The sequence below is a fragment of the Triticum urartu genome, chromosome 5A (genome assembly GCF_056163025.1).
Source record: "Triticum urartu cultivar PI428250 chromosome 5A, HENAU_Tu73, whole genome shotgun sequence".
NCBI lineage: Eukaryota > Viridiplantae > Streptophyta > Magnoliopsida > Poales > Poaceae > Triticum > Triticum urartu.
The window spans coordinates 669,895,971-669,957,889 of NC_141877.1; the positions used below are offsets into that span (position 1 = coordinate 669,895,971).

The window sequence follows — 61,919 nt, forward strand, 5'->3', positions numbered from 1 at the left end:
GTGCATGGACAACACATAAAACCATTCTGCTTGTTTGCCTCGGCCGCATCGAGAAACTCATGCACGCCCTTAATGTACTCGCGGGTGTGTGTCACCGTACATCCATTGCCGGTTCATCTGTGTGCATTATATATAATTAAGTGTCCAAATTAATAGAATTTCATCATCACATTAAAACCAAAGTGCATACATAGTTCTCATCTAACAACATATAGCTCTCCAGAGCATCTAATTAATTAAACCATACATTGAAACTATGTAAAACATTTCAATGCGAAAATAAATGTGATCATAATCGTAACCAAGGTAACAATTGATCCAACGGCATAATGATACCAAGCCTCGGTATGAATGGCATATTTTCTAATCTTTCTAATCTTCAAGCGCATTGCATCCATCTTGATCTTGTGATCATCGACGACATCCGCAACATGCAACTCCAATATCATCTTCTCCTCCTCAATTTTTTTCCTTCAACAAATTGTTTTCTTCTTCAACTAAATTTAACCTCTCGACAATAGGGTCGGTTGGCATTTCCGATTCACATACATCCTAGATAAATAAAATCTATGTCACGTTGGTCGGCATGATTTTCATAAACAATAAATGAACCAATAGTTATAAAGATGATATACATACCACATCCGAATCATAGACAGGACGAGGGCCGACGGGGGCGGATACCAAAACCATCGCACTATATAAGATGCAATAATAAATGTAAGAAAATGATACAAGTATCTATCTAAACATACAAGTAAGAATATTTTTCCTTTCAGAAAGAAGATAAGAACAAGAGGCTCACCACGGTGGTGTCGGTGATGAGATCGGCGCGGGTGATCGACGGCGGTGAAGACGGGGACGGGGCGTGACGGACCGCTAAATCTAGACAAATCTCGAGGAAAATGGAGCTTGGAGGTCGAGCTTCGAGAGGAGAAAGCTTAAGTAGTGTCGCTCGGGCATTCCATCGTACACCTCATGTGCATAGGAGGTGAGCTAGAGCACCACAAAGCCCTCTCCCCCTTGGCCAGAGAAAACAGAGCACTGGGGTGCTCTGCTCGCGAGCGAGGGGTATATATAGGCACCTCATTGGTCCCGGTTGGTGGCATGAGCCGGGACTAACGGGGAGCCTTTGGTCCCGGTTCAAGCCACCAACCGGGACCAATGGTGGTGGGCCAGGAGCGAGGCCCATTGGTCCCGGTTCATCCCACCAACCGGGACCAAAAGGTCCAGATGAACCGGGACCAATGGCCCACGTGGCCCGGCCGGCCCCCTGGGCTCACGAACTGGGACCAATGCCCACATTGGTCCCGGTTCTGGACTGAACCGGGACTAATGGGCTGAGCCGGCCTGGACCAAAGTCCTGTTTTCTACTAGTGAAAGGTTGTTCGCTTAGTTAAAGAAGGTACTTTCCATAATTAAACACAATGAAGAAAATTCAGATATATAGCAATGTACAGTAAGTCACTTATTTTGGGACGGAGAGAGTACATGAGAAAAAAGAATTGTAAAATATGCTCTGAGATCTCAGTATCAAATGGGTCAAGCAGTGGGTCTTACAAAGGTGATTGATTGAAAGAACTGGAAATATAAAACCAAGCATAATTAAAGTTTTCAGATATAAATCAATGTACAGTAAAAAAATTGTAGTGCTACATCAGACAAAAGGTAATGTAGAATATGCTTTCAGATGATAAATAAGATGGTACATATAAAAGACCAGTATATCAAGCAATGATACTTAAAATGGTGATTAATAGAAAGCACTGGCAATACAGAATGATGCCCAGTATATAGAAATATGATTACAAAAAAAATGACTGAAGCAAGAGCACAGGTAACAAGTGAGGTGCAGATGTGAATGAAGATTCCAAACCTGTGTGAAGCCCTTGAATATAGCTTCATATATCACATTAGTATATCAACTTCAAGTCTTCACCATATTTGCCCATCAAGGTTACACGTGCCTACATCACAAGCCAAACAAACCACAAACATGAACATCTAGCTAACAATCGCATACACCTGAACAAATAATGCCTTGCTAACCTTCCAATGAAGTGGTCAACGGCTAGGAGGTGGATCCATGCGGAAGCGACAGTCATCTCGGTCACAAACACTCACCAGCTAAGGCTTAGTTTGGCAACAAAGTTTTTAGAGAACCATGGTAATTGAAAACCACAGTATTCAGATGTGCACACAACGAATACTACAGTTTCTTGAAACCATGGTTTTTCTCAGTTTTAGCAAAACTACCTAGGTGTTTGGCTGGTGTTGTTATACTACAGACCGATTGTAACGCTGGGTGACATCTGAAACTCACTGAGCTACATGACCTAACGGACGCCAGGTGCATGCAGCTTCTACGCACAAGATCAGCTCGTCCGCACCTATGTAGCACATTTGCGTACTGCTATGCTAACTAGGCAGGTGCAAGAAACAGATCGATCAGCCGGCCTTCAATGGCTGGATTAATTTAACCATGGGGTGCATGATTAATCAAGAGCATGTGGCAACTTAAGTTCATTAATCAACTAGATTGAAGTAATACAATCCTAGGAGCGTGTTGCTATCATATGTCTATACGTGCATGTACTCTTGGAGGCGGACCAAAATTCTTTGTGCGTGTACGATGAGCCATTTATACTGAATCGGCTACCTAGCATATATATCCGGTTGCATACAAGTGTTCTCCTAAAGGACCAATCGATCTAATCAGTGAGGAGAATATAGCCAACATATTCTGGGTTAATGCTAAAATGCTACTTGACTATGCGCACTTCGGAGATGTTGTCACATTGACACTACATTTGGCACAAATAAAGAGTATAGGCCATTTGATATTGTTCTTGGGCTCAACCAGTTTAGAGAAACAACCATTTTTGGTGCTGCATTGATGTTTGATGAAACCCGTGACTCATTTATATGGCTATTTGAGACATTTCTAGCTGCACATAATGGAAGGCAGCCTAGGATTATCTATACAGATCAAGATATATCAATGGGAAAAGCCATAGATATAGTCTTCACGGAATCATATCATGGATTGTGCACATTTCACATAATGCAGAATGCTTGCAAGCATTTATCTCCAGTGAAGGGTGATGAGGAAGATGAAGTGGAGAAAGAAGAAGAAGAGTCCCATATTCTCACTGATTTTAGTGCTTGTATGTATGGCTATGAGGACAAGATAGCATTTGAAGAAGCGTTTGGCAATATGAGGCTAAAAGTGCATAAGCAAACCTGGCTGGATAGTATCTATACAAGGTCAAAGAAAAGTGGGTTGAATGTTATATTAGAGATGTCTTTAGTTTGGGAGTGAGAAGCACACAATTAAGTGAGAGCTTCAACAATACGTTGAAGAATCATTTGAAATCAAATTTTCATATTGTGCGATTCTTGATGCATGTCGGTGTCAAAACCGGCGGATCTCGGGTAGGGGGTCCTGAACTGTGTGTCTAAGGCGGATGGTAACAGGAGGCAGGGGACACGATGTTTACCCAGGTTCGGGCCCTCTTGATGGAGGTAATACCCTACGTTCTGCTTGATTGTTCTTGATGATATGAGTATTACAAGAGTTGATCTACCACGAGATCAGAGAGGCTAAACCCTAGAAGCTAGCCTATGGTATGATTGTATGTTGTCCTACGGACTAAAACCCTCCGGTTTATATAGACACTGGAGGGGGCTAGGGTTACACAAGGTCGGTTACAAGGGAGGAGATATACATATCCGTATTGCCTAGCTTGCCTTCCAAGCCAAGTAGAGTCCCATCCGGACACGAGACGAAGTCTTCAATCTTGTATCTTCATAGTCCAACAGTCCGGCCAAAGGATATAGTACGGCTGTCCGGAGACCCCCTAATCCAGGACTCCCTCAGTAGCCCCTGAACCAGGCTTTAATGACGATGAGTCCGACGCGTAGTATTGTCTTCGGCATTGCAAGGCGGGTTCTTCTCTAAATCTTGAATATCTGTTAAGTAGTGTCCGGCTCCCATAAATGTTGGACCTCTTGGCTTCTGTGCCCAATAAAGGCCATCTTCCACGCATCGAGCGAATGCGAGGAGCCAAGGCATTTTTACATTCGCCCCCCTAGCCAGGTAAATAAGTTGTATATTAAAGGGATGGGGATTCTTAGATCCAATCCACACCATCCTCCCACGGCGAGAATCCATCGGAGCGCTCTTGGAAAAAATCCATTCCATCATGGCCGACCACCGCAACTCCTCCTCCCGCCCCCGTAGCCCTAAGCCCGGTGATTGGGAGAGGTGTTCCGTCCTGCACAGTCGATTAGTGGAGCTGCAAACCCAGGGATTTCTCCCTCCAGCGTATATGGTCCCCGTCCGAGCCGGGCTCGCCACCTACAATGGCGGGGAGCAAGCGGAGAGCTTCCCCAACCCCTCTAAGGGGGAGCGGGTATGCCTTGTCCCTTACTTACTAAGGGGACTCGGATTTCCAATTCATCTGTTCCTCTGCGGGCTCCTGGAGTTTTACGGCCTCCAACTCCATAATTTCACCCCTGCTTCCATATTACACATCGTCGGTTATGTTGCCCTTTGTGAGCTGTTTCTGGGCTGCGAGGCTCATTTCGAGCTATGGAAAAGGTTATTTTGCCTTGTGCCCCGCACATAGAAGGGGTCACTTTATCAGGTGGGTGGAGCTGAAATATGGTGCATTGCCGAGACCGGATACCCGTCCGGTACTCCGAAGAAGACGTCTGAAGACTGGCCTTCGGAGTGGTTTTATATGGAGGACGTTCCCCTTCCAGATCCTGTTCGGCAGGGTCTTCCTGAGTTCAACAATGCTCCTCTGAAGAAACGTCGAAGCTGGCGCCCACGGAGCCCCCAGGAGGAAGGCAACGGAGAAGTCCTTTACATGATGAACCGAATTGAAGCACTGGCTCAGTCAGGATTGACAATAATCGAGGTTATGTCAATATGCATAATGCGGGAAGTGCAGCCACTTCAATATCGAGGGCACCCCCTGTGGTGTTTTAACGGGGAAGATGATGCCACCCGTTGCGGGCGTAAGGGATCGGACTCCGCTGCTGCTTTAGCAAAAAATTATGTCTGAGTTATTCAAGGGAGAAGAAGAGGGGTTAATCCGTATCAAGCCACGGGATGGATTCTCCATGTACAACCCTCCAAGCTGGGTGAGTTGTACCTCTTTACTCCCATCCTTCCCGCATTCTTCGTCGTAGGTACTCACCTTGCCATTTCACGGCAGGAACTGCGAAAATCTGTAAGGGAGGTCAACAGCCCACCTCCACAACCGGAGGACCCTAACCGGGCCCTCGATCCCGGACTCGAAGAGGATCCGGACATATTTGTGGAGCTGATAGACAGGCAATGCTATCAATTGAGCTGCGATGGCGCCATGGTAGCCATAACGGCCGACTATCCCGGACTACTCCCTGCGTCGCACGTAAGAAAAACCAAAATCCCAACTCCAAAAAATAGGATCCCCTTTTATGCACTTCACCTACCGTACACATATGGTGTTTTACAGGGAAGGCATTCGGGACGCCATGCCGAACCCACAGCAACTCGCCAACAAGAGGCACCGAGGCCGGGTAGGCCGAAAAGGAAGGCGGTCAGGACGGAGATGTCGGCGTAGAGGTATGACACAAAACCTCGCTCCGTGGTTGTCGTCTTTCTCAAAATATACTGACGTCCATGTTTCTTAGTAGAAAAAACGCTCGCCAGACTATATCCGGAGAGGCTGCCGATCACGCCTCCACCAATCGGGCTCTAGGGCCGGACATAGAGGCGGAAGCCAACATGGGCGGACTTCGGATGCTCCTCCTACAGAGGATGCGGATGGACTATCCGCTACAAATTCAGAAGTGGAGAGCGCCATGAATCACAAGCATCGCCGGGCCATACTCTGTGACGCTTGTTTCTCACCAGAGGCATTTGATGCCTTCAATTCCGGAGATGCGTACATCCGTGCTGCTCAAAATGGTCTAGCCAGAGCCACGGACCAGTATGTAAGGGATATACGGGTAAGCAAATCTGACGATTATATGTATCAGTAGCCCCCGAGACTTGAAACAGTTGACGCAACTAATTTAAGGATCATTATTTGTGCAGGTTCTTACAGAGAAGAATTCCCAATTGTCTCAAGAGCTGGACGAGTGTAAGGCCCAGCTAGGGGCCGCTGTTGTCGCATTGAAGGAGTCCGAGAAGGGTCCCCCTGGTAACATTTGTATATAATGCAAAGAATACGGGTACCAGGTAGTATGCGGCATGTGTGCAAACCTAACAATAGATGTTGCAGGTGGCCCCGGAGTGAATCCGGAGGCCGTGATGGCGATTGCGGCACGTGGTGATCGACAGCAAAATGCTGGCGAACGCGTGCTGACGCGAGTCAGGCAGGAGAAAAATGATCTCCAAGACACCAATATCCGGCTGGGCGTGGAACTGAAAGATGTCCAAGCCCAGCTTGCAGACTCCGTGAAGGAGAATAAACGACTTCGGTGCGACAGTTTTAGTAAGTGCTTGAACGAACTTTTTTAAAGGAGTTCGGCGAAGAAGTCGGCTAACAACGTTATGTCTGCAGGTATGCTGACGGGTCGTCCCGCAGAGGAGATGCTCGGGTCTTCGGGTGATCTTCTACCAGAGCTCTCACAACTGCACGAGCAAGTTCGGCAGGTGATGCAGGGTATTGCCCAAGCCTTGTGGCCATCCGCGTCCCCGCCCGTAGGCATGGGGGAGCTTATAGAGAAGCTTAAGGGAGCGCGGCGGCGCTTCCGATTATGGAAGATATCAGCCTGCCGACAAGGTGCAAGGGAAGCCTGGGCTATGGTGAAGACACGATATACCAAAGCGGACCCAAACCACATGGCCGAGGTCGGACCTGTGGGACCTGATGGGAAAGAGATCCCTGTCAGCTTAGTGTATGATCAAGTAGAATTAGCCGCATAGTATTCTCAACAGGATTGTAGGCTAGACAACCTGTTGGATGGTATAGAAGAAGAATTCAACCAGTCTTATTGACTGTGTACTTCAAGTGACATATGTAATGTCCCTAGCCGGATTGTAAATCATTTGTCATGGCGGACCTTTTCGCTTCGACCTCTGGACCCGATAGTCCGGAGTGTATCCGAATACCCGCTCGGTTATGTAAAAACCGGGGTATGCATGGAAACCAGGCGTAGGGGTCATAAGTGCTTGAACAGACAAGTACCCAACTAGCTATGTTATATTACATGGATAGTAAGAAACATCTTCCAGGGAGAATAGTTCCGTTAAGGGTTCCTTTCCCTAGGTACGCATGTCCTAATTTGCATGTCCGAACTGCAAGACGCAGGCTAAAAACATTTGGGGGCATGTAGTAAATTAAATGAAAGTCATCTTTTATTCACCGACCGAATATTCCCTTAAGAACGCTAGCTTTTGGCTTCACCCAGTCTGAGGTACACATCCAGCTGACCCGATAGTAACAATCGCAGAGGTGCTCCCCTTATGCCCTAGCCGAATTAACGGGAACGTAAGGCATAAATACAAGAGCCAGGCAACCCAGCTTGGCCAAATCTTAAGTCATATCGATGCATATAATGGCGAAAAAAGGTACATGCGGAAGAATAACACATGTGCGGGGCATAAAGCCGGAAAAATAATTAGTTTAAGCTTCTATATAAGAAGCCCCCAGGTATAATGAGCGCGGTTAGCGCGTCAAGATTGTGTAACCAAGACACAAGTTTAGCCCTTTAGGGCCTTGAAGAGAAGAACAAAAGAAAGAAAGAGAGAAAAACAGATGTGCAAAAAAATGATGGAGGTAAGGAGACGAACATAGAGTCCGGCGCTAGGCGTAGAATCTTCGGAGTCTGGCTGCGTTCCATGGGTTTGGCTCGAGTCGATTGTCCGATGCATCCCGCAGACGGTACGCTCCACCAGTCAGAACCTGGTCGATAATGAATGGACCTTCCCATTTGGGCTTGAGCTTGTTCTTTTTCTTCTCCGGCAGGCGTAGAACTAGTTCGCCAACGTTATAGGTTTTGGCCCGCACTTCTCTGCTTTGATACCTTCGAGCCTGTTGCTGATAGAATGCGGAACGGGATTTTGCCACGTCGCGCTCCTCCTCCAGGGCATCCAAACTATCCTGCCGACCGAGCTCGGCCTCTCTTTCTTCGTACATGCGCACTCGAGGTGAGTCATGAATTATGTCGCAAGGCAGCACCGCCTCGGCGCCGTACAACATAAAAAACAGTGTGTATCTGGTAGTGCGGTTCGGCGTGGTCCGCAGCTCCCATAGTACGGAGTCGAGCTCCTCTACCCAGTGCGTGTTTGATTCCTTTAAGGACTGCACTAATCTGGGTTTAATGCCGCTCATGATAAGAACATTCGCTCGTTCGACTTGACCGTTAGTTTGCGGGTGATAGACAGAAGCATAATCGAGCCTGATGCCCATGTTGCTGCACCAAAGTTTCACCTCGTCGGTTGTAAAATTCATGCCGTTGTCAGTGATGATGCTGTGAGGGATGCCGTAACGGTGTACAACCCCGGATATGAAGTCTATCACTGGTCCGGATTCAGCCGTTTTGATAGGTTTGGCTTCTATCCATTTGGTGAATTTGTCCACCATGACCAATAAGTATTTTTTCTTATGGGTTCCCCCATTAAGGGGTCCGACCATATCAAGCCCCCAGACCGCAAAGGGCCAAGTAATGGGGATTGTTTGGAGAGCGGTAGGCGGCATATGGCTTTGGTTTGCAAATAGCTGGCAACCAACGCAATGCTGGACCAGATGCTGCGCATCTGCCCGGGTCGTCAGCCAATAAAAACATGTACGGAAGGCCTTGCTTACAAGGGCCCGGGCTGTGGCGTGATGGCCGCCGAGTTCGGCATGGATTTCTGCCAAAAGCTTCCGCCCTTCCTCTTTGGAGATGCACCTTTGAAGGACTCCGGTGGTGCTTTTCTTATAAAGCTCTCCCTCGTGGACCTTGTAGGCTTTAGATCGCCGCACCATGCAGCGTGCCTCATTTTGGTCCTCGGGTAATTCATGCCTGGTTAGGTAGGCCAGGAATGGTTCTGTCCACGGGGCGATAACGTCCATTATTACGTGGGCTGAAGGTGTTATTTCGATGGCCGAGCCTTCGACTGTGTCAGAGTGTTCGATATCTGGGGTTGTGGCCGGATCCAGACTATTGTTGCTGGTGTCCCCTTCCCATACCACGGATGGTTTAAATAGTTTTTCCAGGAAGATGTTCGGTGGGACAGGGTCGCATTTAGCGCCGATACGGGCAAGGATGTCCGCTGCCTGGTTCTTTTCCCGAGCCACATGGTGGAATTCAAGCCCCTCAAACCGAGCTGACATTTTGAGGACGACATTGCGATATGACGCCATTTTTGGATCCTTGGCATCGAAGTCTCCATTTATTTGGGATATTGCGAGGTTCGAGTCCCCACGCACCTCCAGGCATTGAATGCCCATGGAGACTGCCATCCGGAGACCGTGTAATAGGGCCTCGTATTCGGCTGCGTTATTCGGCTGCGTTATTGGAGTCTGTATATAGTATTTGGAGTACGTATTGCACTGTATCTCCGGTGGGGGACATCAGGACGATGCCAGACCCCAGACCAGCCAGCATTTTAGAGCCGTCGAAGTGCATGATCCAATTAGAGTATGCGACGTACTCTTTAGGGAGTTCGGCTTCTGTCCATTCGGCTACGAAATCGGCCAGTACTTGCGACCTAATGGCTCGTCGTGGTTTATATGTTATGTCGAATGGGAGGAGCTCGATAGCCCATTTGGCAATCTGGCCCGTGGCATCGCGTTTGTTTATTATGTCGTTGAGTGGTACTTCGGAGGTCACCGTAATTGAACACTCTTGAAAGTAATGTCGTAATTTCCGGGATGCCATGAATACCGTGTATGCTATCTTTTGATAATGTGGGTACCGTGATTTGCATGGAGTGAGGACGGTGGATACATAATATACCGACTTTTGAAGTGGGAATTTATGTTCGTCCATCTCTCGTTCGACGACGAGCACTACGCTTACAACTTGGTGAGTTGCCGCTATATATAATAGCATTGGTTCGCCAATAGTTGGCGCGGCCAAGATTGGGTTGGTGGCCAGGATGGCTTTTATTTCTTCCAGTCTGGCCGTGGCTGCGTCCGTCCACTCGAAGTGTTCGGTGCACTGAAGAAGGCGATAAAGGGTGAGTGCCTTTTCTCCTAATCGGGAGATAAAGCGGCTTAAAGCCGCCACACATCCAGTTAATTTCTAGATTTGCTTGAGGCCAGTTGGGATAGCCAACTGCGACAGAGCTCGTATTTTAGCCAGATTTGCTTCAATTCCTCTACTGGAGACGATGAAGCCCAGGAGCTTTCCGGCGGGGACACCGAAAACACAATTTTCCGGATTGAGCTTAATGTCGTATGTTTGGAGATTGGTGAACGTGAGCCTCAAGTCGTCTATTAAGGAGTCGACATGTCTGGTTTTAATGACCACATCGTCTACATATGCCTCCACAGTCTTGCCGATCTGCTTTTCCAGACATGTCTGGATCATCCGTTGATATGTCGCGCCGGCGTTTTTGAGCCCAAAGGGCATTGTGTTAAAACAGAAAGGGCCGTATGGCGTGATAAATGCCGTTGCGGCTTGATTAGACTCCGCCATCTTAATCTGGTGGTAACCGGAGTATGCGTCAAGGAAGAACAATGATTCGTGTCCTGCGGTAGCATCGATGATTTGATCGATGCGAGGGAGTGAGAAGGGATCCTTTGGGTAAGCCTTATTAAGGTCTTTGAAGTCGACGCATAGGCGCCAGGATTTGTCCTTCTTTGGTACCATCACCAGGTTTGCTAGCCCGTCCGAATGTTTTATTTCTCTAATGAATACGGCTTCCAGTAGCTGGCTAGCTCCTCTCCCATGGCTTGTCTCTTAGGTTCAGAGAAACGCCGAAGAGTTTGCTTGACCGTCTTGAATCCTTTTAAAATATTAAGGCTATGCTCGGCCAATCTGCGTGGGATTCCTGGCATGTCTGAAGAATGTCAGGCGAATATGTCCCAATTCTCGCGCAGAAACTCCCGTAGTGCGGCGTCAACAGCGGGGTTTAACTGTGCCCCGAGGATGCTGTTTTTGCGGGGTCCGTTGGATGGACTTGGAATTTGACTATTTCATCCGCTGGTTTAAAGGAGGTGGACTTGGATCTTTTTGTCTAGTATCATGTCGTCCCTGTCCACCGTGGAGCGCAGCACGGTTAACTCCTCCGCCACAAGGGCTTCGGATAGTGCCTCGAGGGCCAGTGCGGCTGTTTTGTTCTCGGGGTGGGGTGCTATGTCCGGGTCACTAACTAGAGTGATGATTCCATTGGGTCCGGGCATTTTGAGCTTCATGTACCCGTAATGGGGTATGGCTTGAAAAATCGTGAATGCCTCCCTCCCTAGAAGGGCGTGGTATCCGCTACTGAACGAGGCCACTTGGAATGTAATTTCTTCGGACCTGTAATTCTCCGGAGTGCCGAATACCACATCAAGTGTGATTTTTCCAGCGCAACGTGCCTCCCGACTGGGGATGATACCTCGGAAGGTCATACTGCTTTGCTCAATACGGTTGTTGTCTATTTTCATTTTTTGAAGAGTGCCCTCACAAATGAGGTTTAATCCGCTGCCGCCGTCCATGAGCACTTTAGTGAGCCGAAAGCCGTCTACAATTGGGCTGAGGACCAAAGCGGCTGGTGCTCGGGCTGTTCGGAATTTAGGTTCGTCACTGGCATTGAAGGTAATAGTCGTGTCGCTCCATGGATTTATTGTTGCCACGTGGCAGACTTCGGCAAGGCTGCGGAGTGCTCGCTTACGCCTATTATTTGAGGCGAAGGTCTCGAAGACCGTCAATACTGTATTATTATCCATGGGAAGGTGCTCTGAGGTATTTTGGATGAGGAGATCCTCACCGCTCTTGGGCACCTGCCGGAGTACCCAACATGCTCTAAGGTTGTGTGTTGATATGGTATCCGCTGTACTATGGATTTTGCAGGGCCCGTTAAGCCATCCCTCCAATACAGTTCCATGCCCTGTAGTGGGCTTTTACTTCTTTGTAATTGAGTCAGGCGACTTATGAGAGTACACCCTTTTAGTTCGGACTGGGGGTTTTGTCAGAGCCGGATTATCCCAAAATTGCGTTTGGGTTTTCCAGGCACTTTCCATCACACAGTATTTTCGTACTATGGCCGCCAAGTCAGTGAAGTGTGTTATGTCACGGCGACTTATGGCGTTGAGGATTCCCTTGTCCATGCAATTGTTGCAAACAAACGAAATTGCATCTTCCTCGCGACAGTCCTTGATCTTGTTCATTACAAGGAGGAATCTGGCACAATAGTGATGTACTGTCTCTTGGGGCGCTTGCCTAATGTGGGAAAGATCGTTTGTATCTGGGTGGGTGGGTGGATTCAAGTCCAGACCTTGACCCAATCTGTGATCCCGGGGCAGGGGAGTTTCTGATCTTGGGAGTTCGGGCTCCGAGATGTTGCCCGTGGGTTCGGTATGTGGCCTGATTCTGGGTTCAGGGTTAAGGCGGTGTCCTCCCGTGAGCGGGTATTTGACTCGAAGAGCTCGGGAATCCGGACATAGCTCGTCCTCAGGATAGAGGGAGAATCATCGCATTGCTCCTCCACCACCGCTATCTGATGGGTGGCCGGCGGAGAGTTAATCTCCCTTTGGTCGGGTTTAAGCCCAATCCGATCGTAGTCCGTAGTGACTCCCAGAGCGGCGATGCGATCCAAGAGCTCGTTCAAAGAGGAGAGCTCTATTGGATCCATCTGCTCGGCAAATTTCGAGACGATGTGGAGGCTATTTTCGATGACCCGAGAAGTCATCGTCGGCGCAGCGGCCGAGCGGGCGGTCATGACGAAGCCGCCTAATCGGAGAGTTTGGCCTACAGCCAGGGCTCCCCTAGAGGTGATGTTGTCCTTGACAACAAGACGAGTCATCCTCCTTATGATGACGACCCAGTGGAACTCTCAATGAAAGCACCAATGTCGGTGTCAAAACCGGCGGATCTCGGGTAGGGGTCCCGAACTGTGCGTCTAAGGCGGATGGTAACAGGAGGCAGGGGACACGATGTTTACCCAGGTTCGGGCCCTCTTGATGGAGGTAATACCCTACATCCTGCTTGATTGTTCTTGATAATATGAGTATTACAAGAGTTGATCTACCACGAGATCAGAGAGGCTAAACCCTAGAAGCTAGCCTATGGTATGATTGTATGTTGTCCTACGGACTAAAACCCTCCGGTTTATATAGACACTGGAGGGGGCTAGGGTTACACAAGGTCGGTTACAAGGGAGGAGATATACATATCCGTATTGCCTAGCTTGCCTTCCAAGCCAAGTAGAGTCCCGTCCGGACACGAGACGAAGTCTTCAATCTTGTATCTTCATAGTCCAACAGTCCGGCCAAAGGATATAGTCCGGCTGTCCAGAGATCCCCTAATCCAGGACTCCATCAATGCATTTTGAGAGGACGGTGGAAGTAAAAAAGAACAAAGGAATTGGAATCTGAATTCGAGGTGAGTAAAAAGTTGCCAAGAATTAAGATGTGCACACTTACACTACTAGGGAAAACCTTATAAATAGAATCTTAGCAGTAGCGCTGGACAAAACAGTTCGCTACTGCTACTTAGTAGTAGAGTTTTTAAATAAACCGCGCTGCTGCTACTACTTTAGCAGTAGTGCGTTCCACGAAACCGTGTTGCTGCTATATTTGTACTGGGCGCAGATGGCTAGCCCCACTTAGCAGTAGCGCGTACCGCTGACCAGCGCTACTGCTACGGCCCGTAGCAGTAGCGCGTTTCTCTGAAACGCGCTACTACTTACTTACCTTATCCTGGAGCGGTTCACCCTGGACACTCACTCCCTCTCAGTCGCTCTCGCCCGCGCCGAACCTATACGTGGTCCGCCGCCGCCGCGCTGCTCCTCGCCGAGGTACTCCCTCCTCCTCCGATCGCCCTCCTCCCACCGCCCCTCTCCCTCCTCCTCCGGCCGCCCCCTCCCCCTCCTCCCCCGCCCCCTCCCTCCTCCTCCTCCTCTGGCCGCTCCCTCCCTCCTCCGATCCCACCGGCCTCCTCCCCCTCCTCCTCTCTCTTCCGCCTCCCTTCCCCTCCTCCCTACTTTGTATAATGTAGTTTTTTTACTATTTTAGTACGTGTTTAAAATAATTAGTAAGTAAATTAATAAACTAATTGAACTAGTTTAGTTTTAGTAAGAACTAGTTGAATTAATAGAACTAATGTATTTTTAGTAAGAAAATTAATATAACTAGTTGAACTACTTTATTTTTAGTTTATTTATATTTATAGTAAGTTTATATTTAGTAAGAACTATTTGAATTAATAAAACTAGTTGAACATGTCATATTTGTTGTTATTTTTTTAGTTCAAGCAATTATTCCCGCATCGATGTTCGCTAGGGTTTTATTTATAGGGCTTTTGTTTTTGCAGAAATCAAGGAGCCCCTCCATCATCCTCGCCGTCGTCCCCGTCACCGACCCCCTCCGGCCTCGAGGTGAGACCAGCCAAATCTCCATGTCAATATGAGTCCTATAAGATATGATGTAGGTAAAAACATGTATATCTTGTGTTGCTCAAATAGGATATGTGGTTGCCCAAGTGGTCGGTCATGTTCATGTTCATGTTCATGTTACTCTGAGTGGCCTATGTTTTGCCGGAGTGTTGATTAATTTCCGTTACGGCAAATTTTAGGCGCTCGATATGTCTTGTTTTAGCAAAGGTCATGCCGGAATTTTCCGTGAATTTTGGCATGACTTGTGCAAGAATATGTAGGAAATATCGAGTGGCCTGGATTTTCTAGAAAGATAATTAAATGATATTTCGGGTTGACTTTAAGTCTGTTGAGGCCGAAGAATCCCGACTGTTGTCGTGGGGTGTAATGTCGTACTCGTTTAGTACATATATTTAATTGTACAAGTTTAATATTTGAATTATGAACATAGGAAATGTCGTACTCAGACGACGAAAGTCTCCCGAGGGAGTGGTCCTGGTGCCACGACGACCGGGGTTTCTGCGACAGGCCTCACCTGGACGAAGATCGGTGCTTGAGCATTAAGCTCGAGGAGGCCTTCGATTGTGATACGGTAAGCTACAACGCAAAGTGTTTTTTCGTAATTAAGCTCAACTTCTACTACTTCAACGTGTAATTTTCGTCTTTTACAATTCGAATAGCTTATCCCATGCCATGCAAGACGCTATGTCTTGGAGAGGATGGATTTTGAAGATCATGAGAGGAATGAAACAAAGAAAATTAACCTAAGGACCCATCATGGTATGGATTTTGAGGTAAATCTATACAATTCTGAGAGTGTGTCCCATTTTGGTTGCCCGGGTTGGGAAGCACTTTGCAAGATGTACGATTTTCAAGAGGGTATGTTTGTCAACATGGATCTTGGTGATCCTGACATCGACCAAGACAATTTGGACATTTGGGTCCTTTTTGATACGCTTCCAATTCTACCGCTATGTGAGTTTCTCAAACATAGTTATTAACTAATTTATATTGTTCATTTCAAAATAGTTGACAGCTTATTTCCATTGACAGCTTATTTTAATTGTTCAAACAATGTGCGGAACATGGTAGACAAAACCTACTACACCGATGGCTCTGAGTTAACTTATCAAGAGAAAAATCATCTGGTCGCATTTTGTACTGATCTTGAGAATTACAATATCTATAATAAAACTCATCCGCATTATGGTCAATACGTGCCACTAGTGCACGTGTTGAACTACGGTAACATCCATGGAGATGCTATGGTAAGATTTTTTACTATTACGACATCCGTGCATCTTTTGCATAAATTCTTTTAAAACTTAACTACATTGCTAACTACGAAGTTATTACTATGTTTTTCAACAGAAAATCTCGGATGATTGTGCGCCTCATCAGATGTATCAGAAAGGTCGCCTTAATGTTTTGAACATACAGCCAGGTCATCCTATGAATCTCACCTGTCCATATCGGATTTCTAAAAGAGGTGGAGACATGAAAATCACATAATGGAAAAAATGTATGGACAGTCGTAAGGAGCTACTTGGAAGCAACATTGTGTGAAAGGAAAGAGATAGGATAATCTCCATTCTCCATAATGAGAGTCAGGGGCTATCTTGTTTTATGCTATTTTACCTAAGAGAATATAGTAGGTCCTAAGAGAATGTAGTAGGTCCTATGAGGTACAATATTTATTATGTGGTACAATGTGTTAGAGTTGATGATGAGGAGTAGTTGTGATTATGACTAGTGACCAACTTGCTATGTGATGTCTCATTGATGAAAACGATGATCATGAGGAGGTGTTATATGACAATGATGTATTATGACGATAAGTTGTTAATGATATGATGATGATGATGACGATGATATTTATTATATCATTGGGTGAAAGAAACATGGATTAGTTTCAAGTGGGTGTCCATCCACTTGGAACTAGTCCACGGTTCTTTCACCCAGTGATGTAATAACTCATTATGATGTAAAAACTATCTCTAAATTGCTGCTGTATGAAAACTTGTATAAAGGTGCATGCTGCTGTATGAAAACTTCTATAAAGGTGTATGAATAAAACATGAAATAAAAAGAAATAAAATATGAAATAATAGTAGTAGCACGTGCTGGGAGAAGCGCTACTAGTAGTTACCAGTAGCGCTGTTTGGAGAAAACACTACTACTAAGTCGATATAGCAATAGCGTGGGTTTACCCACACTACTGCTAACCTTTAGCTGTAGCGCCGTACCAGTAATGCTCCATCCCGCGCTACTGATAGGCCTAAAACCCGTGCAGCTGCTAGGCTTTTACCTAGTAGTGTGATAAACCACAAGTATAGGGGATCGCAATAGTTTTTGAGGGTAGAGTATTCAATCCAAATTTATTGATTCGACACAAGGGGAGCCAAAGAATATTCTCAAGTATTAGCAACTGAGTTGTCAATTCAACCACACCTGGAAACTTAATATCTGCAAAGTATTTAGTAGCAAAGTAATACGATAATAATGGTAACGGTAGCAAAAGTAATATTTTTTGGTTTTATAGTGATGGTAACAATAGCAACGGAAAAGTAAATAAGCGAAGAACAATATATGGAAAAGCTTGTAGGCATTGGATCGGTGATGGAGAATTATGCCGGATGCGATCGATCATGTAACAGTCATAACCTAGGGTGACACGGAACTAGCTCCAGTTCACCAATGTAATGTAGGCATGTATTCCGAATATAGTCATACGTGCTTATGGAAAAGAACTTGCATGACATCTTTTGTCCTACCCTCCCGTGGCAGCGGGGTCCTATTGGAAACTAAGGGATATTAAGGCCTCCTTTTAATAGAGTACCGAACCAAAGCATTAACACATAGTGAATACATGAACTCCTCAAACTACGTTCATCACCGGTAAGTATCCCGATTATTGTCACTTCGGGGTTAACGGATCATAACACATAATAGGTGACTATAGACTTGCAAGATAGGATCAATAACTCTCATATATTGATGAAAACATAATAGGTTCAGATCTGAAATCATGGCACTCGGGCCCTAGTGACAAGCATTAAGCATAGCAAAGTCATAGCAACATCAATCTCAGAACATAGTGGATACTAGGGATCAAACCCTAACAAAACTAACTCGATTAAATGATAAATCTCATCCAACCCATCACCGTCCAGCAAGCCTATGTGGAATTACTCACACACGGCGGTGAGCATCATGAAATTGGTGATGGAGGAAGGTTGATGATGACGATGGCGACGGATTCCCCTCTCCGGAGCCCCGAACGGACTCCAGATCAGCCCTCCCGAGAGAGTTTAGGGCTTGGCGGCGGCTCCGTATCGTAAAACGCAATGAATCCTTCTCCCTGATTTTTTTCTCCCTGAAAGTGAATATATGGAGTCAAGGTTGAGATCGGTGGAGCGTTAGGGGGCCCACGAGGCAGGGGCGCCCGCCCTGGGGGGTAGGGCGCGCCCCCACCCTCGTGGACAGGGTGTGGGCCCCGTGACGTGGACCTTTCTTCCAGTATTTTTTATATATTCCAAAATAATTCTCCGTTGATTTTCAGGTCATTCCGAGAACTTGTATTTCTGCACAAAAATAACACCATGGCAATTCTGCTGAGAAGATCGTCAGTCCGGGTTAGTTCCATTCAAATCATGCAAGTTAGAGTCCAAAACAAGGGCAAAAGTGTTTGTAAAAGTAGATACGACGGAGAAGCATCAACTCCCCCAAGCTTAAACCTTTGCTTGTCCTCAAGTAATTCAGTTGATAAACTAAAAGTGATAAAGAAAAACTTTTACAAACTCTGTTTGCTCTTGTTGTTGTAAATATGTAAAGCCAGCATTCAGGTTTTCAGCAAAGATTATGAACTAACCATATTCACAATAACATTTAGGTCTCATGTTTACTCATATCAATGGCATAATCAACTAGCAAGCAATAATAATAAATCTCGGATGACAACACTTTCTCAAAATAATCATGATATGATATGACAAGATGGTATCTCGCTAGCCCTTTCTGAGACTGCAAAACATAAATGCAGAGCACCTTTAAAGATCAAGGACTGACTAGAAATTGTAATTCATGGTAAAAGAGATCCAGTCAAGTCATACTCAATGTAAACTAACAGTAATGGATGCAAATGACAGTGGTGCTTTCCAACTGGTGCTTTTTAATAAGAGGATGATGACTCAACATAAAAGTAAATAGATAGGCCCTTCGCAGAGGGAAGCAGGGATTTGTAGAGGTGCCAGAGCTCGGTTTTGAAATAGATATGAATAATATTTTGAGCGGTATACTTTCATTGTCAACATAACAACTGAGAGATCTCGATATCTTCCATGATACACGCATTATAGGCGATTCCCAAACAGAATGGTAAAGTTTATACTCCCCCTCCACCAACAAGCATCAATCCATGGATTGCTCGAAACAACGAGTGCCTCCAACTAACAAGAGTCCGGGGGGAGTTTTGTTTGCAATTATTTTGATTTGATTTGCTTAAAGCATGGGACTGGGCATCCCGGTGACCAGCCATTTTCTCGTGAGTGAGGAGCAGAGTCCACTCCTCTTGAGAATAACCCGCCTAGCATGGAAGATACAGATAGCCCTAGTTGATACATGAGCTATTCGAGCATACAAAACAGAATGATTATTTGAAGATTTAGAGTTTGGCACATACAAATTTACTTGGAACGGCAGGTAGATACCGTATATAGGTAGGTATGGTGGACTCATATGGAACAACTTTGGGGTTTATGGAATTGGATGCACAAGCAGTATTCCCGCTTAGTACAAGTGAAGGCTAGAAAAAGACTGGGAAGCGACCAGCTAGAGAGCGACAACAGTCATGAACATGCATTAAAATTAATCGACACCGAATGCAAGCATGAGTAGGATATAATGCACCATGAACATAAATATCGTACAGGCTATGTTGATTTTGTTTCAACTACATGCGTGAACATGTGCCAAGTCAAGCCACTCGAATCGTTCAAAAGAGGATACCACCCTATCATACCACATCACAACCATTTTAATAGCATGTTGACATGCAAGGTAAACCATTATAAACTCCTAGCTAATTAAGCATGGCATAAGCAACTACAATCTCTAATTGTCATTGCAAACATGTTTCTTTCATAATAGGCTGAATCAGGAACGATGAACTAATCATATTTACAAAAACAAGAGAGGTCGAGTTCATACCAGCTTTTCTCATCTCAATAAGTTCATCATATAATCATCATTATTGCCTTTCACTTGCACGACCGAATAGTGTGGATAATAATAATAGTGCACATGCATTGGACTAAGCTGGAATCTGCAAGCATTCAATTCAAGAGAGAAGACAAGGTAATATGGGCTCTTTTTTAGATCAACAAAAATGCATATGAGAGCCACTCAACATTTTCATTATGGTCTTCTTCTCTCGGCCCCCAAAGAACAAGAAAAGAAATAAAACTATTTACACGGGAAATCTCCCAACAAGAAAAAGAAGAACGAGAAATCTTTTTGGGTTTTCTTTTTTTGATTACTACTACTACAGCATGGAAAGTAAACCAACTAAAAGCTACAACTAATTTTTTTGGTTTCTTAAGGTTTATCAAACACACAAGAAGAAAGCATAAAAAAGGGAAATAAACTAGCATGTGTATTACAATGAAAAAGTATGAGCACCGACAACTAGCATGAGTGTGTGAACATGAATGTAATGTCGGTGAGAAATACGTACTCCCCCAAGCTTAGGCTTTTGGCCTAAGTTGGTCTATGGCCATGGCTGGCCTGGCGGATATCCAAAGTTATAGTTGGGATCGTACTGAGATGCAGCGGCAATTGCCTGATGAGCTACAGCTTGGAGGCGAGCTGTCTCCGCCCTCCTCTCGTACTTGGTCTCCTCCTCCCTGGTTATAAAATAGCTCCCCTTTGCCCAAAAGTCAAAGAAAGTAGGAGCAGGGAGAGCGACGTGATAGGTGCGTCATCTGTCAAAGATTAGTCGGTACTGGAGGAACTGATCATTCCTCTCAACAAACTGATGACGAACCATATCATCATAATCTAGATAAGAAGGAGGCAACTCAATATCATCTCCACGTATGGGTATCTCAAGAAAGTTAGCTATACGAGTTGCATAAATTCCACCAAAGAAATCTCCATTAATACGATTATTATGCAACCTACGTGCAACAATAGCCCCCAAGTTGTATTATTTATCTCCTAAAACAGCACTCCTGAGAATGCTAAGATCAGGTACACACATGTGACATGCTTCATCTTTACCGTTTATGCACCTTCCTATGAAGAGAGAAAAATAATGTATAGCAGGAAAATGAATGCTCCCTATGGTGGCTTGTGTTACATCTCTAGATTCCCCCACTGTAATACTAGCAAGAAAATCTCTAAATTCAGATTTGCGAGGTTCACTAACATTACCCCACTGTGGGAGTTTACAAGCAGTGTTAAAATCTTCTAAGTCCATGGTATAAGATTTATCATGAAGATCGAACAGGACAGTTTGAGAATTGTGTGATGATGAAAATTTAAACCTTCTCACAAATGAATCAGTTAAATAGAGGTATTGTAACACCCCGGATGTAACTTTCCCAATTTGTACTCCAACTCTTGCCGTTTCGGCGTTAAGTTATATTTATTTCCTCGGGTTCGGGTTATTTGTCTCCGTGTGTTGTTGTCGTTGTCATGCATCTCATATCATGTCATCATGTGCATTGCATTTGCATACATGTTCGTCTCATGCATTCAAGCATTTTCCCCGTTGTCCGTTTTGCATTCTGGCGCTTCGTTCTCCTCCGGTGGTCATTTCTAGCTTTCTTTCGTGTGTGGGGATTAAACATTTCCGGATTGGACTGAGACTTGCCAAGCGGCCTTGGTTTACTACCAGTAGGCCGCCTGTCAAGTTTCGTATCATTTGGACTTCATTTGATACTCCAACGGTTAACCGAGGGACCGAAAAGGCCTCATGTGTGTTGCAGCCCAACACCCCTCCAATTTGGCCCAAAACCAACCTAACTCTGCTCCATCATCTAGAGCGTTCGATCACGATCGCGTGGCCGAAAACCGCACCTCATTTGGACTCTCCTAGCTCCCTCTATGCCTATATATACCTCCCCCATTCCAAATCTCGGATCCCCTCGTCAAACCCTAAAAAAAACCATCTCCGCCGCCGCCGGACGTGTCCGCACAGGCCGGCCAACGTCCGGATCCATCTCCGCCAACCGGGAGCCGCCACGTGGGCGCCCCGGACCACATCACCGCCGCCACACCCGCCGGCCCGTCGGGCCCAAGGCCGGCCCTCCCCGCGCGCGCCCGGGCCCCGCCTCCTCTCCCGTCGAACGCCGCCCGCGCCGCCCTTCTCCGCCCGGCCACGCCGTCTCGAAGCCGGCCGCCGCCGCCCTCCAACGCCGCTCCGCCGCTCTGACTCGACGCCGGCAGCCGCCGCTCCGCTTCGCCTCGACCCGGTCCGCGCCGCCCCGCGCCGCATCGACCTCGCCGCCGTTCTCCTCCGCAGCCGCCGCGCCGCCGCCTCCCCGTCAAGCTCCGGCCACCGTGGCCATCGACTCCGGCGAGCTGCCCCGGTCAACCTCGAACGGCGCGCCGCCCGATCTGGATCCGGCTCGCGATGAACAGTAAACCCTAATCCGGAGGTTGCATTTTTCTCTAAGTCCCAGAATTTCTGATCCAAGTGCTCCTGTTCATGACCCCGTAACTTTGCATCCGTAGCTCCGATTCATGCATATAGCATATCAAAATGTTCATCTCAGAGAGTACATCATTTCATTCCATTGCATCATTTTCATTTGAGTTCATCTTGATGCCCGAAATGCTGTTAGAAGAGGGCTACTTGAGATAATTGCCAGATCTGCTGCTCCGTTTAGCTTTTTGTCATTTTTGCCATGATTAATGTGTGCATGATATGCCCTGATGCTCTACATGTGTTTTGTTAAGGGTTTTGTCATCTTTCCAGAGGTGCAACCCATGTATTTTTGCGATGTGTGTGGTGACTTGTGCAAGCTTGCAAAGTGGTGCACTTACTAATTCTGTTTTCAGGGACTTAGTAATTTCACTAAGTCCTGGAGCTGTTTATATCATGATGCCATATGTTCATGTTGTTTCCTAGTGATCCGTGCCTCTTTTGAGGATGATCAGTAAGGATTTTTTGTTAATCTTGTAGTGCTCTATCCATCCATATCTTTGTTTGAAATTATGGAGCACCCTAGCTTGAGTCAATCGAGCTCTATTTTTGCTACTTTGTGAATCTGGGCAGATTGTCAACTTGTTTGCAATTTTGCCGATGATGTTGTAGTTGATCCGTGCATGCTATGCTATTGTTCTTGCCATGTCTAGCTTGCATTTTGTGCCTTCTTGATGGATGTATGCTTGTCTTGCCATGACTTTCACCGTAGTGAGTGCATCGAGCTCGTAAACATGCCTACTTGAGTTATATTTCAGCATGTGTCAGTTTTCACTAAGTCTGTGATCTGATTATGTTTTTGCTATGTTCACATGCTTGCAATTGTATTTTCTGATCCCTTTTGTCTCAAGGTCACTAAGGGACTTTTGTTAAGATCTTTGAGTAGCTCCATGCCATGCTTTAATTTGCCATGTTAAGGTCCTATAGCATGTAGTTTTGTTGCTCCGAAGAGTGCTACCTGATCTGAAATTCCAGACAAGTGTTAATTTCACTAAGTCTGAGATCTGTTTGCCATATGCATTTTTGCCATGCTTGTTTGAACCTGTTAATGGATGAATTGGCCGTAGCTCAGTGCTAGATTTTTGTTAAGCATCTTGTGTGCATCCCTGACATGTATTTTATTGTCATGTTTGAGTGCTGTAGCATGTTCATCTCATTGCATTTAGTTGGCTACGTGCTGTAAATCGCAGACCGGTGTCAATTTTGAATCGCTTGCCATTTCCAAACCGTAACTCCGATTCCGGCGTTCTTTATATCGTTTTCAAGCGATTTCATCTCATCTTTCCAGTGGCACATTTGGATTTCAAAGTTGAGGCCAGGTTCATGCATTTCCTGTCATATCTTGCATTTTGCATCCTGCATCGCATCCCGCATAGCATATCATCTTTGCATTGTGTTGTTTGAGTTTGCACGTGGTTGATTGTATCCTTGTTGCTTGTTTGTCTTGTTCGGGTAGAGCCGGGAGACAAGTTCGCTAACGAGGAGCCCGTTGAGTTTGCTTTCAAGGATCCAGTCAACTCTGACAACTGTGCAGGCAAGATGATCATACCCTCGAAATCACTACTATCTTTGCTATGCTAGTTTGCTCACTCTTTTGCTATTCCATTGCTACGATGCCTACCACTTGCTTTCAAGCCTCCCAAATTGCCATGTCAAACCTCTAACCCACCATTGTCCTAGCAAACCGTTGATTGGCTATGTTACCGCTTTGCTCAGCCCCTCTTATAGCGTTGCTAGTTGCAGGTGAAGATTGGAAGGCCGTTCCTTGTTGGGATATTTATTTACTTGTTGGGATATCATTATATTATCTTGTTTTCTTAATGCATCTATATACTTGGTAAATGGTGGAAGGCTCGGCCTCTCGCCTAGTGTTTTGTTCCACTCTTGCCGCCCTAGTTTCCGTCATATCGGTGTTATGTTCCCGGATTTTGCGTTCCTTACGCGGTTGGGTTATAATTGGAACCCCTTGATAGTTCGCCTTGATTAAAGCTTTTCCAGCAATGCCCAACCTTGTTTTTACCATTCGCCACCTAGCCTCTTTTTCCCTTGGGTTACCGGAGCCCAAGGGTCATCTTATTTTAACCCCCCCCCCCGGGCCAGTGCTCCTCTGAGTGTTGGTCCGAACTGAGCTGCCTGCGAGGCCACCTCGGGGAAACTTGAGGGTTGGTTTTACTCATAGCTAGTCTCATCTGAGTGTGCCCTGAGAACGAGATATGTGCAGCTCCTATCGGGATTTGTCGGCAGATTCGAGCGGTGTTGCTGGTCTTGTTTTAACCTGCCGAAGTGTCTTGAATTACTGAGATACTGAGTCTGATCGGAACGTCTTGGGAGGAGGTCTATTCCTTCGTTGACCGTGAGAGCTTGTCATGGGCTAAGTTGGGACTCCCCTGCAGGGATTTGAACTTTCGAAAGCCGTGCCCGTGGTTATGGGCAGATGGGAATTTGTTAATGTCCGGTTGTAGATAACTTGAACCTTAACTTAACTAAAATGAATCAACCGAGTGTGTTACCGTGATGGCCTCTTCTCGGCGGAGTCCGGGAAGTGGACACGGTGTTGGAGTAATGTTTGCGCAGGTTGCTCTCTAGTTTCTCGCTCGTGCTTTGCCTCCTCTTCTTGCTCTCTCTTTTGCGAATAAGTTAGCCACCATATATGCTAGTCGCTTGCTGCAGCTCCACATATTTTTACCTTGCCTTACCTATAAGCTTAAATAGTCTTGATCGCGAGGGTGCGAGATTGCTGAGTCCCTGTGGCTCACAGATTACTATTACACCAGATGCAGGGCCTGATGATTCCGCTCCAGGAGACGCGTATGAGCTCAAGTGGGAGTTCGACGAAGACTCTCAACGATACTATGTTTCCTTTCCCGATGATCAGTAGTGGTGCCCAGTTGGGGGTGATTGGGACCGTGTCGCATGTTGGGTTCTCTTTTATTTTGGCGCCGTAGTCGGGCCATGAGTGTTTGGATGATGTAATGTTATTTATGTACTTGATTGACGTGGCGAGTGTAAGCCAACTATGTTATCTTCCCTTTCATTATTATATTACATGGGATGTTGTGAAGATTGCCTAACTTGCGACATATGCCTTCAATGCGATTATGTCTCTAAGTCGTGCCTCGACACGTGGGAGCTATAGTCGCATCGAGGGTGTTACAGGTATTGACGGAACTTATCTGCCTCGAAGCTCTCAAGATCAGCATTACGCACATATGCTTCAAATTCCTCCTTGATTCCTGCTCGAACCATGAAGTCCTCTAACGGCTATTCACAAGGCCGCACTTGAGCATCCCTTGGCGGTTCCTCGTCCGCATCGCGTATTGCGGGCCTGGGTCCTTGCTTTCTTGAAGAACCACCTTGGTACATTTTCCTAAACATATTTCTTCCTCTGAAAAATTTCTGAAATTTTTAGTAACTTCAAAATAAAAGTGAACCAAACTCAACAAAATTGATAGCAACTACTCCTACAGGTGCCTAGAGCCAATATCATGCATTAAAACTACTTTTGACCACATAAATTTGACATGCAAGCTCAAGAACAGGGTCACCTAAGCAGAAAAAAATTGCAATGAATAAAGCACTAGAACAAAAACTAATCAGACCATTGGAGGAGTCACATACCAAAGAACAATCCCCCAAAGCAGTTTTGTGAATGGAGCTTTGAGCTAGGAGATCGAAAATGGCAGCAAGATGAGCTTGGTCTCGGGTTTGAGCTGGTTGATGATTTTTTTGGGAGGAAGAAGGAGCGTGTGGTAGCTGGAATAAGTAGAGGGGACCCACGTGGGGTCCATGAGGCAGGGGGCACGCCCAAGGGGGTAGGGCACGCCCTCCACCCTCGTGGGCATGTGGCTGCTCCCCCTGCTGTGTTTTCAGTGCCAGATATTCTAAAATATTCTAAAAAATCATATTTAATTTTCAGGGCATTTGGAGAACTTTTATTTTTGGGGTATTTTTTATTGTATGGATAATTCAGAAAATAGACAGAAAAATGCTATTTTTGCTTTATTTAATATAAATAACAGAAAGTAAAAAGAGGGTACACAGAGTTGTGTTTTCTAAATTCATCCATCTCATGCTCATCAAAAGGAATCCACTAACAAGGTTGATCAGGTCTTGTTAACAAACTCATTTCGAATAATCATGAAACCGGAGAATTTTCAAATAACACTAGGTCACCTCAACGGGGATATGCATGTCCCCATCAATAAGAATATCATATTTCTTCCTGGCAGTAGGAAGAGGAAATTCAAAACCTCCAATAGTAATTGTTGAAATTTTTCCAATAGAATTGATACTGTGGACTTGAGGTTATTTCCTCGGAAAGTGTACCGTATGCTCATTACCATTAACATGAAAAGTGACATTGCCTTTGGTGCAATCAATAACAGCTCCTGCAGTATTCAAAAAGGGCCTTCCAAGAATAATAGACATACTATCATCCTCGGGAATATCAAGAATAACAAAGTCCGTTAAAATAGTAACGTTTGCAACCACAACAGGCACATCCTCACAAATACCGACAGGTATAGCATTTGATTTATCAGCCATTTGCAAAGATATTTCAGTAGGTGTCAACTTATTCAAATCAAGTCTACAATATAAAGAGAGAGGCATAACACTAACACCGGCTCCAAGATCACATAAAGCAGTTTTTACATAGTTTCTTTTAATGGAGCATGGTATAGTTGGTACTCCGGGATCTCCAAGTTTCTTTGGTATTCCACCCTTAAAAGTATAATTAGCAAGCATGGTGGAAATTTCAGCTTCAGGTATCTTTCTCTTATTAGTAACTATTTCCTTCATATACTTAGCATAAGGATTCATTTTAAGCATATCAATCAAACGCATACACAAAAAGATAGGTCCAATCATTTCAGCAAAGCGCTCAAAATCCTCATCATACTTTTTCTTGGATGGTTTAGGAGGAAAGGGCATGGATTTCTGAACCCATGGTTCTCTTTCTTTATCGTGCTTCCTAGCAACAAAGTCTCTCTTATCATAATGTTGATTCTTTGATTGTGGGTTATCAAGATCAACAATAGGTTCAGTTTCTACATCATTATTATTGCTAGGTTGAGCATCAACATGAACATCATCATTAATATTGTCACTAGGTTCATGTTCATTACCAGATTGTGTTTCAACATCAGAAATAGAAATATCATTAGGATTCTCAGGTGTGTCTACAACAGGTTCACTAGAAGCATCCAAAGTCCTATCATTTTTCTTTTTCTTCCTTTTAGAAGGACTAGGTGCATCAGTATTAATTCTCTGAGAATCTTGCTCAATTCTCTTAGGATGGCCCTCAGGGTACAAAGGTTCCTGAGTCATTTTACCTCTAGTCATAACTCTAACAGCATTATCATTATTTTTACTATTCAATTCATTGAGCAAATCATTCTGAGCTTTAAGTACTTGTTCTACTTGAGTGGTAACCATAGAAGCATGTTTACTAATAAGTTTAAGTTCACCTTTAACACTGGCCATATAATCACTCAAGTGTTCAGTCATATAAGCATTGCGTTTCAATTGTCTGCCAACATAAGCATTAAAATCTTCTTGCTTAACCATAAAGTTATCAAATTCATCCAAACATTGGCTAGCATACTTAGCAAGAGGGATTTCAGCTTTATCATATCTATAGAGAGAATTTACCTTTACTACCTGTATCGGGTTATCGAGACCGTGTGTTTCTTCAATATGTGATGAATTAAGACCATGTATTTCTTCAACAGGAGGTAAATTCTTAACATCTTCAGCTTTTATACCTTTTTCTTTCATAGATTTATTTGCCTCTTGCATATCTTCAGGACTGAGAAGTAGAATACCCCTTTTCTTCATAGTTGGCTTAGGAGTTGGTTCAGGAAGTGTCCAATTATTTTCATTGGTCAACATATTATTCAATAGAATTTCAGCTTGATCAACTGTTCTTTTCCTGAAAACACAACCAGCACAACTATCCAGGTGGTCTCTAGAAGCGTCGGTTAGTCCATTATAAGATATATCAAGTATTTTCATTTTCCTTGAGGGGATGATCAGGCAAAGCATTAAGTAATTGGAGAAGCCTCCCCCAAGCTTGTGGGAGACTCTCTTCTTCAATTTGCACAAAATTATATATTTCCCTTAAAGCGGCTTGTTTCTTATTAGCAGGGAAATATTTAGTAGAGAAGTAGTAAATCATATCCTGGGGACTACTTACACAACCAGGATCAAGAGAATTAAACCATTTCTTAGCATCACCCTTTAATGAGAACGGAAATAATTTAAGGATATAATAGTAGCGAGTTTTCTCATCATTAGTGAACAGGGTAGCTATATCATTTAATTTAGTAAGATGTGCCACAACAGTTTCAGATTCATAGCCATAAAAAGGATCAGGTTCAACCAAAGTAATTAACTTAGGATCAACAAAGAAATCATAATCCTTATCAGTAATAAAGATAGGTGAAGTAGCATAAGCAGGATCATATTTCATTCTAGCATTCAGAGATTTTTCTTTCAGCTTAGCTAATAGTTTCTTAAGATCACTTCTATCATTGCAGGCAAGAAAGTCTCTAGTAGTTTCTTCATCCATAACATAGCCCTCAGGAACAACAGGCAATTCATATCTAGGGGAGAATCTTCATCATCACTTTCATCAATATTATCATTTTCAATAATTTCATTCTCTCTAGCCCTAGCAAGTTGTTCATCAAGAAATTCACCAAGTGGCACAGTAGTATCAAGCATAGAAGTAGTTTCATCATAAGTATCATGCAAAGCAGAAGTGGCATCATCAATAACATGCGACCTATCAAAATGAATAGCAGAAGCAGGTTTTGGTGTCGCAAGCTTACTCAAAACAGAAGGTGAATCAATTGCAGAGCTAGATGGCAGTTCCTTACCTCCCCTCGTAGTTGAGGGAAAAATCTTGGTTCTTTGATCTGTCAAGTTCTTCATAATGATAAGCAGATATAAATCCCAACTGACTCAAAGAATAGAGCTATGCTCCCCGGCAATGGCGCCAGAAAATGTTCTTGATAAACCATAAGTATAGGGGATCGCAACCGTTTTCGAGGGTAGAGTGTTCAACCCAAATTTATTGATTCGACACAAGGGGAGCCAAAGAATATTGTCAAGTATTAGCAGCTGAGTTGTCAATTCAACCACACCTAGAAACTTAATATCTGCAGCAAAGTATTTAGTAGCAAAGTAATATGATAATAATGGTAACGGTAGCAAAAGTAATATTTTTGGGTTTTATAGTGATGGTAACAGTAGCAACGAAAAAGTAAATAAGCGAAAAACAATATATGGAAAAGCTTGTGGCCATTGGATCGGTGATGGAGAATTATGCTGGATGCGATCGATCATGTAACAGTCATAACCTAGGGTGACACAGAACTAGCTCCAGTTCATCAATGTAATGTAGGCATGTATTCCGAATATAGTCATACGTGCTTATGGAAAAGAACTTGCATGACATCTTTTGTCCTACCCTCCCGTGGCAGCGGGGTCCTATTGGAAACTAAGGGATGTTAAGGCCTCCTTTTAATAGGGTACCGGACCAAAGCATTACCACATAGTGAATACATGAACTCCTCAAACTACGGTCATCACCGGTAAGTATCCCGATTATTGTCACTTCGGGGTTAACGGATCATAACACATAATAGGTGACTATAGACTTGCAAGATAGGATCAATAACTCTCATATATTGATGAAAACATAATAGGTTCAGATCTGAAATCATGGCACTCGGGCCCTAGTGACAAGCATTAAGCATAGCAAAGTCATAGCAACATCAATCTCACAACATAGTGGATACTAGGGATCAAACCCTAACAAAACTAACTCGATTACATGATAAATCTCACCCAACCCATCACCGTCCAGCAAGCCTACGATGGAATTACTCATGCACGGTGGTGAGCATCATGAAATTGGTGATGGAGGAAGGTTGATGATGACGATGGCGACGGATTCCCCTCTCCGGAGCCCCGAATGGACTCCAGATCAGCCCTCCCGAGAGAGTTTAGGGCTTGGCGGCGGCTCCGTATCGTAAAACGCGATGAATCCTTCTCCCCGATTTTTTTTCTCTCCGAAAGTGAATATATGGAGTCAAGGTTGAGGTCGGTAGAGCATTAGGGGGCCCACGAGGCAGGGGCGCCCGCCCTGGGGGTAGGGCGCGCCCCCACTCTCGTGGACAGGGTGTGGGCCCCCTGACGTGGATCTTTCTTCCAGTATTTTTTATATATTCCAAAATAATTCTCCGTTGATTTTCAGGTCATTCCGAGAACTTCTATTTCTGCACAAAAATAACACCATGGCAATTCTGCTAAGAACAACGTCAGTCCGGGTTAGTTACATTCAAATCATGCAAGTTAGAGTCCAAAACAAGGATAAAAGTGTTTGCAAAAGTAGATACGACGGAGACGTATCATAGTGTTATGTTGGTGCAAGCAAGCAAAGTGTACACTCCAATTATTTTTTAAGCTTTCAAGGTGATTATGAAAGATCAATGGCTGCACGTTGTAGAGTATTGGATGGAAATAACAAATTTGCGGTTGCTATTGGGAGTTTGCACGGTGATTTGCAGTTTGAGGAGGAGCGCATAGTGATAGGTGATCCTTCGACCCAAACGGTTTCATGTAGTTGTGGAATGTTTAATAGAACAGGGATATTGTGTGGGCATGGTCTAAAAGTTCTGGATTTGATGAATATAAAGACATTGCCAACACATTATCTCTTAAAGAGATGGACAAGAGAAGCGCGCAATGATAGTATACAAGATAGGCAAGGAAGGAACGTGATGTAAAATCCAAAATTAGAAGCTCAACTTCGATACAAGGATCTGTCTCATAAATTTCACAATATGGCACATAGAGCAGCCAACTCTCCAGAATGTTGTGTGGTACTCAAAAGTGCACTTGATTCCGTTGCTCCACGCATAGATGAGTTACTCAATGCAACCCTTAGTGCTATGACCAAACCGTATAAAGACAAAGAAAATGTTGACCCAAAAGTGCAGCAAAGAGATGAGTTACTAAGTTCTACACGGTTGAAGAAAAAAGAGGTTCACTCATCAAACTTAATGAGAAAGAAAAATTGGCTTGATAAATTTATCAAGTGGAAGCACAAACCAACTAAAGCTACCACACCAATAAAAAGGGGAGCAAAGGTATGCTGCAAACGGTGCATGATATGTTGTATTATTCATTTGTAAACTAATTACTATAAATTTTCATTGGCAGCAACACAAGAAAAAGGTTGGTGTGCGGTAAAAGAAAAACGGTGGTGTCCAGCCTCAAGTACAAAATGAGAAGTATGAAAACGACAAAGGAGCAAATTTGGGGCTTCAAGGGGACAATGGCATCATCAGTTTCACCCAACTGTTGATGGCTCCACCTTGTGATGATGTTGATTTGTTCTAGCATGCAAGTTCGTTAGATAGTATTTTGGACATGGTTAACTATAGTATTTGGGGGCTATTATATTATTTTGTGGCCTAAGTGTACAAGTGAAATGGCCAAATTTCCACACTTGAACGATTGCTTCTGAATTTGAATGTCAAGTGGTACTAAATTTCAATGACAAGTGGTTCTGAATTTCATTGAAAAGTGTCTTGTTGTCCTTAAGAAATCTAAAGAAATACCGTGGAAGGATGGCAACATTGTTTGCTATTTCTCTACAATTTCTTGGTTCATTTATTTACATAACTCTGTACCTTGTCTCTTGTAATGTATGTACAACATTTATTCGGTGTGTATACGGTAGCAAATTTTCTAATGTATGTATAGTATTTATTGATGTTGTTTTTATTTCTAACTAACTGAAAATTGCTATTTGTATTGCTAACTAACTGAAAATTAATATTTGTATTGATAACTAACTGAAGAACTGTTGTTTGTATTTTCTAATGGCTGAAATCATCCAAGTCTAAAGCATTTTTCTTGTTTTTGTTGTGCTGGATAGATGCCTAGCAGCAAAGTCTGGAGCATATTTCTTTGTATTATATGGTTCACTAATAGCACTACTTGCTGAAATTACCTGATGCATTTTTCTTTCTCTGCTGCCACTAATCAATTCTGCACTATCCGAAGCACTTTTGTTGTTTAGTTGTGTTGGATGGATGCACAGGCGTAAGTGTGGAGGATGCTTTGCTTTAGATCGTTGCTATCCATTGGAGAGAAAATATCCGGTGCTACCAAGCTTTAGGTGCTACTGTGATACAAGCTTCTCGGCCGTCGGATTCTCGGATCTGATGGCTCTCAATAACTCTACAATATTTGCAAAAAAAACCTACAAGGAGTCCAAAATTCACGCATAGGTCTAGCAGATCCAACAGCTCACGGATGTCGTTAAATATAAGAATCCAACGGCCCAGATACCCGTATCATGGTAGCATTTAAGCCTTCGTAGCACCAGATACTCTCCCATCCATTGGATATGGTTTGGATGGCTGATACATGGCCGAATGTTACAGCGTGACTGCACAGAGGGAAGTCACCTGATCCCAGTGGACCGAGATCAGGTGACTTCCCTCTGTGCAGTCTTGGATGAAATGGAAGTCACCTGATACCCAGTCCAAAGTTGAGGGCACCTCCAATGTATTTAACTCAATTTTATAATCCCTACTCCTAATGGAGGAGTTGGTAGCCTGGTATGGTCTTTTTTCATCCGGTTTTATTTCATCCCATCTCTCACTACCCCTTTCGCTGGTTTTTCTCCCTCCCGTTAAAAAATCAAATCGCATTAGGAGGATCTTGTTTCGTGCGTGCTTTGGCAGGTGCTAATTCAATTCAATTACATAAATCTCTACTCCTAATGGAGGAGTTGGTAGCCTGGTACGGTCTTTTTCGTCTAGTTTTATTTCGTCCCATCTCTCACTACCCCTTTCGCCGGTTTTTCTCTCTCCCGTTAAAAAACCAAATCGCATTAGGACGATCTTGTTTCGTGCGTGCTTTGGCAGGTGCTAATTCAATTCAATTACATAAATAACAGGTAATTAAGAATTCAAAAATCACATCATATATATAGTATCACCTTCCTAAAAGATAGACATAAGATTTTTCTTGATAACCTTCCAAAACAAAATCAGATATTCCAGCATAACAAATCACTACTCCGGCGCGCTATGCCATTTATTATTATCTCTATTATTAAATGGCAATCACAAGTTTCCTAATACAATCTCTACTCTTAATGGAGGAGTTGGTAGCCTGGTACGGTCTTTTTTCGGCCAGTTTTATTTCGTCCCACCTCTCACCACCCCTTCCTCTGGTTTTCCTGCCTCCCGTTAAAAAACCAAATCCCGTTAAGGGGATCTTGTTTCATGCTTGCCTTGGCAGGTGCTGATTCAATTCAATTACATAAGTAACAGGTAATTAATAATTCATAAATCGCATCATATAGGTGAGATCACCTTCCTAAAAGATAGACATAAGATATTTCTTGATAACCTTTCAAAACAAAATCAGATATTCCCGCATAACAAATCACTACTAGGGCGCTATGCCATTTATCTACTATTAATTGGCAATCACAAGTTTTCTAATACAACAAAAATAACATATCTTTTTTCTTATGGGTGTACGATCAATAGGCTCTCGGCGACATAGCCGAGGACTGTGTGGCAACATGGATAACGACCACGATGAGCTCGCGACATGGGCGATCTAGCGTTCACCATGATGGATGACGACTATGCTCTATAGGATGTACACACGCCGACTGTTGTTGAAACGTTCGCGGGTGAGGACAACATGACACAACATTGGTCAGATGGTTCATGATATTGTAGAAAAGAGGGGTGTTCCAAACATAAGAAGGAAAAGGACGAGAAAGAAAAGGTGTTCCAAGAAATAAAACAAAAAAAATAAAGAAATAATATTCTAGTAAACAATTAGGAATGAGAACTAATCTCTACTCCTAATGGAGGAGTTGGTAGCCTGGTACGGTCTTTTTTCGTCTAGTTTTATTTCGTCCCATCTCTCACTACCCCTTTCGCCGGTTTTTCTCTCTCCCGTTAAAAAACCAAATCGCATTAGGACGATCTTGTTTCGTGCGTGCTTTGGCAGGTGCTAATTCAATTCAATTACATAAATAACAGGTAATTAAGAATTCAAAAATCGCATCATATATATAGTATCACCTTCCTAAAAGACAGACATAAGATTTTCCTTGATAACCTTCCAAAACAAAATCAGATATTCCGGCATAACAAATCACTACTCCGGCGCGCTATGCCATTTATTATTATCTCTATTATTAAATGGCAATCACAAGTTTCCTAATACAATCTCTACTCTTAATGGAGGAGTTGGTAGCCTGGTACGGTCTTTTTTCGGCCGGTTTTATTTCGTCCCACCTCTCACCACCCCTTCCTCTGGTTTTCCTGCCTCCCGTTAAAAAACCAAATCCCGTTAAGGGGATCTTGTTTCATGCTTGCCTTGGCAGGTGCTGATTCAATTCAATTACATAAGTAACAGGTAATTAATAATTCAGAAATCGCATCATATAGGTGAGATCACCTTCCTAAAAGATAGACATAAGATATTTCTTGATAACCTTCCAAAACAAAATCAGATATTCCCGCATAACAAATCACTACTCGGGCGCTATGCCATTTATCTACTATTAATTGGCAATCACAAGTTTTCTAATACAACAAAAATAACATATCTTTTTTCTTATGGGCGTACGATCAACAGGCTCTCGGCGACATAGCCGAGGACTGTGTGGCAACATGGATAACGACCACGATGAGCTCGCGACATGGGCGATCTAGCGTTCACCATGATGGATGACGACTATGCTCTACAGGATGTACACACGCCGACTACTGTTGAAACGTTCGCGGGTGAGGACAACATGACACAACATTGGTCAGATGGTTCATGATATTGTAGAAAAGAGGGGTGTTCCAAGCATAAGAAGGAAAAGGACGAGAAAGAAAAGGTGTTCCAAGAAATAAAACAAAAAAAATAAAGAAATAATATTCTAGTAAACAATTAGGAATGAGAACTAAAGATGTCAAGGAATGAGAAAGAAGAAGATGAGGCGTTGATGATGAACACACTAATGTTGACGTGCTGCTGGTTGGCGAAGTGGCTAGAATTAGAAGATGCAAGGAAGGACGAGAAAGAGAAGAACGACAATTATCCCTTGTAGCAATGAATGGTACATGGGTCGGAGGTGGAGCATATTGATGACTAGGAGTGTTCATATTTTAACTCGCATCTGACGTCAGTGTGCATTTACAAAGTTGAATGGACCTTTGAGAATGATTTCTATAGTTACTTGTTGTTTTATGTCAACAATATGTGTTAGGTTAACCCACTTTGTTATATTATAAACATGAAAAATTCCATCCCTGTTGCAATGCACGATGAAGATGAGGTGGACGTCATTTGGTTTTAAAGAAAGTGGCTCCAGCGAGAAATATCCCGTTGCAACGAAAAACCGAGCGGGAAGGGAAGGTTTCGACAGAAAAGGGGAAGATGCATCATGGGATGAGCTTTTTGTGTTGGACCCGTATGTTAAAAATAATATGATGGATAGCCCGTAGCAACGCACGGGTATTCTGCTAATAAATAGTAGTATAAACCACGAGTGGGACAGAAGCTCTGAAAACAAAGAGGCGGCTCGCTGTATAAGAGAAAGAGAATAGAAAAATGGGCAGCTCGATCAAGTGCTCCACATGGACAAAGCAAGTCACGCCACGGCGAGAACAGGAGACTTTGCTCGCGCTCCTCTTCCTCCGATGCCATCGCGCCGCGTCGCCGTGATCGGCGCGGGGGCCGCGGGCCTGGTGGCGGCGCGGGAGCTGCTGCGGGAGGGCCACTCGCCAGTCGTCTTCGAGCGCGCGGCCGGCGTCGGCGGCACCTGGCTGTACGATGGCGAGGCGTCGGCGGAGCCGCTCGGCGCCGGCGGCGTCCACGGGAGCCTCTACGCGTCCCTCCGCACCAACCTTCCCCGCGAGTGCATGGGCTTCCTCGACTTCCCCTTCGTCGCCGACGAGGACTCCGTTGACCCGCGCAGGTTCCCCGGGCACCAGGAGGTGCTCCGGTACCTCCAGGCGTTCGCTCGGTGGTTCGATCTCCACGGGCTGATCCGGCTCGAGACGGAGGTGGTCAGCGTCCGGCGCAGCGGGGACGCGAGCTGGAACGTGTCGTACTGCAGGAGGAAGCTCGCCGGCGCCGACGCTGGCGGCGAACTGCAGGAGGAGGAGGAGCAGTCGGAGGTGTTCGACGCCGTCGTCGTCTGCAACGGCCACTTCGCCGAGCCCCGCGTCGCCGAGAACGCCGGTAAGCTAGTATGCACGTAGTACTGCTCAGTGGTCGGCGAAGTTACTGGTAAAATTTTCATGACGGTCGATCCATGAACGATGTGCAGGTATAGACGGCTGGCCCGGGAAGCAGATGCACAGCCACAGCTACCGTGTGCCCGACCAGTTCCACGGCCAAGTCAGTAGTATCATCCTGAGCGGCCTTAATTTCTTCTTAATTTTGTGATGAACTTTGCAACATGCATGTATCATATTGGTAGGTCGTGGCGATAATAGGATACAACCCCAGCGGGATGGACATCTCAAGGGACATCGCCGGCGTGGCCAAGGAGGTCCACGTCGCCATTCGAGCGGCGCCTGCCGGGATGCAGAGCACCACTGCTCATGCCAACCTGTGGCTGCATCCCATGGTATATTAATACCAACTGGTGCTAGAAAATGTCGTCGATCACGCCCAGATCCAATCCTCTAATCACATGGAGCTACATTTTTTTTCAAATGGTTGGATGCAGATCGATCGTGCCGAGGAGGACGGCAGCGTGGTGTTCCAGGATGGCGGCCGGGTGAAGGCGGACGCCATCGTGCACTGCACTGGGTACAAGTACAGCTTCCCGTTCCTGGAGGATGACGAGGAGGCCGGTGTCGTCGCCGTCGACGACAACCGTGTCGGCCCGCTGTACAAGCACGTGTTCCCGCCGCGGCTGGCCCCTCGCGTCTCCTTCATCGGACTGCCATTCAAGGCGATCCCTTTCCTGGTGTTCCAGCTCCAGAGCAGCTGGGTGGCTGGGGTTCTGTCGGGGAGGATCGAACTCCCGTCGCCGAAGGAGATGATGCAGGATGTGGCGGCATTCTACACAGACATGGAGGCCTGTGGACGCCCTAAGAGGTTCACCCATGACCTCGGCGCAAGCATGTTTGAGTATGAGGATTGGTTGGTTGAGCGGTGCGGGCTGGAGAGGATCGAGGAGTGGAGGAAGGCGATCTATGTCGCGGCCAGAGGCAGGGTGAGGGACCGGCCCGAGAGTTATCGAGACGAGTGGGACGACGATGCCCAACTGCTAGAACAAGCGCACCGTGATCTCGCCACGTACCTCTGATGTACGCTCTTATATTTGTTTTACGGAGGGAGCATTTCTCCACAACGGTAATAACTTTTGTGCCTGACATCAAGATTTGAGTAATGAAGTGAGTGCAAAGCAGAAATAGGACACACAAATATGAAGAAAAAAAAATAGAGAATGCACCAGCCGGGAATCGAACCCGGGTCTGTACCGTGGCAGGGTACTATTCTACCACTAGACCACTGGTGCTTTGATGAGTGATTTCTTTGAACATTCCACCAATTTCAGATCTAGCAAACCTTTTCGGGAAAAAAAATATAAATAGGTACCCACTTTGATGAGTCCATTTACATCCTTCAACACATTATGCTGCCAGAAAGAAGAAAAGGATCCTAAACCAAATCATGGAACTCGATCTTGAGGTGAGCAAGGAAACCTATAGACCACAGTGCATTTGTTTTTCACTTCTCTTCGTGGCCATACACATAAAAAACAGAGGTCCAAATGATAAAGATCAATTACAAAATTCTGCATAGGGACAGAAGAAAACTTTGAAGAGCAAAGAGCAGCAATCTGTGCTCGCATCGTAGATATGGTAGCTATCCTGTAGACATAATTCTGTCCACGGATGGGGGACATAGATTCGACAGATAGCTGGCTGAGGATGCCAAACATGGGTGCAATGCTTGGCTGTGTAACAAATTCTTTTCAATTTTGGTTCTAGTTTCACTTTTTCTTTCTTTGGGTTAGTTATAAAAATGAAAAACGAAGGCAACTATATACAACACAAAAGTGAATGCAATCTTGCATATGGCAATAATTTCTATGAAAGATATATGATACTCTTCACAATATATAGGACATTTTTGCGAACCAGATCTTTCTTACTCCGTTCAAAATCAAAAGGGATTGAACAAACAGCAATAGAAATAACATGCATAGAAGGAAGTGGGAATTCATGCTGTTTCCTGTTGAAAAAATAGCAATTGAACAAACAGCAATAGAAATAGCATGCATAGAAGCAACCATATCTTGTTTCCTGTTGTGCCCCTGCATTGGAACGAAAATGAACATATGAAGATCAAATATAAGAATTCATTTCCTCAAAAAAAAGAATTCAATTCACATAAATTAACATCCAAATCCTCTGTTTCCAAACATAAGACATCTTGGCAGTTGCCAAAAATTTAGGAACACAGGTAGTACTATACAGTATATGGAACTGTTCGACTGAAAATTATACACGCTTCCAGATACAACATCTTTCAACAAAATTACAATAACTAGCAAGTAATAAGAGTATTTTTCCTTTGCTGCGCTAATTTAGAAGGCCGTCACTAAAAATTGACAAGGGTCAATGTCAAGCTCCTTTTCATACCAAACATGTATAGGAGGTTAAAATGCACCAAACTTCAGAAACATGATCTTACAACTGACTTGAATGATTCCACTGACAGGAAAATGGCTCAAACAAATATCTGAGATGCAATCTTTATATCATCCAGCACAAGGGAGCTTGTTGTGCATAGACTAATACTGAGTAGAAATAGAGGGTCTCAAAAAACAGTGTTTCACGACTGCACTTACTTCATGTGTCAATGATTCCAAAATAACATATCTGGTGCAGGCTTTTTGTATTTGGAAATAAGAATTTTTTATCTAGCATCCAGTAATTTTATATATGGCCCTTAATAATTTTGAGATACAAATTTTCAGTTTAGAATGGTACAAATTCCATGCATGAATGAGTTTCTGACCTTCTAAACTATGCACACTTATAGAAAATTGAACTTGTAAGTTTGGGCAAGAAATTCCAGAAGAATTCGCCACAGCAAACTGAACCTGCAAGACAACCCATACATATGAACCCTGTTCAAAGTTTTGCACTGTCCAGATTTTGGTCCTTCGGACCATGGTACCATGTATGCAGCTTCAAACTGTAAAAACAAGAATAATAACAAGATTTAGGTCTAGATTTCAACTATCTTTTTTCTAGATAACAGAATATTCAGTTTGAGTCAGCATGAGTACAATAACCATGAAAAAGGTAACTAAGAGGAACTGTCCAGTAGTAGACAAATAACAAGAATCATCCAGTGGAATTGGTCCACAGCAACATCCATCCTACCCATTCTGCAAAAAGAGCATTAGAGTCCAAAGGCAGGCTGTATGATGATATAAGAAAATTCAACCAAGTGACCGAGATGAGATGACGCTCTGCTTCAAACTGACTGTCGGCTCACTTATAACTTTAAGCAAGGCTTATTCTTTCACTCGGGTATGCACAACCATCGGGTTGAGTTTATCCAGAGCATCAGCCGTCTTACGCATTGTGCAAGAGGGTAGCAGCTACCACAGCTGGACGGCGGGATGGATGGATGCTCTCTACAAACTCAACGAGAAAATTGGCTCCCAGCTTCAAACTGATTATCGGCTGATTTAGCTCTAAGCGAGGCTCCTTCTTTCAATTGGTATGCACAACCATCCGGTTGAATTTATCAATAGCACCAGCGCCAAAAGGCAGCAACTACTACCACCAGAGTTGAATGGCCGGTGCTGATGCTATGGAAAAATTCAACCAGAGGATTGGCTCCCTGCTTGACTTACGACAGACGGGGGTATGTCACCAACATCGGGTTGAAGCTATCCATAGCACCAGCCACCTACCCACCGTTGGGCAGCATCAGCCACCATTGAATGGTAGGATGGATGATGCTATGGACAAATTCAACCAGAGGGTTTTCAGTTCTACTGATACATAGTGGAGCTTTCTGACCTTCTAAAGAATTTTCAGTTCAGAATCGTACAAATCCCATACATAGTGGAGCTTTCAGACCTTCTAAAGCTTGCACACTTACAAAACTAAGATGCGCAGAAGACCCCAGGTTAGCTGCAAAAAATTCTAGCAGAACTCAAAAGACAAAACACAAAAGACAACCAGAACACATGAACCATGTCACAGGACATTGTACAGACACCTTAAACACCAGGGAAATTCTACTACTTTCAATCCAATAGACTCCTCCCCTCTTCATCACCTTTGCACTGTCCAGATCTTGGTACCTGGGACAATGGATGCAGATTATAACTGTAAAAACAAGGAGTTCATTAGGTCTAGATTTTATAACTTGTTTAAAACTAGAGTCAGGATGAGTCCAACAACCATCCATAAATCAGGCAACTACTGCATTCGGGTGTACACAAATATGAATCATCCGATGGAATACATCCGTCCTACGCAGTATGCAAAAGGAGTATCAAAGTCTATTGGCACTTCTTTTGTGGATAATAGAATATTTAGTTAGAGCAAGGCAGATTCAAATTAGAATACATAACACTTAATCAGGCAACCAAAGGGAACTGCGTCCAATTATACGTCCAGAGCAAACATCCAGCTTACCCTTTCTGCAAGCAAAAGGAGTCTATCAGAGTCGATGGCAGGTTGTATGATGCAGAAAAACTCAGCAAGGATCCTTCTTTCAATTGGGATGCCAACCATCTGGTCGAATTTACCCATAGCACCAGCCATTGTACACATCGCGCAAAAGGGCAGCGGCTACCTCGGTAGAACAGCAAGATGGATGATGCTATGGACAAGTTCAACCAGAGGATTGGCTCCCCGCAGTCGACGATGGACCGGTTCGGCCGCCACCAGGGCACTCTAATCCCACCGGCCTGGATGTGCGCGGGAGCAAAGTTTCTTCTTTCAATCGGGTATGTCACAACCATCCGGTTGAATTTATCCATAGCACCAGCGCCGAAAGGCAGCAACCACTACCACCGCCCGCAGTTGAACGGCCGATGCTGATGCTATGTTCAAATTCAACCAGAGGATTGGCTCCCTGCTTGACTCACGACGGACGGGGGTGTGGCACGAACAATCGGGTTGAAGCTACCCATAGCACCGGCCATCCTACCCACCGTGGGGCAGCAGCTGTCGCCGTTGAATGGTAGGATGGATGATGCTATGGACAATTTCAACCAGAGGCCTTTCTTCTCTATGCCTTATTACTTCGGCGGTGGCGGAGGGCGGCGGCGCGCTGCCGTCCAGAGCGCGCCCGGGCATCGGAGCGGGCTGGCTCGGCCGTCGGGCGAACAGGTGGTGCGCGTCCGCCGGGAAGGGCGCCGTCCGTGGCGTGGGGGCCGTCGGGGCGTAAGAGAGAGGGCGGACGAACCTCGACCCGCTGCAACCCGTCGTCGCAGCCGCCGGCGAACAACACGGCGCGCTGCCTGAATCTGAATGCGCGCGGGCGGCCGCCGCCCTCCTCTCGTGGCGTGGAGCTCTCGGGTTAGGGTTTGTGGGATGGGCGCTGCCATATATATGCACGGCGCCGCTCACCCCCGTCCCGTCTCAACAACCCTCGCGTTTTGGAATGACGGCCCAACAGCCCACGCGCACTCGTTCCCTTTTTCTTTTCTTCTGTTGAGGCATTCGTGCACTGGTTTATCATCATAATCATCGTTTTCACGTATTTTGAAACACCTTGCCTAACAAAAAAACGTATTTTGAAACATCTTGGTGTAGTTAACAAATGTTCACATATATTTCAAAACACCATTTAAATAAAGCATTTTTCAAAAAATTAAAATAAAGTGTTCGTGTAATTTTAAAAGTGTGCACTCACTTTCTAAGATGTTCATGTAATTAAAAACAATGTTCACATGTATAAAATATGTTCATTACATTTACAAAAAAATCATGTATTAACAAAATGCATGTATTTGCATAAAATGTTTTCTTTGTAATGTAATAAAATTGGCATGCTTTAAAACATATGTTCATACAATTTCAAAAATGGCCATGTATTTTTCCGGCCTGCAACAGTAGAGCATTGCCCACATACAATAAAATTGTATGGAAACCAATCTGTACATTGTGGCCTAGGGCAAGCCAAATCTAGCTAAAAAATTAAAAGGGCATGGTACATGTCCGCGGCTCATCTTTTTGAAAAGATCGGCCAGCTCGCGGGCTGTCTGATATGGCATATCAGAGGTCTTGTTGTAGAATTTTTTATTTTTTTGCAACCCGGATTTTGTTGCAAAATTTTTTGTCATCTCCACCTTTTTGCAACATAACTGATGTTACGGGAGAAACTTCTGCAACATTGGTGATGTTGCAGAAGTTGCAAAAGAATCATCAGGAGCCAAGAGCACGTCTCGTGGGATACGTGTTGTGCGAGTGAGGCGGCGGATGGGAGCCAGAAAATTAGCCAGTTGAGGGGAATCATTTCCTAAAAGAAAACACATGTAAACATAAAAAGGAAAAACTAGATAATTACAACTTTGTACTAGGCCATAATTTGAACTGAGGGGCCATTTTCTTCTTGATTAAATATCAAACCAAAGTGAGCTCCCTTATACAGTCAAACTGGTTTGTGCAATTTAAAATGCTATGGAGAAGATGCCCTCCCTAGCTCAACCCATGGTTCGTTAGGATCCCGTTACGTGAATTACCGATCCTCTTTGTGATATTTTTGGATCCAATGTTCTTGGTTTCCTCGGCGGCCAACAATGGGGATTGGTTTGTCTTTATTATGTGTTTCCTTTTTCGTTTTTGGTTACAGTTCGGTTCCTTTCCTTTGTGCTTTTGTCCCAGCTTTTCTGTTTTCTTTCGGTTTTTAATCCTTCTTTCTATGTTTCCTTTTTCTTTATTTGTATTTATCTACCTTTTTATTTTATAATTAGTTGTTGCACAGTAAATATTTTCCCAAATGTATGAGGAACACTCTTCAATACACTAGAAACATCTTGTCAAATTTTCATAATACATTTATTCAATATTTGAACTTCTTTTAACAATATTTTGATGAGCATATTCTCGGATTTCTTTTCTATTTGTTCACAAAATTTCTTAACCTTTTAATATAATTTTAGTGGGAAAAAAGGGCGACGTAAATGGGCCACTCCACTTTTGGTTCATATAGGCTTTGTCGTATTGAGCGACGAATAAGAGGACTCAATGCTATCTTAGCTAATGCAGTTTTTTTTTACCCTGCCTTGGCTAATGTACCTCATAGGGCCTCGGGTATTGAGTTGGTTTAGTTTGCATGTATGGTGATCCACAACACCGTTAAACCAAGGCTGTCCGGGATTAGGTTGTGAATTTATTGACAAATGATATCCTATATCTAGGCAAGCCGATGACATGTACGGGCGACATGAATGATATCCTATATCATATTGACAAATGCAATGCTAACGTAAATTATTATCGTATGTCGGCCTTCTATGCCTTGATTAAGAACCGTGGTTTCTTTGACATTGGTTATAGTGGGCCAGCTTATACTTGGCGCAATAGTAAAATGCAAACAATGATGCCATGTTTAGGACTTGAGCTTGATGGCTTAGTTTCACCACAAAAAACACAAAGTTAAGTTACGAGTTCAAAATTATCTTCATAGTTACAGGAGGCTGTAATAAGACTGTGGAAGATAGAGCATGCATGTCGTGAGAGAAACCACTCACGGGATTTCAGATAGGACTGACACCTAGCAGGAAAATTGTCATATTCTTTTGAATTATCTGTTCATGCTATGCTTTCTACATTCGTCGTACAATATTATTTAGCGCTACTAGAAATACTTCTCGTTCACCAAGTTGGCATTAGAAGTCCCCTCATGGAAACAAGCATGTGTATTTTTCGTTTTCGTCTTCTCTTCCACATTAAGAGTGCCAATGAAAATTGAAAACAGAAACTTGTTGTCTCCCGTGCTTCAGAAAAGTAGCAAAATTCATCGACGAACGATGAAGCTTGACAATTAAAACCTCTTGACAATAAACTTGTCTGGTAAACACACGGCTCAAATGGTCAAGTGCCTTAGTGAGTGACTTATCTCATGAGCGTGCTCAACTACGAAGCAGTCATCACCCATCTTGTTGTCATGGTATTGCCCCATGACATACAAACTCACTTTATGCGCCCAAGAGCCTAAAGATGACCTCCCACGCATCCCATATATCCTTATCGCCCATAATGATCATGAAGGTATCGACACTCTTGTGGCTAAAAACACTTAGAATAGCACCTCCAAGAGGATGTCCGTAGCCTGGAATGCTTGCTAAGCAGTCCTTCTGGCTTGCCCTTGGAGACGTGAAACAGGTGGTGGTAAGCCAAAGAACTACTCTCAGAAGCCACCTCTTTTAATTCGCACCGTCACGCACACTAGGCTCAAGTGTCACATCAAAAACAATTTGAGGAAATTGCCTACACATATCAGGTTTTTGAATTGTTGAATGCTTGAGCAAATTCTTATGAAGTTTAATCTAGAAACGCGATAGATAAATCATGACTACTAGATTAAACATGATGACCGAACCAACAAAAAATACTTGACATCAAAACATGTATGTACAATAAAAGTACCATCTCTAGATGAAACACGTAGGAAGAGACGAAGTGACAACGTCTATGGAGGAGTGACGAAGCGAGCGTGTACATGCCCTCTTCTCAAGCTCTTGGTGACGTGTGAATGAGTTAACCTTGTATGTTGGTCTAACACACCTGAGGGAGTCCTGGATTAGGGGGTGTTCGGATAGCCGGACTATACCTTCAGCCGGGCTCCAGGACTATGAAGATACAAGATTGAAGACTTCATCCCGTGTCCGGATGGGACTTTCCTTAGCGTGGAAGGCAAGCTTGGCGATGCGGATATTCAAGATCTCCTACCATTGTAACCGACTCTGTGTAACCCTAACCCTATCCGGTGTCTATATAAACCGGAGGGTTGTAGTCCGTAGGACATCAACTCCATATACAACAATCATACCATAGGCTAGCTTCTAGGGTTTAGCCTCCTTGATCTCGTGGTAGATCTACTCTTGTACTACCCATATCATCAATATTAATCAAGCAGGAGTAGGGTATTACCTCCATCGAGAGGGCCCGAACCTGGGTAAAAACATCGTGTCCCTTGTCTCCTGTTACCATCCGGCCTTGACGCACAGTTTGGGACCCCCTACCCGAGATCCGCCGGTTTTGACACCGACATTGGTGCTTTCATTGAGAGTTCCTCTGTGTCGTCGCCTTTAGGCCCGATGGCTCCCTTGATCATCAACAACGATGAGGTCCAGGGTGAGACTTTTCCCCCCGGACAGATCTTCGTCTTCGGTGGCTTCGCACTGCGGCCAATTCGCTTGGCCATCTGGAGCAGATCGAAAGCTACGCCCCTGGCCATCAAGTCAGGTTTGGAAGCTTAAACTACACGGCTGACATCCGCGGAGACTTGATCTTCGACGGGTTCGAGCCACGGGCGCCACACTATCTCGAGGGGCATGATCTAGCTCTGCCTCCGGACAGTGTCCTGGAGGCCGCACACGCACCGGTTCCGACCCCTAACTCGAAGCCTATTGCGCCAATCGAGGATGAGCGGTTGGACGTCACCTCGGGGGCTGCGATCTCAAAGGCGATCGAGCCGAACGCCAGCCCCACACTCTGCATGACCCGTGACTCCGAGGATCCGGACTCCTCCCCGGACTCCGAACCCCCCGTGCCCCTGCCAATCGAATCCGATTGGGCGCCGATAATGGAGTTCACCGCCGCGGACATCTTTCAGCACTCGCCTTTTGGCGACATCCTGAATTCTCTCAAGTCTCTCTCTTTATCAGGAGAGCCCTGGCCGGATTACGGTCAGTGAGGATGGGATACGGACGATGAAGAAGTTCAAAGCCCACCCACCACCCACTTTGTAGCCACTGTCGACGATTTAACCGACATGCTTGACTTCGGCTCCGAAGACATCGACGGTATGGACGACGATGTAGGAGACGAACAGGAACCAGCACCTGTAGGGCGCTGGAAGGCCACCTCATCATATGACATATATATGGTGGATACTCCAAAAGATGGAGATGGCGATGGAACAGCGGGGGATGACACCTCCATGAAACAGCCAAAGCGCCGGCGTCAGCGGCGCCGCTCTAAATCCCGCCAAAGCAAAAACGGTGATTCCAGCACGGGAAATAATACTACCCCGGATAGTGTTGGAAATATGCCCTAGAGGCAATAATAAATTGATTATTATTATATTTCCTTGTTCATGATAATCGTTTATTATCCATGCTAGAATTGTATTGATAGGAAACTCAAATACATGTGTGGATACATAGACAACACCATGTCCCTAGTAAGTCTCTAGTTGACTAGCTCGTTGATCAATAGATGGTTACGGTTTCCTGACCATGGAGATAGGATGTCGTTGATAATGGGATCACATCATTAGGAGAATGATGTGATGGACAAGACCCAATCCTAAGCATAGCTCATAGATCGTGTAGTTCGTATGCTAAAGCTTTTCTAATGTCAAGTATCATTTCCTTAGACCATGAGATTGTGCAACTCCCGGATACCGTAGGAGTGCTTTGGGTGTACCAAAAGTCACAACATAACTGGGTGACTATAAAGGTGCACTACGGGTATCTCTGAAAGTGTCTGTTGGGTTGGCACGAATCGAGACTGGGATTTGTCACTCCGTGTGACGGAGAGGTATCTCTGGGCCCACTCGGTAGGACATCATCATAATGTGCACAATGTGATCAAGGAGTTGATCACGGGATGATGTGTTACGGAACGAGTAAAGAGACTTGCCGGTAACGAGATTGAACAAGGTATCGGGATACCGACGATCGAATCTCGGGCAAGTGTCGTACCGATAGACAAAGGGAATTGTATACGGGATTGATTAAGTCCTTGACATCGTGGTTCATCCGATGAGATCATCGTGGAACATGTGGGAGCCAACATGGGTATCCAGATCCGCTGTTGGTTATTGACCGGAGAACGTCTCGGTCATGTCTGCATGTCTCCCGAACCCGTAGGGTCTACACACTTAAGGTTCGATGACGCTAGGGTTATAAAGGAAGCTTGTATGTGGTTAACGAATGTTGTTCGGAGTCCCGGATGAGATCTTGGACGTCACGAGGAGTTCCGGAATGGTCCAGAGGTAAAGAATTATATATAGGAAGTGCCATTTCAGCCATCGGGACAAGTTTCAGGGTTATCGGTATTGTACCGGGACCACCGGAAGGGTCCCGGGGGCCCACCGGGTGGGGCCACCTGCCCCGGGGGGGCCACATGGGCTATAGGGGGTGCGCCTTGGCCTACATGGGCCAAGGGCACCAGCCCCAAGGGGCCCATGCGCCTAGGGTTTCACAAAAGGGAAGAGTCCCAATAGTGGAAGGCACCTCCTAGGTGCCTTGGGGGGAAGGGAAACCTCCCTGGCTGCCGCCCCCCCTAGGAGATTGGATCTCCTAGGGCCGGCGCCCCCCTCCCTTGGCCCTCCTATATATAGTGGGGGAAGGAGGGCTTTTCATCGATGCCTTTGGTTGCCTCCTTCTCCCTCTCCAACACCTCTTCCTCCTCTTCTGCGGTGCTTGGCGAAGCCCTGCAGGATTGCCACGCTCCTCCATCACCACCACGCCGTTGTGCTGCTGCTGGATGGAGTCCTCCTCAACCTCTCCCTCTCTCCTTGCTGGATCAAGGCATGGGAGACGTCGTCGGGCTATACGTGTGTTGAACGCAGAGGTGCCGTCCGTTCGGCACTAGGATCTCCGGTGATTTGGATCACGACGAGTACGACTCCATCAACCTCGTTCTCTTGAACGCTTCCGCTTAGCGATCTACAAGGGTATGTAGATGCACTCTCCTTCCCTTCGTTGCTAGTCTCTCCATAGATAGATCTTGGTGACACGTAGGAAAATTTTGAATTTCTGCTACGTCCCCCAACAGTGGCATCATGAGCTAGGTCTATGCGTAGTTTCTATGCACGAGTAGAACACAAAGTAGTTGTGGGCGTTGATTTTGTTCAATATGCTTGCCGTTACTAGTCTTATCTTGATTCGGCGGCATCGTGGGATGAAGCGGCCCGGACCGACCTTACACGTACTCTTACGTGAGACAGGTTCCACCGACTGACATGCACTATTTGCATGAGGTGGCAAGCGGGTGCTAGTCTCTCCCACTTTAGTCGGATCGGATTCAATGAAAAGGGTCCTTATGAAGGGTAAATAGAAATTGGCATATCACGTTGTGGTTTTGCGTAGGTAAGAAACGTTCTTGCTAGAAACCCATAGCAGCCACGTAAAACATGCAAACAACAATTAGAGGACGTCTAACTTGTGTTTGGAGGGTATGCTATGTGATGTGATATGGCCAAAAGGATGTGATGAATGATATATGTGATGTATGAGATTGATCATGTTCTTGTAATAGGAATCACGACTTGCATGTCGATGACGTGACAAGATGATCATGGAGCCCCAAGATGGAGATCAAAGGAGCTATATGATATTGGCCATATCATGTCACTATTATTTGATTGCATGTGATGTTTATCATGTTTATACATCTTATTTGCTTAGAACGACGGTAGTAAATAAGATGATCCCTCATTACAATTTCAAGAATGTGTTCTCCCCTAACTGTGCACCGTTGCTAAAGTTCGTCGTTTCGAAGCACCACGTGATGATCGGGTGTGATAGATCCTTACGTTCACATACAACGGGTGTAAGACAGTTTTACACATGCAAAACACTTAGGGTTAACTTGACGAGCCTAGCATGTGCATAGACATGGCCTCAGAACACAGAAGACCGAAAGGTCGAGCATGAGTCGTATGGTAGATACGATCAACATGAAGATGTTCACCGACGTTGACTAGTCCGTCTCACGTGATGATCAGACACGGCCTAGTTGACTCGGATCATGTAATCGCTTAGATGCCTAGAGGGATGTCTATCTGAGTGGGAGTTCATAAGATGAACTTAATTATCCTGAACATGGTCAAAAGGTCTTCGCGAATTATGTCGTAGCTCGCGCTTCAGTTCTACTGTTTAGATATGTTCCTAGAGAAAATTTAGTTGAAAAGTTGATAGTAGCAATTATGCGGACTAGGTCCGTAAACTGAGGATTGTCCTCATTGCTTCATAGAAGGCTTATGTCCTTAATGCACCGCTCAGTGTGCTGAACCTCGAACGTCATCTGTGGATGTTGCGAACATCTGACATACATATTTTGATAACTACGTGATAGTTCAGTTAAACGGTTTAGAATTGAGGCACCGAAAATGTTTTTGAAACGTCGCAAAACATATGAGATGTTTCGAGGGCTGAAATTGGGATTTCAGGCTCGTGCCCACGTCAAGAGGTATAAGACCTCCGACGATTTTCTTAGCCTGCAAACTAAGGGAGAAAAGCTCAATTGTTGAGCTTGTGCTCAGATTGTCTGAGTACAACAATCGCTTGAATCGAGTGGGAGTTGATCTTCCAGATGAAATAGTGATGGTTCTCCGACGTCATTACCACCAAGCTGCTTGAGCTTCGTGATGAACTATAATATATCAGGGACATATATGATGATCCTTGAGATATTCGCAATGTTTGACACCACAAAAGTAGAGATCAAGAAGGAGCATCAATTGTTGATGGTTGGTGAAACCACTAGTTTCAAGAAGGGCAAGGGCAAAAAGGGATGCTTCATGAAACGGCAAATCAGCTGCTGCTCTAGTGAAGAAACCCAAGGTTGAACCCAAACCCGAGACTAAGTGCTTCTGTAATAAAGGGAACAGCCACTGGAGCAGAATTACCCTAGATACTTGGTAGATAAGAAGGCTGGCAAGGTCGATAGAAGTATATTGGATGTATTATGTTAATGTGTACTTTACTAGTACTGCTAGTAGCACCAGGGTATTCGATACCGGTTCGGTTGCTAAGTGTTAGTAACTCGAAACAAAAGGCTATGGAATAAACGGAGACTAGCTAAAGGTGAGCTGACGATATGTGTTGGAAGTGTTTCCAATGTTGATATGATCAAGCAATGCACGCTCCCTCTACCATCGAGATTGGTGTTAAACCTAAATAATTGTTATTTGGTGTTTGCGTTGAGCATAGACATGATTGGATTATGCCTATTGCAATACGATTATTCATTTAAGAAGAATAATGGTTACTCTGTTTATTTGAATAATACCTTCAAATGGTCTTACACCTGAAATGAATGGTTTATTGAATCTCGATCGTAGTGATACACATGTTCATGCCAAAAGATAGTAATGATAGTACCACCTACTTGTGGCACTGCCACGTAAGTCATATCGGTATAAAACGCATGAAGAAGCTCCATGTTGATGGATCTTTGGGCTCACTCGTTTTTGAAAGGTTTGAGACATGCGAACCATGTCTATTGGTGTATTTGCATGAAGAAACTCCATGCAAATGGACCGTTTAGACTCACTTGATTTTGAATCACTTGAGACATGCAAATCATACCACATGGGCAAGATGACTGAAAGCCTCGGTTTCAGTAAAATGGAACTAGAAAGCAACTTGTTGGAAGTAATACATTTTGATGTGTGCAGTCCAATGAGTGCTGAGGCATGTAGTGGATATCGTTATGTTCTTACTTCACAGATGATTTGAGTAGATGTTGAGTATATTTACTTGATAAATCACGAGTCTGAATTATTGAAAGGTTCAAGTAATTTCAGGGTGAAGTTGAAAGATCGTCGTGACAAGAGGATAAAATATCTATGATATGATCATAGAGATGAATATCTGAATTACGAGTTTGGCACAGAATTAAGACATTGTGGAAATTGTTTCACAACTAATACAGCCTGGAACACCATAGTGTGATGGTGTGTCCGAACATCATAACTGCACCCTATTGGATATAATGCATACCATGATGTCTCTTGTCGAATTACCACGATAGTTTATGGGTTAGGCATTAGAGACAACCACATTCACTTTAAATAGGGCACCACGTAATTCCGATGATATGACACCGTATGAACTATGGTTTAGAGAAACCTAAGCTGTCATTTCTTAAAGGTTTGGGGCTGCGACGCTTATGTGAAAAAGTTTCAAGCTGATAAGCTCGAACCCAAAGCGGATAAATGCATCTTCATAGGACACCCAAAACAGTTGGGTATGCCTCCTGTCTCAGATCCGAAAGCAATAAGGGATTGTTTCTAGAATCGGGTCCTTTCTCGAGGAAAAGTTTCTCTCGAAAGAATTGAGTGGGAGGATGGTGGAGACTTGATGAGGTTATTGAACCGTCTCTTCAATTAGTGTATGGCAGGGCACAGGAAGTTGTTCCTGTGGAACCTACACCAATTGAAGTGGAAGCTTATGATAGTGATCATGAAACTTCGGATCAAGTCACTACCAAACCTCGTGGGATGACAAGGATGCGTACTACTTCAGAGTGGTACGTAATCCTGTCTTGGAAGTCATGTTGCTAGACAACAATGAACCTACGAGCTATGGAGAAGCGATGGTGGGCCTGGATTCCGATAAATGGCTCGAGGCCATAAAATCCGAGAGAGGATCCATGTATGAAAACAAAGTGTAGACTTTGGAAGAACTACTTGATGGTCGTGAGGCTGTTGAGTACAGATGGATTTAAAAGGAAGACGGACAATGATGGTAAATATCACCATTAAGAAAGCTCGACTTATCGTTAAGAAGTTTCCCGACAAGTTCAAGGAGTTGACTACGGTGAGACTTTCTCACTCGTAGCGATGCTAAGAGTCTGTTGGAATTATATTAGCGATTACTGCATTATTTATGAAATCTTGCAGATAGGATGTCAAAACATTGTTTCCTCGACGATTTTCTTGAGGAAAGGTTGTATGTGATACAACCGGAAGGTTTTGTCAATCCTGAAAGATGCTGATAAGTATGCAAACCTCCAGCAATCCTTCTGAGGACTGGAGTAAGCATCTCGGAGTTGGAATGTATGCTTTGATGATGATCAAAGATTTTGGGTTTATACAAAGTTTATGAGAAACTTGTATTTCCAAAGAAGTGAGTGGGAGCACTATAGAATTTCTGATGAGTATATGTTGTTGACATATTGTTGATCAGAAATGACGTAGAATTTCTGGAAAGCATATAGGGTTATTTGGAAAGTGTTTTTCAATGGAAAGCCTGGATTAAGCTACTTGAACATTGAGCATCAAGATCTATAAGGATAGATCAAAACGCTTAATAGTACTTTCAAATGAGCACATACCTTGACATGATCTTGAAGGTGTTCAAGATGGATCAGTCAAAGAAGGAGTTCTTGCCTGAGTTGTAAGGTATGAAGTTAAGACTTAAAGCTCGACCACAGCAGAATAAAGAGAAAGGACGAAGGTCGTCCCCTATGCTTAAGACATAGGCTCTACAGTATGCTATGATGTGTACCGCACCTGAAATGTGCCTTGCCATGAGTCAGTCAAGGGGTACAAGAGTGATCTAAGAATGGATCACAGGACAGCGGTCAAAGTTATCCTTAGTAACTAGTGGACTAAGGAATTTTCTCGATTATGGAGGTGGTAAAAGAGTTTGTCGTAAAGGGTTACGCCGATGCAAACTTTAACACTAATCTACATTATTCTGAGTAGTAAACTGGATTCGTATAGTAGAACAGTTATTTGGAATAAGCTCCAAATAGAACGTGGTAGCTGCATCTAGGAGATGCCATAGATATTTGTGAAGTACATACGGATCTGAATGTAGCAGACCCGTTGACTAAAACCTCTCTCACAAGCATAACATGATCAAACCCAGAACTCATCGAGTGTTAATCACATGGTAAATGTGAGCTAGATTATTGACTCTAGTAAACTCTTTGGGTGTTAGTCACATGGGGATGTGACCTTGAGTGTTAATCACATATCGATGTGAACTAGATTATTGACTCTAGTGCAAGTGGGAGACTGTTGGAAATATGCCCTAGAGGCAATAATAAATTGATTGTTATTATATTTCCTTGTTCATGATAATCGTTTATTATCCATGCTAGAATTGTATTGATAGGAAACTCAGATACATGTGTGGATACATAGACAACACCATGTCCCTAGTAAGCCTCTAGTTGACTAGCTCGTTGATCAATAGATGGTTACGGTTTCCTGACCATGGACATAGGATGTCGTTGATAACGGGATCACATCATTAGGAGAATGATGTGATGGACAAGACCCAATCCTAAGCATAGCTCATAGATCGTGTAGTTCGTATGCTAAAGCTTTTCTAATGTCAAGTATCATTTCCTTAGACCATAAGATTGTGCAACTCCCGGATATCGTAGGAGTGCTTTGGGTGTGCCAAACGTCACAACGTAACTGGGTGACTATAAAGGTGCACTACGGGTATCTCCAAAAGTGTCTGTTGGGTTGGCACGAATCGAGACTGGGATTTGTCACTCCGTGTGACGGAGAGGTATCTCTGGGCCCACTCGGTAGGACATCATCATAATGTGCACAATGTGATCAAGGAGTTGATCACGGGATGATGTGTTACGGAACGAGTAAAGAGACTTGCCGGTAACGAGATTGAACAAGGTATCGGGATACCGACGATCGAATCTCGGGCAAGTGTCGTACCGATAGACAAAGGGAATTGTATACGGGATTGATTAAGTCCTTGACATCGTGGTTCATCCGATGAGATCATCGTGGAACATGTGGGAGCCAACATGGGTATCCAGATCCGCTGTTGGTTATTGACCGGAGAACGTCTCGGTCATGTCTGCATGTCTCCCGAACCCGTAGGGTCTACACACTTAAGGTTCGATGACGCTAGGGTTATAAAGGAAGCTTGTATGTGGTTACCGAATGTTGTTCGGAGTCCCGGATGGGATCTCGGACGTCACGAGGAGTTCCGGAATGGTCCAGAGGTAAAGAATTATATATAGGAAGTGCCATTTCAGCCATCGGGACAAGTTTCAGGGTTATCGGTATTGTACCGGGACCACCGGAAGGGTCCCGGGGGCCCACCGGGTGGGGCCACCTGCCCCGGGGGGGCCACATGGGCTACAGGGGGTGCGCCTTGGCCTACATGGGCCAAGGGCACCAGCCCCAAGGGGCCCATGCGCCTAGGGTTTCACAAAAGGGAAGAGTCCCAATAGTGGAAGGCACCTCCTAGGTGCCTTGGGGGGAAGGGAAACCTCCCTGGCCGCCGCCCCCCCTAGGAGATTGGATCTCCTAGGGCCGGAGCCCCCCCCCTTGGCCCTCCTATATATAGTGGGGGAAGGAGGGCTTTTCATCGATGCCTTTGGTTGCCTCCTTCTCCCTCTCCAACACCTCTTCCTCCTCTTCTACGGTGCTTGGCGAAGCCCTGCAGGATTGCCACGCTCCTCCATCACCACCACGCCGTTGTGCTGCTGCTGGATGGAGTCCTCCTCAACCTCTCCCTCTCTCCTTGCTGGATCAAGGCATGGGAGACGTCGTCGGGCTGTACGTGTGTTGAACGCAGAGGTGCCGTCCGTTCGGCACTAGGATCTCCGGTGATTTGGATCACGACGAGTACGACTCCATCAACCCCGTTCTCTTGAACGCTTCCGCTTAGCGATCTACAAGGGTATGTAGATGCACTCTCCTTCCCTTCGTTGCTAGTCTCTCCATAGATAGATCTTGGTGACACGTAGGAAAATTTTGAATTTCTGCTACGTCCCCCAACAGATAGCGCCGAAGAACACCCACCCCGGCAAGATTCGGCACAGGAAGATGGAGAAGCCAGCCCTCATGAGAGAGCGGCAGACCGAGAGGTCGAGGATGATAACTATATGCCTCCCTCCGAAGACGAGGCAAGCCTTGATGACGACGAATTCGTCGTACCATCAGACCCCGCCGAACAAGAGCGTTTCAAACGCAGGCTTTTAGCCACGGCAAGCAGCCTCAAGAAAAAGCAGCAACAGCTTAGAGCTGACCAAGATTTGCTAGCTGAGGAAGCGCCTACATCACCAGCGCATGACATGACAGACCGGCCACCTCGCGGCCGCGACAGAGAGGCCTCTCGGCCCTCCACCCAAGCCATGTCCCGACGCCGCTCAACTAAGGCACGAGAAAATGCGCCAGACCTGCGAGACGTACTGGAGGATAAGGCAAGACAAACAAGATTGATCTACGGATCGCGCAGGCGCCCTACGGCACGTGACGATGATCTTCACTCCGGATACAACAAATCCGGCCGGGCCGAACACAACAGACATAGCTCTTCCGAGCTGCGTCGTGATATAGCCCAGTACAGAGGCGCCGCACACCCGCTATGCTTCATGGATGAAGTAATGGATCATAAAATCCCAGAGGGTTTCAAACCCGTAAACATCGAATCATACGATGGCACAACAGATCCGGCGGTATGGATCGAGGATTATCTCCTTCACATCCACATGGCACGCGGCGATGATCTACACGCCATCAAATACCTCCCGCTCAAACTTAAAGGACCGGCCCGGCATTGGCTTAACAGCTTGCCAGCAGACTCAATCGGTTCTTGGGAGGACCTGGAAGCCGCATTCCTCGACAACTTTCAGGGCACTTACGTGCAACCACCGGATGCCGACGACTTAAGCCACATAATTCAGCAGCCAGAGGAATCGGCCAGGCAATTCTGGACACGGTTCCTAACAAAGAAAAACCAGATAGTCGACTGTCCAGACGCAGAGGCCCTAGCAGCCTTCAAGCATAACATCCGCGACGAGTGGCTCGCCCGGCACCTGGGACAGGAAAAGCCGAAATCTATGGCAGCCCTCACGACACTCATGACCCGCTTTTGCGCGGGAGAAGACAGCTGGCTAGCTCGCAGTAACAACTTATCAAAGAACCCTGGTAATTCGGATACTAAGGACAAAAGTGGCAGGACACGTCGGAATAAGCAAAAACGCCGCGTTAACAGCGACAACAATGAAGACACGGCAGTCAATGCCGGATTCAGAGGCTATAAATCCGGTCAGCGGAAAAAGGCATTAAAAAAGAATACTCAGGGCCCGTCCAGTTTGGACCGAATACTCGACCGCTTGTGCCAGATACAGGGCACCCCGAAAGGCCAGCCAATCACACTAACAGGGATTGTTGGGTGTTCAAGCAGGCAGGCAAGTTAAGAGCCGAAAACAAAGACAACGGGCTGCACAGCGACAGAAGGGCTTTCCCCCACAAGTGCGGACGATGAACATGATATACGCAACCCACATTCCCAAGAGGGAGTGGAAGCGTGCGCTACGGGACGTATACGCGATGGAGCCAGTCGCCCCAAAGTTCAACCCATGGTCCTCCTGCCCGATCACTTTTGATCGAAGGGACCATCCCACTAGCATCCGTCATGGCGGCTTCGCCGCATTGGTTCTCGACCCAATCATCGACGGATTTCATCTCACAAGAGTCCTCATGGACGGCGGCAGTAGCCTGAACCTGCTTTACCAGGATACAGTGCGGAAAATGGGCATAGATCCCTCAAGGATTAAGCCCACAAAAACGACCTTTAAAGGCGTTATATCAGGTGTAGAAGCCAACTGTACAGGCTCACTAACACTTGACGTGGTCTTCGGATCCCCGGACAATTTCTGAAGCGAAGAGTTAATCTTCGATATAGTCCCATTTCGCAGTGGCTATCACGCCCTGCTCGGACGAACCGCATTCGCAAAGTTCAATGCGGTGCCGCACTACGCATATCTCAAACTCAAGATGCCAGGCCCTCGAGGAGTAATCACGGTCAACGGAAACACCGAACGCTCCCTCTGTACGGAGGAGCACACAGCGGCTCTCGCAGCGGAAGTACAAAGTAGCCTTCTTAGGCAATTCTCCAGTCCGGCCGTTAAAAAGCCAGACACTGCCAAGCGCGCCCAGAGTAACCCACAGCAGGACCGCCTGGCACGCTCTGAGCAAGCGTAGCAATGCGGCCCCAATCCCAGCTCTCGCGACATAGCGAAAGCAGTGCCTCGCGTACATAACTACGCCCTTGAAATACCATGGGCACAGGGGGAAGGGGCACAATAACGGCACGCCCAAAATACGGCTTAAAATGTACTAGGGGTGCCGGATTCTTTTTTTAATTTTTTCTTACTTTCAGGACTCCATATTTCAGACGACCTGTTCGGCAATTCGACTTCCGCACAAACGATGCAAGATCCAGGGAGGCAGACAAGCCATGCCGCATTATGGAACTCCCAGGTGGTCTCTGTTACGAGCAGTATACCTGTTTTGAATACAATTCCGCGGCCTGCCCCTGGTCAGGACATGTTCAATAGTCCAATATCTTTTTGCTTATCGCACTATTTGTATCGTTCGGCTTTGATAAATAGCCTCTCTATAAACAATGCATAGCTTTTTGTCTATTTTTTGCATTATCCTCTTTTCACATATATGTTTATTAAATGACATGATTGCACCCGTACACCATGGTACGGCAAACACGCCAGGGGCTTCAGTACCCCTCATTATGGTGTGAGAAGTCCGTACACTTTCACAAGTGCGGCACCCCGAACTTATAGCACTATATGCATCGGCTCCGAATCATGATTTGGGTCAACAGTTGGGTTTGCCCGGCTACTATGTTTTGGTGCCTTACGTTCCGCTATATCGGCTAAGGTAGCACTAGGAGAACCACTGCGATTGTGCCCCGGTTCAGCTGGGTTAAGCACCTCAGTGGAGAAAGCTAAAACTGACTGTCATGATGAGGCGAGAGACCGATCGCTGTTCAAGAGGTTTTTCGAGTCCCTAAAGACTTATGCCGCTTCGAGCGAGGAGCTGGCTTTGTCCGGCCAAGGCGTGGATAGCGTCCCGAACTCGGTCTTCCGAACTAGGGGCTTCGCCGAAATTTAAAATTATAGAGTTCTATGGCTAAGTGAGAGTGTTCAAGCATTATAGTCTGATTGCCTGGTTCATTGTGCTGAGCGCCTCCCTCGAAGGACCCAACTATGGGAAAAAGAGCGCTCAGGTTTATCCCGAACACCCCAACACTAGTGGCATGGGGGCAAAAGCCGACGACTGTCCATCTCTCAATTTTTTGATAAACGGCCGCACAGAAAGTAATATTTTAAATTCAATAAGCATTGCTTAGCGCATATGAACAAGTTTTCAGCGCACAGGATAAACACGAGCGAGTTCATTCAAAAATCACATCCTTGGTACATTCATCCGCCACAAGGCGGGCACCTGCAAGAACATCCTTGTAGTAGTTCTCGGGCTTGCGATGCTCCTTCCCTGGCGGCGGCCCGTCCTTCACAAGCTTCTCACCGTCCAGCTTACCCCAGTGCACCTTTGCACGGGCAAGGGCCCGACGGGCACCTTCGATGCAGACGGAGCGCTTGATGACCTCGAGCCTCGGACAGGCCTCCACCAGCCGCCGCACCAGCCCGAAATAGCTCCCAGGCAGGGCCTCTCCGGGCCACAGCCGAACTATGAAGCCCTTCATGGCCTGTTCGGCCGCCTTGTGGAGCTCGACCAGCTGTTTCAGCTGGTCGCTCAAGGGCACAGGGTGTCCGGCCTCAGAATACTGAGACCAGAACACCTTCTCCGTCGAGCTGCCCTCTTCAGCTCGGTAGAATGCGGCGGCGTCGGATACGCTGCGGGGAAGATCTGCGAATGCCCCTGGAGAGCTCCGGATTCGGGTAAGTAACAAGTAGTTTACTTTTATATTTCTGCTTTGCATAAAGAATGCCTTACCCGCTGCTATCTTCCTCATCTCCTCCAACTCTTGGAGGGCCTTTTGGGCTTCGGCCTTGGCAGACTTGGCAGTCTCAAGGGCCGTCGCGAGCTCGGATGCTTGCGCCTTTGACTCAAGCTCCAAACTCTCATGTTTTTTCATGAGAGCCTGAAGCTCTTGCTGCACCTCGCCGACCTGAGCCCCAAGCCTGTCTCGCTCGGTGCGCTCCGCGGCCGTTTTCTTTTCGGCCTCAGACAGCGCCTGCTTAAGGGTCGCCACCTCAGTCGTGGCCCCTACAATAAGCAGTACAATCATGTTATTTTTTTGCAATCACGCCTTTTTATAGGCACTTTTTCTGTAAGGTATTTCTTACCTTCTTTCTCCTCGAGCCGCCGCTTGGCAAGGCCGAGCTCTTGCTCGGTCCGCTCGAGGTCCTGCTTCAGGACACCCACCTCTGTAGTCAGTGCGGCGGTGGATAGCAGCGAAGCCTACATACGCATATTGACTCTTTTTTGTTAGACTCCTGCGAAATTTAATAGATCCTCTATTCGGCTTTTCTTTCCGAACGCCAAACAGAGCATCAGGGGCTACTGTCTATGCGGTAATATTTTTACATATTTTTACTTACCTCGAAGCCTGTTAGAAGGCTAGCGCAAGCTTCAGTCAGTCCGCTCTTGGCGGACCGAACCTTCTGGATCACCATACTCATAATAGTACGGTGCCCCTCGTCGATGGAGGCGCCGTCAAGCACCTCCAGCAGATTGTCCGGAACCTTCGGTTGGACGGAGGCCGCCGACTCAGAAGGCTTGCTCCTCTTGGAAGGAGTTCGCCTACCGCGGTCCGGAACTGTGGAAGATTCCGGCGCGGTGTCCAGCACAAAGCCGGACTTGGAGCCCTGGGGGGCCTTATCCCCTTCACTCCTGGAGTCCGGGAGGTTGCCTTGCGGCTCCTCCGGGACCACCTCCTCCTGCCCCGGAGCTTGTCGCGACGCCACTTCGGTGTCGTCTGCAGTGCGGGGGGAGACAGCGGGCAGAACTGAGTTCACGTTCGATGAGTCCAGGGAGCTGCCCGACGATTCGTTGAATTTGGCCCGGGGCGGGCTGCATAATTACGTTCGACATTAGGGAAAGTTGTGCAATAAAGGAACATCATGAGTTACTCTGATATCCGAACTTACGATTTCGCCGGACGCTTGGCCCTATTTGGCCACTCCTCTTCGCTCTCTTCGGCGTTGGGGGAGTAGTCCGGCGGAGGGGTCTTCCTTTTCCTAGACCCATCGGCCTCCCCCGTCGGGGCGGCCTTCCTCTTCTCTCCTAACTCCGCTGGGGGGGAGTTTTCTTCTCCCTCCTCCTCGTTTTCACGAGAAGAGGGCGTCTCGGACTCGTCGGATGACGAGTCCGACACCACCATGTTACGGGCACTCTTTCGAGTCCCCGTGGTCTTCTTCTTCTTGGCCTTCTTCTCCGGCACCACATAAGGCGCCGGAACCAGCAGCTTCACTAGTAGAGCTGGGGCTGGGTCTTCGGGCAGCGGAGCCGGACAGTTAATCGGTCCGGATATCGCCCGCCAAGCCTGTCAAAGGTAAGGGAGTTTAGATCCCGCATAGAGTCAAACTATGAAAAAAGCTTAACATCCTGTAAAAGGTGAAGATAGCTTACCTCGCTAGCGTGACGCTGCGAGCTGTATACGCGGTCCTCGGAAGCGGATGCGGGAGCCTCGGCGCCCTTGAATAGCACCTTCCAGGCATCTTCGTACGTCGTGTCGAAGAGCCTGCTAAGGGTTTGGTGCTGTGCCGGGTCGAACTCCCACAGATTAAAATCCCGTTGTTGGCACGGGAGGATCCGGCGGACGAGCATAACCTGGATTACATTAACAAGCCGGATTGGCTTGTTCACCAGGGACTGGATGCACGTTTGCAATCCGGTCACCTCTTTTTCGTCACCCCACGACAGGCCCGTCTCTTTCCAGGACATAAGCCGCGTGGGGGGTCCGGATCGGAACTCGGGGGCTGCGATCCATTTCGGATCGCGTGGCTCGGTGATGTAAAACCACCCGGATTGCCACCCCTTTAGGGTCTCCACAAAAGAGCCGTCGAACCATAGGACGTTGGCCATCTTGCCCGCCATGGCGCCTCCGCACTCCGCCTGGCTGCCGCGCACCACCTTGGGCTTGACGTTGAAGGTCTTGAGCCAGAGGCCGAAATGAGGGCGGACGCGGAGGAAAGCCTCGCACACGACGATAAACGCCGAGATGTTGAGGATGAAGTTCGGGGCCAGATCGTGGAAATCCAGGCCGTAGTAGAACATGAGCCCCCGGACAAATGGGCGGAGTGGAAAACCCAGTCCGCAGAGGAAGTGGGGAAGAAATACTACCCTCTCATGGGGCCTTGGGGTGGGGAGAAGCTGCCCCTTTTCAGGAAGCCGGTGCGCGATGTCCTTAGACAGGTATTCGGCCTTTCTTAGCTTCTTGACTTGGCCCTCCATGGCGGAGGAGACCATCTACTTGCCTCCCGCTCCGGACATTGCTGGAGAAGGTTGAGGTGGGTAGTGCGGGCTTGGGCGCTGGAGCTCGAGTGCGCAGGAGATGGATAGGCAAAGGAGGAAGAAGGCGTAGGTAAAAAGGTGGATCATTATCCCCTTATATGGGCGGATGCGGTTGTGCGTCCCCACCAGCCTAGTAAAACTCGCTTGCCTCCCAAGCGCCGTGATAAATGGCGCGGTTGGGTTACCCACGTCCGTATTGATGAGAATCCCGTAAAATGGGGTACACGATCTCTGCTTTGACAAGACGTGCCAAGGAAACCGCCTCGCAAAACGTGCTGAGGTGGAAAAGTAAAAACGATTCGAGTAAAGGACTTGGCCGTAGTGTGATGACGCACTGCGGAATACGTCAGCAGATTTGATTTGTGTTAATATTATTCTCTCTATGGCAATATGTGGAAACTTATTTTGCAGAGCCGGACACTACTCTTG

The 61,919-nt window shown here is 45.7% G+C and overlaps 1 protein-coding gene, 1 long non-coding RNA gene, 1 other non-coding gene and 1 pseudogene across 3 annotated transcripts; 2 read left to right on the top strand and 2 right to left on the bottom strand.

The window, feature by feature from the left end:
* The first annotated feature begins 2,482 nt into the window (after positions 1-2,482).
* LOC147973949 (protein FAR1-RELATED SEQUENCE 5-like) lies at positions 2,483-31,625 on the top strand (annotated as a pseudogene).
* Positions 31,626-35,868: 4,243 nt separating this feature from the next.
* On the top strand, positions 35,869-37,666 carry LOC125511519 (flavin-containing monooxygenase FMO GS-OX-like 4). The gene is made up of 4 exons (XM_048676911.2): positions 35,869-36,500; positions 36,589-36,659; positions 36,742-36,891; positions 36,994-37,666. Exons 1-4 carry the CDS (start codon positions 35,894-35,896, stop codon positions 37,576-37,578), a joined length of 1,413 nt encoding a protein of 470 aa, XP_048532868.2. The 5' UTR covers positions 35,869-35,893; the 3' UTR covers positions 37,579-37,666.
* Positions 37,667-37,720: 54 nt separating this feature from the next.
* On the bottom strand, positions 37,721-37,791 carry TRNAG-GCC (transfer RNA glycine (anticodon GCC)). The gene has a single exon. It is a non-coding gene; the product is annotated as a tRNA-Gly (tRNA).
* A 2,490-nt stretch (positions 37,792-40,281) lies between these two features.
* On the bottom strand, positions 40,282-41,827 carry LOC147973950 (uncharacterized). Its single transcript, XR_015603073.1, has 2 exons — positions 40,943-41,827; positions 40,282-40,605 (listed from the first exon to the last, which is right to left on the bottom strand). It is a non-coding gene; the product is annotated as an uncharacterized LOC147973950 (long non-coding RNA).
* Positions 41,828-61,919: the final 20,092 nt, after the last annotated feature.

Bases quoted from the DNA above. Each gene is read 5' to 3' on its own strand.
- LOC125511519 (XM_048676911.2), top strand. From the start codon at position 35,894: ATGGACAAAGCAAGTCACGCCACGGCGAGAACAGGAGACTTTGCTCGC. The intron at 36,501-36,588 runs GTAAGCTAGTAT...AACGATGTGCAG, and splicing joins CCGCGTCGCCGAGAACGCCG to GTATAGACGGCTGGCCCGGG. The intron at 36,660-36,741 runs GTCAGTAGTATC...TCATATTGGTAG, and splicing joins CCGACCAGTTCCACGGCCAA to GTCGTGGCGATAATAGGATA.